Source organism: Cololabis saira, chromosome 15 (genome assembly GCF_033807715.1).
Source record: "Cololabis saira isolate AMF1-May2022 chromosome 15, fColSai1.1, whole genome shotgun sequence".
NCBI lineage: Eukaryota > Metazoa > Chordata > Actinopteri > Beloniformes > Belonidae > Cololabis > Cololabis saira.
In genome coordinates, this window is record NC_084601.1 from 13,629,077 (window position 1) to 13,701,165 (window position 72,089).

A 72,089-nucleotide genomic window follows, 5' to 3' on the forward strand; every position below is an offset into this window, starting at 1 on the left:
CATCCCAACTGTTTGCTTGGAAGAGCAGGGAACCTGGGCGCGCCATGCAAATAGCTTGGAGTTAGAGTTTGAGCGTGCTGGTGTCACTCATTATAGAAGTAGTACTACAAATACATGAGTACTATAGGAATACTTGGTACTATAAATGTCTATCAAAGGTAAAAATATGCCTGCATTCAAGAGTATACTTAAATTTAGTTAAAGATGAGCTTTTACTTCATATATAATGCTGGGCAATTGAACTAATAATAATAAGGCACAATATTAAGACTGATTGTATGAAGAACTGAGTTTTTATAAAAATGATGGAACGCATATTTACAGCATATCTCAGTTTTTATATCTGAGTTAAGGCATCAGATAATAAATTGAAATAACATTGATTTAAGCAACATCGACTTGTAGTCTAACCAGACCAGTCAAGTCTTGGTTTGAAGCCTGCACTCAGTCTGTGTGTGTGTGTGTGTTTATGGAGATTTTGTTGCTTTAGTGGTCTTTATTAATAGTAATTAGCTAGGAAATGGGGGCAGAGAGAAAGCTAGAGAGCGGGGAAAAGGCATACAGATAGGGTCACAAGCTGGGGCTCGAACCTAGCTGAGGGGGTTCCCCAGATGTATGTTTTTCTGCAAAAAAATATAGGTCACCACCTGCAAGACACGTTTGCATAGCAACCATGCCACAGAAATCGTTGGTGTCCATGAAGAGAAATCCTGGGTACTTCAATATGCTACAAATTCACAAAGGACTGTATTAACTTCATCTGGTTAAGCATCGAAAGATCATTGTTATGTCCAAGTAGGAATGGGCGATATTTTACCGTTCACGATTTACCGTCAAAAAATTTCCCCACGGTAAGAATTTGTCATCTCGCGGTAAAAACGATAAATTCCCGTTGGTGACGTTTTTGTGTAAAGCCGGATTTATGGTTCTGCGTTAAATCGACGCACAACGTACGTGAAGGAAGGAAGGAAATGAGAGAGAGAGAGAGAGAGAGAGAGAGAGAGAGAGAGAGAGAGAGAGAGAGAGAGAGAGAGAGAGAGAGAGAGAGAGAGAGAGAGAAAGAAAGAAAGAAAGAAAGAAAGAAAGAAAGAAAGAAAGAAAGAAAGAAAGAAAGAAAGAAAGAAAGAAAGAAAGAAAGAAAGAAAGAAAGAAAGAAAGAAAGAAAGAAAGAAAGAAAGAAAGAAAGATTCCCGTTGATTTGCGGATCTGAGAGCGAGGAGTCATTACAGTTTTGCAGTACAGGTGGACTAATTTAATTGGTTTTTATTAATTCAATTTAATTGGTGTAGTTTAGTAGCATTTAGTATTCTTTTAGAGCAGTGTTTTGGGGGCTCCAAAGACTGAATGTGGTGATAGATTTATAGTTACAAAGGTGGAGTTGAATTGGTATTTTTTTTAATGTCATTTTTATCGTTATCGGGATAAATGCCAGAAATTATCGTGATCCATTTTTTAGTCCATACCGCCCATCCCTATGTCCAAGAAATATACTGTGGTACTGATTAACAAAATATTGATACCAGAATTCTAGAAAATGTGTCAAAATTGAGTAACCTATTAAGAAATGGTAAAAAATAAAAAGTAAAATAAAAAATAATAAAAAATAAACTTTATGTAGTATACTGACAGTTACACTTAAGATTTATCTTAACAGACTAATATCAGAAATCACTGATAATAAACTTTTATGTAAATGATGCTTCTAACCAAGGAGATGGCAAGACTTCAAAGGCCCTGCCTGATGACAGTAATTTGGATTTAGGATTCACAACACTCCCAACCACATCAGAGACATGTTTTTCTTTGTATGTGTGTTTTTGGAGCCTCACATTTCATGTTGCACACCTGCCTGCTGGTTCAGGTGAAACGAGAACGGGCTGCTGGCTCTACAGCATTCTCACACTGAAAGGACAAAATTCAGCCTGAAACCTGAAAAGTGGGACAGCACTAGCAGCACGACCGCCACCGCACACCCACGCCGACACGCTCCGTGGCTTCCCTTTGTTCACCTGCGGAACTGGAGCCAGGTAATGTGGTGACGTAGCTCTGGAAAGGCTGATTTATGGTCCCGCGTTACACCAACGCAGAGCCTACGGCGTAGAGGACGCGTCGCCGCTTACTCTACGCCGTCGATTTAACGCGGAACCATAAATCAGGCTTTAAGTGCCGCGTCTGCTCCTCTTCCCCCAGACCCAACTCCTTTCTTCTCAACGCCGACATCATCCATGAAAAAGATTCACTCACGACTAGGGTTCCCTGAAAAATAAACAAGGCACACCTCATCGGCAGGGCCAACCCGATTGTACGGAAGAGTATTAGGGCCACTTAAAAAAAATAAAAAGAATTCTGAGAAAAAAGTCAGAATTCTGACTTTAATCTCAGAATTCTGAGAAAAAAGTCAGAATTCTAGGCCACTAAAAAAAAATTAATAATAATTCTGAGAAAAAAGTCAGAATTCTGAGAAAAAAGTCAGAATTCTGACTTTAATCTCAGAATTCTGAGAAAAAAGTCAGAATTCTGAGAAAAAAGTCAGAATTCTGACTTTAATCTCAGAATTCTGAGAAAAAAGTCAGAATTCTGAGAAAAAAGTCAGAATTCTGACTTTAATCTCAGAATTCTGAGAAAAAAGTCAGAATTCTGACTTTAATCTCAGAATTCTGAGAAAAAAGTCAGAATTCTAGGCCACTAAAAAAAAATAATAATAATTCTGAGAAAAAAATCAGAATTCTGACTTTAATCTCAGAATTCTGACAAAAAAGTCAGAATTCTGACTTTTTTTCTCAGAATTCTGTGATGGATGGATTTTTTTCTCAAAATCCATGGATGGATTTTTTTCTCAAAATCCATCCATTTTCTATACCCGCTTTATCCCTTGCGGGGTCACGGGGGTCTGCTGGAGCTTATCCCAGCTCATTTCAGGTGAGAGGCAGGGTTACACCCTGGACAGGTCACCAGTCCATCACAGGGCCACATATAAACACACAAACCATGCTCACAACCACACTCACGCTCACACCTACGGGCAATTTAGAATCACCAATTAACCTAATATGCATGTTTTTGGACTGTGGGAGGAAGCCGGAGTACCCGGAGAGAACCCACGCAAGCACGGGGAGAACATGCAAACTCCACACAGAAAGACCCCTGCCGGGCCTGGGAGTCGAACCGGGGACTTTCTTGCTGTGAGGCAACAGTGCTAACCACTAAGCCACCGTGCTGCCCCCCCCCCCAAAAAAAAAAAAAAAAAAAAAAAAAAAAAAGTCAGAATTCTGAGATTAAAGTCAGAATTCTGACTTTTTTCTCAGAATTCTGACTTTTTTCTCAGAATTCTGAGATTAAAGTCAGAATTCTGACTTTTTTCTCAGAATTCTGAGATTAAAGTCAGAATTCTGACTTTTTTCTCAGAATTCTGACTTTTTTCTCAGAATTCTGACTTTTTTTTTTTTTTTTTTCTTCTGAGAAAAAAGTCAGAATTCTGACTTTAATCTCAGAATTCTGAGAAAAAAGTCAGAATTCTGACTTTTTTCTCAGAATTCTGACTTTTTTTTTTTTTTTTTTTTTTCTTCTGAGAAAAAAGTCAGAATTCTGAGAAAAAAGTCAGAATTCTGACTTTTTTCTCAGAATTCTGAGATTAAAGTCAGAATTCTGAGATTAAAGTCAGAATTCTGACTTTTTTCTCAGAATTATTTTTATTTTTTTTAAGTGGCCCAGAATTCTGACTTTTTTCTCAGAATTCTGAGATTAAAGTCAGAATTCTGACTTTTTTCTCAGAATTCTTTTTTTTTTTTTTAAGTGGCCCTAATACTCTTCCGTACGATTGCCTTCCCATTTCCTGGCGTTGTGACTTTTTTTTGCCCCTTTTTTTGTGAGTGAAACCATTTTTTAACTCGCACCTGAATTGAATTAGATGCATATTTTTGAATGCCATGAACACATGAAAAACAAATTATTATCCAGCAATTCACTTTAGTACAAAATTACAAAATGAACTGAATAAAATAAGTATTTCTTAAACAGAAACCTGTGCTGCTTAACTTAAAATTGTATAAATTCATATAAAAATGCAGAAAGAAAGCAGAATATGCATTCTGTAATAGTGCACATTTTTAGTGCAATAACAAAAGTGCAATCAGAAAGTCTGTAGAAAACAGAAAAAAATAACTTGTGAACTCAACAGCTCAATGCACTTTTCCATTGGCATTTTAAGACTATTTTTTTACTCTCACAGTAATACGGGACAAAGTGCGTCCCTTTTCAGCTCCGGGACGATTCCGTTTTCCATGGGGAGGGTTTGCAGCCCTACCTGTAAAGGCGGATTTATGGTTCTGCGTTACACCAACGCAGACCAGGCTTAACCCCACCCCACCCCCGCCAACACACGACAACTTTGTAGTAAAGCCACAGAGGAGGAGTGTGCGGACGCGGCGTGGGGTGGAGCAGGAGCAGCAGCAGGAGCAGCAGCAGCTGCGGAACATCCATCCATCCAGTAGGCGCTTCACCGGGGCGTGCGGGTCCGCAGATGCGGGGGTGAGAGGAAATGGCTGACGGGAACTCGTGAGGACGCGGCGGGCAGACACCTGGAGCTCAGGCAGCAGCAGGAACAGGAACAGGGGAGGGGGAGCATGGAGGACTCGGAGCCCGCAGAGGACGGCTTGCTCGCGGGCTTGCGGTGGAACCGCAGCGCTCGGGACCAGGCGCAGCTCAAACACAAAATCCGCGACCTGCCGGGGCTGCTGAAGCACGGACTGCACCTGCGGAAGAAGAGCGTGAGTGTTTCAAACCAAACCACCGCTGGACCGCTCCAGTCCTTCCGTGTTTTTGTGTTTAGAAATAAAACAACAGAAAAAAAACGTTATCAAACGGTTTCATGTCGTTTAACAGTCAGGTTTTCCTGACAACACTCTGTTCCCCCAGAGGCCGTTTCATAACCTCGTCACGACTCAGGTGTTTTCATTTTGCAACCAACATCTCTGTCGCAGAGGCAGCCGATACATGTGTGTGTGTGTGTGTGTGTGTGTGTGTGTGTGTGTGTGTGTGTGTGTGTGTGTGTGTGTGTGTGTGTGTGTGTGTGTGTGTGTGTGTGTGTGTGTGTGTGTGTGTGTGTGTGCTCTTTACCCATAATAACCAGAATAACTGCTGGACACCTTCACACTCCTGTAGTCAAGGCAACACCGCCAGAGACACTACACACACTTGCACTGCAAAGAAGGACGTTTACCTGTGTGTCTGTATTTGTACACAATCAGCCTGCTGTTTCCCAACCAGACAGAAAGCTTAAAAATATTATTATTGTCATTAATAATATCATGTATATTCATGTGTCACTTTCATTTTTAAGTTAATTTAGGGTTCAGTCAAGAAAATGCAAACTGATTAGGCAAACTAACTTGTCTGAATTAAAACAAAGAGACTGCCTAAAAAAAAAAAAATCAATATAAGTTCTTAAGGGACGCCTTGCAATTAATAAGTATAGTTGGATCTGTTCTGCAGTAACATTTCTTTAACATTGCCATGACCTTTTTTGTTTTCCCGAAGACTGCCCAACATGACAGTAAATGTGGCCAGATGTGGAAAACACACCTGAGCAGCCAAATGGCTGCTCCAAGTGTCAGCTCTGCTCATCCTCCTGATCAGCGGCAGCCACTTGGAAAACATGTGCCGTCTCCCCTCAATGGGAATCCACGGCTGTGTGCCAGGACATCCGGTCCCACTGGAGCCAGATGTGCTAAAAATATGCAGCATTTGTAGTGTAAAGCCACACAGGAGCACAGAGAACAGTTTGTCATGTTGCATCTGGCTTTCTTCTTTTTTGCTTTTAAAGTGACACTTAAATGAAGTTCAGATTGAAGCAACAATGTTTTTCTATGAATTGTAATACGATCAAAATGTCCTGCCAGAATCAATTATTGATATTACGTCTTAGAACAAATATCCGAGGACAGTAAATCACGTTTGATTCCACAGAAAATCATTAAAGAAAATATTGAAATTGGTTAAATTAATTAACAATGTCGCTGACATTACCAATTGTACTGTTTTTAATCAATGTGTTTGAGACTTTAAAGAGAAGTAGAAAACAAGAGAACATTTGGCAGATGAGTTATTTTCCCATCACTTCTCATCTCTTTGTGGATGCACCTTTTAATGTGTGGCTGAGTGTAGTTAGGCATGTGTAAGTAGTGTTAAGGTATGGCTGGTCTGTGCAGGCTGGTCGTCTCTTGACATAGGCAGTTAACTATGGTTCACCTGGCACACACAAACAGACACGCAATGTCATGTTCCCCACAAAAAAGGAGGAAACTATCAAGTTTTGTCACCCATAAAAGAGAGGTTTATAGGCGATGAAATAATAATGAAGAAGAACATTTAAAACTGTGTTTTACTCAGAGATTACAGCATGTTGTCACCACTCCACAAGTGGACACCTCTGCCCACATCTGGTCTTTTCTTTAAAGTACATAATTTCTGATTTCGGTAGTGTCTCACATTACCTCGCATGCTTTGTAGATGTTTGCATACTACCTATGAAGTGAACTGAAGCTGTTGTGTTGCACAAAGCTATCTGTTGTCTTTGTTTCCAGCCTCCAGCAGTCTCTCTGCAGAGCCCTGTCTTACTTTTACTCTGTTGCGACTTTCTCTGGTGTCTAAATATTTTGTCTTATTATTGGCTGCTGCGTAACAAAGGTGTAAAGAGTTACTAAAGAAAACCTGGTTTATCGTATTTCCTTTCTGCCAGAGTTGGTTTTAAACCTAACTTTTGCTCTGACAAAACTGTACATCAATGTATCTGTGGAGAACATTAGATCTTATTCTTTAACATTAATATTTTTACTGACCGGTAGTAAAATTATGTCAAAGTTTTGAGAGGCTCGAGGTTATTAACTGGTAGCTGGCCTGTGGTGCTGCTCGTAAGATAGATTGTATTTTCCTGTAATTTTCACACACATATATTGTCTAAACCAATTTGAATTCTCTGCAAGATATTAAGCTAATCTGACCAGCTAATTCTGTTTATTCTTCATACAAAGAATTTGTCTTTTTACTTTTAAATTCAAATTTGACTTTCACACGGCAGTACCCTCGGACTCTGGATGCCATTATATAGACATACAACCAATCAGAGAGATTAAACTGGTGATGTAGGCAGAGCCACACAACCAGACCAGTATCTACAAAACACATCCAAAATGATGTAGGTTGGGGATAAATGACTGTTGTGGGTTTTTCAGTAAAAACTTGTTGGACCAAGGTGTTATCAGTTCTGCAGTCAACTCGGCTGTTTTAAATAGTTGCTGTGGGATGTTCCTGTATGAGTCATCACATAAAGCCACACTTTGATTGGCTCAGTGCTTTCTATAGTAGTAGAAATGGTTGTGAAGATTTCCACAAAGTGAACTGGTATGGCTAGTCAGGTTAAGGTTGTACAGTCGACTAATACATTTGGTTGTGTTTTTGGTTCCTTAACCAAAATAGAGGATGAACAAGTATAGTTTGGGACATGAAGATCACTTCAAATACCGTACTATGATCATGAAGTAGTTGTCCTAATTTGTTAGATGTAGAGACTTTAACCTACTTTGAACTACAGTATTTGCCTGATCTTGTGTAGATTCCTCTTGCCAAAACCTCGGGGCATGGACACAGAAACTTGAGTTACACCCCTGAATGTCGCCATTCATATAGCAGCGTATAACAGTTGCTCTGTCAAATTGTTTTTTTTTTGTATTGTCATACATTTTCTTTGCCAAGCCTTTTTTTCCATTAAAAATATGTACGTATAATATATACATGAGCTTTTTATTACCTTGATCGTCACATGGAGTACGAGATCCCTGTTGAGGTGGGATGGATGATGTGATCGGAGATGGCAGGAGTGTTGTGTTTCTCAAGCCATGGCTGTAGAAGCATGTTTCTGTGTACCAGTATCTATCTCCATGAATTTGGGACAATACAAGTCGACAAAAGACTTCATTCAGACCAAGAGAAATTGGATGTTACAAGTTTTTATCCATGCTTTCTGTTGGGAAGGTTCACCTGTGATACCATGCTTCCTGCAACATCATCACTACAGTTGTCACCAGGTTGGAATCACAGTGCTCCAATGCATCTATGAGGATCTCTGGAGATTTCAGCCAAAACTATTATCCACCAAATTTTCCCCTAGTGCTTATTCTGATTGATCCTATTTTTTTTCTTGTATATATTCCTTAGAAAATGTACACTGCAACAATTTAAAGTATTATTCCATTATTCAACTCAACTTAGGATGTGTTCAACATCAGTTATGATACGATTCATTTTTAACAATTTAATGTGATTTGATGTAGTCTGTTATTAAGACATGTATAAATGGGCTGTTTTACATCATTTTAATCAGCTGTTGTGTACTTAAATGCTACCTTTTTAGCTGTAAGAGCCCCCCGATATAATTACGTCAGATTGCACCCTGAGTATCATGGTGCGTACTCTTGATGATGCCACATTGTTCACATTTGAATGATACTAATGTTTATTAATTTTGAACATACAAAAGCTACTATTATTTGTTAAGTAGACTTCTATTTTGGATTTAGACTTGAGCAAAAATCTAGACAAGCTATCAGTGACCTACACAGACTTTATATAAATGTGAAGTTGGCTGCTTTAATGTGTGAGAAAAGATCAAGAAACCATCTGCAATTACAACGAAAGCTATCTGGCGCTACAATCAATTTGCCAGTGAACTGTTGATGATATCTTTCAGAAGATCTCGTTTCTGCAATATGGATGCAGTGAAAACAGGGGCTTGGGAAATGTTTTTAATATCCGGCAACATCTCTCCTCCATAACTGCATTATGCATTGAAATACAAAGATGAAAGAAAAAGTGAGGACCAACATATTGAATAGTATAAAAAACTTTTTTTTAATTTTTTATCTACATAAAGTAAACCTTTGGAAATTGGAAGTGAAGTTTTGCAGTGCGTAAGAAATGCCAACATTAAATTATAATAAGATTCAAGAGTGGGGTTTGAATCTGCCATTTATTCAGAGGTTAGCAAAGTCATAATTTAATCCCAAAATGGTCAATTATTTGACTACAAACAGATGAAAGTAGTGAATCTGTTAATTCTATTTTCTGGTTGTAGATTACTCCTTTAATAAGTCCATGAATTAACTAATGACTGTACGGTTTGGTAAGTCGGAGGCCATGTGGCGGTGAGTTTAACAGATCTGCTGTTTGTTTGCTTAGCAGCAGATGCTTTGATGTCTCGTAGGGAAGTCGACAAGAGTTTAGGTTGAATGTCTGTGCAAGAGGGGGCTTGCCAAGCATACTGCTACAGTTCTTCACTGTGCTCAGCAATCTAATCTGAGAGTAATCCATTTTCTTGCAGATAATGACCTCGCCTCTCCTGCTCACTCTGTGTATGTGTGCTTTGAAGTCACTGCACAGATTTCTCTTCTCTTCTCTTCTCTTCTCTTCTCTTCTCTTCTCTTCTCTTCCTTCTCTTCTCTTTGTTGGTGTGTTTTTACAGTATGAATGAAACACCTCTGGTTGCTGATGTGTGTCTCGGGTGTACTTGTGAGAAGACACGATGGTGAAGAAACAAAGACCCCTCAAGAGATCTGTGTCAAGCAGACGAAGAGATGAAGAGACGAGATAGAGCGACCAGGATGAGAGAGAAAAAGGAGGAGAGCAAGATGAAGATAGTGAGAGTCAGAAACTGTTTTAGTCTATGTGCTCGGTTGGCTGAGTGCCCCACTTAACCCCTTGGTGCAAACGCTGCATTGGCAGCTCTTCCACACTAAGCTGGCATCTTCTTCTTTTTTTTATTTTGTGAGAAACAGTTTTTTTTCTTTCAACAGCATCTTAAATCCAAGCCTCTTACTTTATTATTAAAGTGCGAAGAAGAAACTTTGTCGCTGATTATTGCCACTTTCTTTGTGAATCTTCCCATTATTCTTTCATCCTGTGGTTGTTTTGCACCATATTGCTTATTCCGTGTGAAGAAAAGCTATTGTGTTTTAACACAATAGCTTTTCAGAAAGCACAGTTACATCTGCAGCTGTCTCTATAATTACTTGCTCGGTAACACGGTTTCTTTCTCTTTTTTTTTTTGGCAGAGGTGTTCAAGTTTAATCTGACAATTTTCTTCATATTTGCTCTTGAATAAAGTGATCCTCTGTGATATTTGAAATAGTTTTTTCTTTTTGATGGAAAGGATGCTGCGAACATCTGAGTGAACATGTTTCTGCTATGATGATGAGCTCACCAGGGTTTGATATGTTTATATTTGTTATTCTCATCAACTGATTTGTCCACATCTCTGCCTCCAGCCTAGATGGCCTCTTTTTATTTGCATTGCAAAGCGTGGTGTGGCTCCAAAGCAAAAGCTTCTAAATGAAAATGCTTTGAAGTAACACTTGGAGTTAACACCATGACCTTTTACCTGGATAGAAAAAGAGTATTTCTGGATATTTACAGCTCATAAACTCCTCCATCAGTATTGATATTAAGCTTAAAGTCTCTATTGAAAAAAAAAACACAGTTCAGAAGTTTACTGTTCAATAATTGATTAATTTCACCACCACAATAGTAAAGACATTGCTAACTAATTTTCTGAAACCTAAGTGGTGTTGACAGGGAGCTGTAGATGTGCTGGTGCATGGAAATTACTACTTTTGTACTTTTGTTTCCCCTTTTTAAACATTGAACACCTTGTGCTCTAACTGAATGAGTTTTTAGCGTTGCTGTTTGGAGTGCTAGATAAATTCTCAACTAACTTAGTAAGAAAGCAACAAACGGCTAGTATTTCTCAGAATATTGACGTAACGGAGAGTGGATGAGCCGAGTGTAACTTGTCTTAAAAGGTGGGTGGGCAGCTGTGTTATGTATTTCCACTGGCGTGTGTGTGTGTGAGAGAGAGAGCGAGCATGTCACATTTCAGATGGTATAATAGCCATAATAAGGATCATCCACATAGATCTGCATCGCTCTAATCATCTTTCTGTTTCATTTGTTGCAACTGGAAGCGGCTGCCTATTATTTATCTCCCTCTCCGTCTTTGTCTTCCTCACTCTACTCCTTTTTCATGACTGTAATTGAAATGATCTCTCTGCCTCTCGCTGCCTCAGCTCCTCTCCTCTCCATCTGTCACACTCACATCCACTGTCATATATTCATAGACTGCTGGATTGTTCAGCCTTTGTCTGTTCCCGTTCTTGTTACCCGCTCTTTTGTATTTCTTCATGTACACTCATCACTTACAGTAGCGAAGGTGCTCTTCCTTTGCTCATTTGATCACTAAATCTCTCTCTGTCATCATCTGGTTGTGTTGTTACGAGCAGATAATGGGAGCTGAAGGGCAGAAGTAATTTCTTGCACGGGCTCAGTTTTCTCCGAGGGCTCTCAGGAGGGAATTAAACCTGCGACTCTCGGTGATCCAGCTTTACTGCCTGAGCTCACAAGCCACTTGCACTGCAGGAGTTTCATCTGTCTCTTTAATGAATGCTGGCGCGGATGGGTGCTAACACTGAGTTCTTATGACAGATACTAGTATTTGATATTTTCTCACCATATATGGACTGATATCGATGCTGTCTTATTCTAAAGTGTTTGAGTCTGCCTATTATTGGTGTAATAATGAAGCTGCCCATACTGTTCATGTTACGCATTAACAGGCTAGTTTCTTATTCTGGATCATAATTAAGCTCTTTAAAATAATTTTGAAGTTACAAAGAACATATCATTGCTATTTGGTCTATATATGCTGTCCTGCTAAAGATTTTGCTATTTCCAAATGAACAAAAAAAACAGTTTTTGTTGGTCAGCATTGTTCCGTATTTTCTACGTTCAGATGAAACATTTACTAAGATGGTCTAGAAGCTCAGTTTTATGGTGCCGCCGAAAGAATGAGTTGGGGGTTAAAGCCAGACCACCCAGGAACAGGGGTGATTGTAATTTAAGTAAGACACAAGGAAGGTTATGGTTCATTGGATTGATTGGTCCAACCTGGAGGTCAACAGTCCTATGGACAGTTCTTTAATACGTCTGTGTTCTTGAGAAGGACACTGAACCCATTGGCCCCAATATTTTCTTTGTTGTGTGCTTGCAGAAAAAAGCATGCTTCGTTTATACACAGTAAGAAGCATGTATGGGACCATGTGTGCAGTGGTGCAGATTCTCAGTCATATGTGGTCACGGTAATCCTAAATCCTTGAATTTGAGGGCCAATTGCCGGTTTCTTTTGGTTCTTGGGCACTAATCTTCAAGGGTAATATCCACCCAGTAACACAGCTGCATTGAAGTTTACCACACTATCAGTTTGCTTGTTCTCTTTAATGTAACATTTAAGTTGCAGGACAGTCGCATTTGTTTTGAGTTCAGAGTTTATTTACATTGTAAACTTAGTTTACATTATGCTAGATGAGTTGAGTAATTTTCTTTGTTTCTTGAGTTTCCTGAAGTTGCAGCTGCTCCTGTCCTCCTGCTGGTCAAAGAGGGGGAAAAAAAGCGGAGGAGGCATGAGTGCTGAGCCAGGAAATGGGCCAAGCCCCAGCTTGGGACATGAAGGGGGAATGGGGCTTAATTATGTTGGTTTCTGTTAAAGATTTCAATTTAGTTTTTTTGTGGACTTATCACCCAGTATTTAAGTTCCTCTTTGTTTTATTTTGGTAGGTCAGTTGTTTGAGTTAGTTTGACTTTTATTACTAGCTATTCTGTGTAGAACTCTGTTATTTATACCTGTTATAGGCCCCTTCAGTTTGTGATTTGGAGGTTGGATTATTTTATTTTTTTGTCATCTTTGGTGAAAATAAACACCATTTTTATTTAGCTCATCTTGTGCCTGCCTGCCCGCCCTTGGACTGCTCTGTCCATCACAAATTTTTACAAGAAATATCCCAACAACAGTTATACCCGAAGAAGCCTTTCTAATGAGAGATTTAGCATTAAAAGTGGCTGCAGTACTGTAAGTGAGCTGTAAGTGGACCATTCAGATTTTATTTCCAGACCAGAAATGTAAATTTCTGCTGCAGATCTTGCCACTTTTAGTCCGAAACACTCAGCCTGCAATGATTGGTCAAAGGTGTGCAAAAAAAGCTGCAAATCATTAAAAGTAAGAGGAAACAAAAAAGAAGCTCAATTACATCTCTTTAACCCTATGAAAGCTAAGACATGCTTCACCCGACCCCTGTGCAAGATAAGAAAGAGATCCAATTTCCTTTGTCAAATGTAAGTGATTTAGATAAGAAACTGACAAGCTAACGACTGTATTTGAACTAAAATCACTCGGTGATGACCAGTGAGGATTTAGGTTAGAGTTGGGAAACAGTTTCAGTGACTAAAGGTTATCGCCACCAGTCTGTTAAACCTGCAGCAACAGGACAATGTGTGGCTCAAAGAGTGGAGGAGGAGGAGTGTGTCTGAAAATCACCCCTAATCACCATATAATGCACTGCACATATTCAATAAATGTCCATGTATAGTTGAACTGTATGTGTTTTTCACTTACTGTAGAAGACATGTACTTTTCTATTAGGGAAACATCCCAGTTTAAGTAGTTAAGCACATATACCTTCTCGGAAAAACCTTCTCTGTGACCTATGAAGGACAAAAACAATCAAAATCAAGGCAGAAATTTTGACTTAATTGTGTATTAATTTGCGATCACGTCAAGTTAGGTGTACCAGTAGAATGAAGATTGTTGCGCAAGTTTTCACTCTGTAGTGTACAGTGGTACTTCTATGCAATATCATCACCCTTTTTATTTTGCTTTCTGTTAGGGACCACTTTGATGTGGGGATAAATGGTTGTAAACTAGTAAATTACTAACAGCATTGAGCAATTTTAAAAGAAGGGTAAAGGATTCTCTTTTGTGAGTCAAAGTAAAGAAATAACAGTATAAAGTGACACGTTTTTTCAACCCTTTTTGCTAAACTGGGTTATACTGGCTGTATCTTAGCCATGGAAATAATACCTGGTTAGTGGAAATGTCTTTTTTGATAGACATTATCACATATTATGATACTTTTTCCACTTTTATTCCAGTGCAATTGCTGCTTAATATAGTTTAGTATAGTAGTCGGATGAACAAAGTACTATATGCTGTCAAAGAAAATAAACAAAAATCACTTTAAAGACCCATTATACAAAATCCATAATCTTCAAAGATGTTTACAAATGATTAGGGACTCATGCATGGTAACATCTGGGATCAGTGCCAGGAGACCCCTGTGACCATCAATAGGATTAAAGTTGGTTTGGAAAATGGCTGAATGAATGATCTTAATGGTAAGAGATTGAATGTTCCTGCCCCTCACCTACAGTCACAAATTGTAAATAGTGACCAAAAGAACGAGATCATCAATATAAAGCGGTGTGAATTTCCTTTAGCCATTTGAGAGAAACTTGGAGTAGAGTTGCTGCTCCTTCACATTGAGAAAGGCCACCTGAGGTGGTTTGGGGTCTCTGGCTTGGAAGACTCCTGGATGTTTCCCTGGGGGGATGTTTTGGGGGTGACCCAGACTCAGGACGCTCTGGCAGTCCTTGGACATCGTCTTAGAAGAGTGAGAGGAGGTGGCGGCTGGTGAGAGGGAGAATCTGGGCCTCTCTGCTTAGGATGTTGACCCCATGACCCGAACCTGGATACGTGGACGTTAATGGATGGAAATTACAAGTGTGTAGTATTAAGTTGTTAACTCATCAGCAGAGCAGACAAGATATCATTAAATTACACACTTGTGTCTGCAAGCGGTTGGTAAATATAAAAAAAAACAAAACAAAAAAACCCCAACAAAACAGGACATGGACAATTAATATTTAATCAATTTTATAAACAGTGTGTTAGCACTTTAACAACATTATCATTTTGATGTCCTAATTTTTATTTTTATTAATGAAGAATGAATTGGTTTTTTTCTGTCTATTAGTGTTTGATTTAAAAATGATTAAACCAGATGAATGAATTTTCAAAATAATAGTGTTCTTTTGTCTGGTGAAAGTTTGTTAGTGTCGGAGGTTTATTTAACCATCAAGGCATGTAGCAACTAAACCCTGGCTAATCTTTAAGGATATGATTAAACCGGGGTATTTCTCTGAGTCATGTTTGTTCAGTGTGTTTACTCTGTGTGTGCCATTCTGTGTGACATGACTGATGGATTGTGTTTTGTTTCAACAGCAATCACCTGACACCATCCCCGGACCGAGCACTGGACCTGCTGTACACAAGGTATGGAGGCACACGCACCAAAACACATGCAGTGATGTCATCCCTTTAGTTTCACTGTGAAGCAAAAACATTGTTTTTGTTTATATCCAGTACAGATGACATCAGTGGGGAAATTACCTCGGGGCTTTTCCAAGATAAATTCACCACAAACACACACATTCACGCTCTTAGGCTTATTTTGCCATGCATCACTATAATACAGTTTTGAGAAATATTGTAATATTGGATTCCTCCAGAGGCCCGAGCGCTTGCATATCTCATATGCATTATTTTCTTTATGGCACAGAAAGTGTGAATTAAAGAAATTAAAGTTAAAATAAATGATGCAACCTGAGGTAAGAGGCTGTTTATAGAAGCACATCTGTTTCTCTCATGACAAATAGTTTAGATTATTTTGGGTGTAGTAACTTGGATATTTGTGTTGCCTCCATCATTTTGATAAAAACACGTTAATAAAACAAGTGGAGAAACCCTGTGGTTTCTGAAGAATAGTTTTTAAACCAGTTGTTTTTGGCCTTTGGGGCATGGCCCTTAGTTCCTGCCATGTTGGCAGAAACTAAGGCCAATCGACCCCAGTTAATCCAAAAAATGAACAAACAGGTGAAATTAACAAATCTGGCAGTCACATGGATCATGTCCAACTCGAGACAGTTGCCGCAGCCTGCCTATTTCTGCTGATGGTTCACTCTGATTGACTGTCTGCCACAACCGAAATGAGGAGCTGGAGCTCCAGCAGAGTTTGGCCAGAGCTACTGCAACTATCCGTTGGTAGTCTGGTCTGAGCCGAGCTAGATGGATCATGCAGGACAGCCGTCAGCCGCAGCGGCAGGACTACGTCCGTGATCCCGACGCTACCGGGTTGGCCTTGAATGATACGGGGTTGAAGGTGGCTCACATGGAGCAGACGGCCGAAGAGGTGACCAGTTTGACCCAGGCCTGCTGGCTCAGCTGTCGGCGCTCCTCCCAACCACAGGCCAGCCAGTTGCTGCCTCTGCTCTTGGCAGCATTCTTCTCTGCACTCTGTGAAGCTAAATCTCGAAGTATAATTAACAGCACAACAAGTCATGTTATGTTTTAAGAGTAATTCATGCCCTTTTAGCCATTTACTCACACCTCAGATGTTGCATTCACCAAAACGTAAGAAGCTAAAGTGTCGACAGCTAGCAGGTAACGTCTTAGACCGCAAGGCAGCTCCTTTGTTTGGATGTATGTAACTGTCACTTGTTGGAAATATCAGATAACTCCTTTTTGTTTTTCTCCACATCATGGGGTAAACAAAAAAAGGGAACAACTGGCGTATATAAGGTATATTTCTTTAAAGAAACACATTTGTTTTTACTTTTTTTTTCTTTTTCAAAAAGCCACAATCCAAGGGGGAGAAGTAAAAATAAAATAAACAAAATGGACAAAAACTGAACCACGTCACCATCTTCCTTCAAAACAGCTCAGTCCAAGAAATACATGGTAAATCATGCTGTATAACTTGTCAAGATATGGACATTATTGGGTCCTGAGTTGCAAGAACGCTTATTTCTTTGAAACAAAGTCTAATGAAAAACCATTTCCGAGGTCAAACACCTCCAACCTTTCAAGCTGACAAACACGTTTTTTGCTACCATCCTTGCAGGAACTGAAGGTTTTCTGTTGAGTCACGGAGTATAACAAGGTCAACAATGATGCACAATGGGTTTTCTTTCCATTAAATAATACTTCCATACCCTGAAATACTTCTAAAATGCCGTTTATCATTGTGTGAGCATCAATACTGCTGTTAATCATGTGTGTTGCAGAATAACAAGGTACTATCCCTCTTAGTTATAATAGTCTGGTGCATCATATAGAAAGACCAAAAATATAAATAGACCAGAGCGAGCAGCCATGCAAACAACTTAACTGAAACACAGTTGTATTCTTGATGGTATCAACAGCTGGACTACTGCGGAGAGCGCGGGCACAGTCGATGTTCCATTCCTCAGGGGGAAGGACATTGAGTTGTCCTTGTGAGCCAGTCAATGACAAATTCATGTAACCACATTAACTATCTTAAATTTATGTGTAGGGCAGTGCTGAGATAAGCATTTTCTTTCCATTGTCATTTTTTTTTTCACTTTTGAATAACTGGATTGCCTAATTTCTATGTTGTTTCTTTTGTGTGTCTCAGTCTTGCTCCCAGAGTTTCCCTTGTGCTGGTCGTGCTGTGAGGAATGCTTTCCTCTCTCATGGACCGTACCCAGCTAAAGACAAGATACACCTGGCCAGAATCATACGGTACGCTTGTCTCTGTCTGTTCATGCGTCTGTCTGCAGGGCTGAATCAATAAATCCACTGAAGCATCACTTTTGAGCTCTGTCCTAATCATTTATGCAGTAAGATGAAGAACTAGCAATGTACATGCTCAAAAGTAGATCACAAAAAGGCCTGGGAATACATGCATTTATTTGCAGTGAACATAAAGAGCATGCAGATTCTTGAAATTAAAGATTAAATACAAATATAAATACTCTATGTACCGTCATTGTACAAGCGCCCACACAAATGCACATAACACAAAAACACACACAAGGAATTTATCATCCAGGGAGAGCAGACGGAAAGGATTCAGTAGTTCAGAGGCAAAGGCTTACAGAGAACTAATGTATAATCAATGGATATTGATTTAAAAAAAGTCAAGCTTTGTGCCAAAGAAGTGTGTAAGCACATCATGACATTCTGTGCTGAAAACATGAGTGTGTGTGTGTGTGTGTGTGTTTTAACAGGCGTAGCTATGTGGGAGTGGAGCTGGTGCAGTGGCTCTCTGAACAGTGCGTGTATGTGCGCTGTCGGACTGCTGCTGTGCGTGTCTGGCAGGTGCTGCTGGAGCTGGGAGTCCTGCTCTCTGGTAACACACACAAACGCGTGCACACACACTAACGTGCAGGTGTTAGGACTGTGCTTCAAAATTTATAGCTGCCCTTCAGCGACATCAGCAGCTATCCAGATCTCTAAAGAGATGAGCAGGGGACTTCTAGAGGAACAGAGAGGTTTTTATACAGGAACAGAGATTTATTTACTGACTCATTCACCCGCTCGACACCGCAACCTGATTTTAATTTAGATCTTTCACACTAAGACTGTGAATTAGTGCTTGTGCAGCAAAGCCCCACCGAAGTAATCATTAATTTCCTCTGACATTATGTATTTTTAACCATATTAACTGCAATTTCCCACCCACAGAACGACCTAAACCTGTTAATTTGATATTGGTCCATGGGTTGTAGATATGACTATGGCAGTAAGTTGTAATAATAAGAAAGTAGAAACTAGCCTATTTTTGTTGTAGGCATTTTTATTTTTTATTTTTTTAAATAAACACCTGTGGGTCTGGTAAGTTAAAATCCAGGTTTTACTGTGGACACCACGTCTCCGCACTTTTCTAGTTCCAACAACTCTTCAATTACGTTTGTGTTTATTAAGATTCATAAAAGTTAATTTACACATCATAACTCGTCCCGACTGAAATCTTCAGAGGCTTTGATCGGCTGTCGCACACAGTTGGTAAAATTAAACATTCATGTCTGAAAATACACAATTATTAATGTTAACAACAAATGTCATCATTGTGCTTTTTAGGTAATGTGTATATTGTTTAATTAAAAAACAAATTCTCAAAACGTACCAAAACTATGAATAATCAAGAGCAAAGCATTCAGTAGTAAGTTTAGGATGGCGGTATTGCTCATGCGTAAGAAACTTGATATGCTCTGTTGTTTATTTGTCTGTTTTTCTTCTCTCCAGTGGACCAGCGGGTGATGTTTTCTGACTCCAACTCTTACTACCAGTTCAGTTTTGAGGAGTGTGACTCCGCCTCCTGCGAGTTTCGCTCGAATGAGGCGGATTGGCCAGATGCTGCTAAGCTCCTCCTACAACTTGCCCCATATGTTCAGTTTCGCTCCGGTGGCGGGACCAATAGCCCGTAAGTATTAAATGACCAACGTATCTATCAAAGTTTGCTGATCTTAGGTTCTTGTCAGTCTGTTTTTAGTCCATCAGGTCTGAAATTAAAGCTCTTAGTTCCTGTCAAGTATGAAAGTAGAAAGCTTCAGATTTAGATGTGTTATCAAGGTAATTTATGTTTGGTTCAGATCAAATTTGAAATCATTTTGAAAGATGTTTTTACATTAGGGCAATGAAAGTGGAAACGAATGAGCCCTCTTTAATATTGATCAGTTGAGATAGTAAAAACAGTTATGACATCAGTGATAATTATTCCTGAAGTAGCGATGAACAAGCGCCTCATACAGGATAACAGCTGTGACTGTCAGGACGTTCTGCTGCGGTAAGAGCTGCCAACCCAGCGCCGCGGGAATGGGTCAAAGCTGCTGACTCTCACAGGTGGTTCCACCGGTTATCATCAGACGGAAATGAATCTGTCTCAGCCTCTCTTGATTCAGGGGTGTGATAGCAGAGAGTCGAGACAGTTGGACATAGTTGGATATGTACTGTACAGTTAATGCGACAATGATGCTTACAATCCTGCATCTCTGTGAGGACGATATATGTGAACAAGAGATAAAAAATTGGGAACGATGAGACGGGTGACAGGAGGAGCCAGTCAGCTTAAGAACGAAGACTAGATGTTCTCATACGTTACATTTATCACAAGTCAGCCTGATCATTGGCTGTCGCGTCTCCTCCCTCTTGCTCTGTGGCAAAAACATTAAATAACCGGGTTTTATGCGAGAAAGCAGCATCAGAGACATTTCAGAGGCTCACGTGCCTCCACATCTATGAAAGAAAGGCACTCGCATACATAAGATGGTCACCCGCTGGGTGGTGTCAGCAAGAGTTTCCTGCTTCTCCTGTGTGTGAGGCTCCTGCTGACGCTGCTGCTGAACTCAATCTGTCACTCAAATGTAGAGTGAAAGGTGTGTGTGTGTGTGTGTTTGTGTCGGGACAATAAAAAATTGAGTATATATGTGGAGCACAGGTTGATATATTCTTATGTGTCAATGTCAAGTGTTGTATTTAAAGATGGTAAAGAGTGGAGTCAGTGAGGGGAGGCTTAAATAAGGTGAAAATGGATGATTGATGCAGCAGATCTTTATGTATTTTACTGGACACTGTAAAAAAAAAAAAAAGTTTACATTCATGATACTGAGCACAACAGCTGAATATTCATGGCAGTTTTAGCTATAAAACAAAAGTAAAAAGAAATGTAAACATGTCTGTTTCTGTAAGTATTCATACAGTATGTGCACATCCATTTTTGCTTGAAAATACACCAGACATTTTTTTTCCTCAGAGTAGTCATGGATATAAGTTTGCTTTCAGCATTCTCACCCACCTGCTCTCTGCGTCTCTCACTGTCGTGCCATTTATTTGCAGACACCTGTCTGGCACCCTCCCTCCTTCCTGCTTTTCTTCTCTCTGTAATGCTGAAAAGCTGGAACCGTGTGGGGAAAACATCCAAAGTCGGCCCATTAACAGATTGAAAGAGTTCATGCAATTATTAAAATCAGAATCCATCTGTTCCTGGCTGTTACTTTCACTCTTCATGAATTATGGGTTGCTTCCTCTGTCAGTTCTTATCTAATGAGGCAAGCATTAAATTGATACTGATAACTTCATACTTGATTACCTGTTTTTGGAGCAATTGTTTGTGAACCACTTCACTGTTGTCAAAGAAGAATTTGCTACTATTGAAACAAATTACTTCTGCCACTTGGGTAGTTTAATACTTTTATATTTTCTTCACTTAACATCAACACTGCTAGAGTCCCTCATCTGAGTGTTGCCTGAACGTTTTCCTATCAGGCTTGTTGTGATCATTAAAGTTTATTAGTTCATGGGTATTTTTTTTATCTTTATCTCCATTTACATTAATCTCATCTTCAATGTAATGCATTTTGCTGGCAAGAGATGCACTCTTGCCAGGATGCTCTGTCTTCCAGGAAGGTGCTGATGGAGAGTAGCCATTAAAGTTGAATTATTTCAGGATGTCCTGCCAGCTGCAGTGGAGGTCTCTGCAATTGTTCATTTAGAGTTTAGATCTTATCAATCTGGTCTTTGTGTGAGTGTAATCTCACTGAAATAATAATTTGCACATCTAATTATATGCAATAATCTGAGTTTTCACAGAAATTCTAATGAATAATAATTTGAATATCAATGTAAATGCATCACCGGGACTAAAATGACGAAAAGTGAACTGATTTGCAAGTACACACGAACTACGGTCGTGTATGGTTAAATCGTAATATATTATGCATTTTATTAGTTATGGGAGGTCAAAAGTTGCATGTGTGTATCAGATATATCGGTTATTTGGTGTAGAAAGAGAAAGATCAGTCAGTCAGGAAGTTTAGGTTTTTTCTTTCGTGAAATGTGTTGCTGTTTGGACTCAGTTCAGCACTAAAATTAATCTCCAAAGGGGAAATTATATGATTGTGCAGGAGGAGCAGAACTGTCATAATCTAAAGTATGACGCCTTTGCTTGTGGGATGAAAGTCTACATTCTTGCTAAACTTGGTACTGTGGTCCTAAACAATTCATTCCTTTCAAAAAGTCCGACTCTGCAGAATGCTGCTGGAACATTAGAGCAGGAGTAGATAGCTACACATCACTCACTAGATTTCTTCTTTTTTTATATAAAGAAAATGCATTCTCCTACATAAATGACACATTCTTCATTGTAGCAAAGGTTTAAGAATCCAGCTCTTTCTCAGACAGCTGGTATTCAAAGTAAAGCTGTAACATGTGAGAGGTTTTTTATTTTTTGGATCAGTTCTTGCAAACCACGGAGCTCTTTGCAGCATGAACCTCTTGATGTGTTTTGAACGAGGAAGTGTTGCAGGCACCGATCTTGCTAATCCTTAATAGTGTATGCTGCTTAATGATCGGTGACATACCTCCGGCTGTGCCTTCCCTCCGGCTCCGGTACATTCAGGCTCATGGAGAGTCTCAAAATTACCAACTGAACTCTGGCTGACAATAAAACTTAATGATCCTGGCAAGAATACATTTGGAATGATGCCTTGGATCAGACTTTTCTCGCGATCTGCCCATGCACTTCTGCATTTGTATTGTTTTCCAATATTTTTCAGATGTCGGAAAGTTAAAACGGTGTTTATTGCTGAGCTATATGTCCAACAGTTAACAGATCGTAATTTTACACTCTTTCCAGACATGTGATGGCCCACCTGGCTGCGCCTCTGCGCCAGCGTTAATAACTGTAGTGTCAGGCTGAGGGGCTATCACGTTATTATGACCATCTCCTTCAATGCTGGCACAAATGTGCACAGAGTTTCATCTTCTTTCTTGGCATCTTCGCTCTTAAAACGGGCAAGTGAGACACTGGGACCTCAGATAAAATCCAAAATGTATGGAAATGAGTCTGAAGCACGTGTGGATACACGCTTAAGAGCCATAGAGAGAGTGTGTGTGTGTGTGTGTGTGTGTGATGTGCGTGTGTGATGTGCGGGGGTGAGGCAGTGCCTTGAGACCAATCCAAGCGGTTGGTTTTGTAAGAGATCGTGTTGAGTGAGGGGCCCTCAGGTGCCGCCTGCTGCCATTGAAGATGCTTTTTACTACATTGGATTACTGCTGTGGGTACAATGTAGTTTATCACAAAACAAAAAACCTGTTATCATCGCACACAAATGAAATTAACAGCAGTGAATCGCTTATAGGCTTGAAAAAACCAATCCTGGGGAAGAGTAACACAGGCATGTAGCATCCTGAACACTTGTACACACAGCCGCAGAGCTGTTGCGTACACGCAGAGCTCCCCTCGCATCAATAGAAGGGCGCGCCTCGGAGCCGTTTTACATGAAACCACATGAAAGGGAGGACAGGGCGGCTGAGAGATGCTGCACACAACTGGCTACAGGGAAGGATCATAAGCTTGTGTAACTTTTCTCCCCCAAAAACAGAAACAATAGAAATTATATATCCATGTGAAATATTCAGTGAAAATATAAACACCTTAAAGAGCTTTGTTTGGGTTTGCAGTGACTCAAATTATGACATTACTTCCTTATTTAATTAAATAAATTGAAAGTAGAGATGTACAAAGGTAGAATTATTGTAAATAATTAAATACACATTTTGAAATGGTCAATAAAAAAGCTACTCATTGTTGGCTACTCAAGTGTTTTTTTCTTTTTTTTTCCTTTTCTCAAAGACTGTAGTTTCAATGACATGATGCCAGGGGGCAGTGTAGAGGAGACTACAGCTCTGCGGGGAATTTATATCCTTGTGGGCCGTTTTATTAGACTATTGAACACTGCGGTTGTGAATAAAGTTATGTCTGTCCCCTCAAGGTCAGAGGAGGACTCTGAAGGGAACAGGGATGTCTGCAGTGAGTTTCTTCAGATGAAAGCACTTGAGAGGCTCACTTCTACGGTCAGTACATGTGAATCTGAGAATGATCACAAGGTCATCTGATGTTTAACAGCAGATAACACATAATCAATAGTTAATTTTCTTAAATAGTATAGTATATTTGTTGATTTTGACTCCCTCCTCCATCAGGTACAAAGTGAGTTGGCAGCTGCTCTTGCCCGAAAGACTCGCAAGGCTTGTAAGTATACTTTTAATTGGAGTGTATGCTTTCATGAAGTATTTCTCATGCACTTTTCTTTCCTTTGTTTGAAACTTTATAATGTGAGGATGCCGTGACATAAAACTGCAATGTTGCACTGTTTGGTTGCAGTATCAGAGCAGGACTCTGAGACAACAGAGAGAAGCCAGGAGGAGTCTTGCACACCCAGCGAGGAGAGCAGCCCGGTAATACACACGTGCAAAATGTCCATTACAATTTCTTTACCCCCCCGTACTGATCCTCAAGTTTGTTTTATCTGCTTCCGTAGAACTGGATCATTTCTTAGATATTTATGACAAAACGGGCAAAAAAAATGAAAGCAAAGGTCATGAACTTTCCTCTTTTTGCATCTATTCATTAGGTTGCTCAACATTCAGTAATTGAAAGTCACTTGGAAAAAATGTCTGTGCACTTTCATATTTAAAATTACCCATCCACGTGACCACTTATGTGGAAAGACATTTTCAAGGCTTGAAATAGCTACTACTACAAATGCCCCAAGTGCTAACATTAAATGGCACTGTTTGGCAAAGATACGTCACGTACATAACATGTTCACTTAAAACTGCTTCAGTTCACATTGTTCTGGTTCCCAACAACCTTACCTACTCTCTGGTTGTTTTGATTCTAAAATATTCTTTCATTATGCAGCATAATACACATATACTGCAGTTGCTGTTTATCTGCTCATGTCCTTCTCTTGTTTGCTTTCTTCTTGCAGTTGTATTATAAGGAGGTTGCATTACCTTAATGTGACCCAGTACACACATTTACCTTTCTGTTACACCAACAGGGGACAGGAAGTGGATCAGTCGTAATATTGCTGGCCAATTAAAATATAACCGGATCACCTCAGAAGACCGATTGCATGCCAGTTGCACAATCCAGAATAACAGATGATTTACTGCCTGTGTCTACTTTGGTCTTTGTTAAAGGTCACTGAGTGCCAGCTTCATGTATGTGGGTGGTACACACATGGCTGAACATAGGAGATAGGGTAGGAAGAGTGCACAGAGCAGCCTGTTCGGGCTCTCAACCCATATCCGTACTGTCAAAACATCTTTCTCTCCATCAATTATTCATTTTCAGAAATTAAATGAGGAGGAACATGGCACAAAGAGAACCTTTTATTTATAAATACATATTCAGTGCTATTTATATCACCACTTTGCATGTTGTGTAATTGAAACACAGGAAAAGGTGATAAAGTTAAACTGAAAGATAAAATAAATCCTTAAAAACCTACTTAAACGCAGATTTCCCTTAAACTGACTTGCGCTATCCCTAGGTCACCCCTTAACCAGCCAGCTTCAGTGGTCGGGCTGGGGGATGAAGACAAAGTCAGGCATTGTCAAAACCCCAAACTTCTTAACGGCAGTGTTAGTGGTTGTACTTTTGATGGTAGAAAGAGAAAACTAAGTAAAGTAGGTTAAGACATAGCACAGTGTTGAGTTTGGCTGGTTTAGGGTCTTGGGTCACGTTCACAGTACCAGCTTTTGTTGTCAGTGTGCAAAGGCAAGTCAGAGTCAGGTGAGACGCATAATTGAAATCACTTTCAAGCTACTGCTGATGAACAAAGGCATTTCTTTATAATAGGGGATCACCGATGCTCCAGCTTTGCTACATCAGCTTCGTGCCACAGCCGAGTTGCATGAGAGCTGGTCATCAGATTGATCCACCAATCCTTCTGGGAGGCTTGATAACCGTTGCTGAGTGCAGTGGTTGCATGAGTATTAGGTCTATCTGATTTATTGATTGATTTTATTATTATTTTTAAATAAATAAGACTGACAAAAAACATGCCTCTATAGTAAGTGTCAAGGACAATGCATTAAAGTCCAAAGCTTATGTGCATGAAGAAAGAAGACAAATCATATACTTTGCTAATTCAAAAGCATTTGAAATGAACTGGAGTCTGTGCTAGTTTATCTGACAGCCTACTGCAGATTTAGGCATGTGAGGATCAAAGAAACATGGAGGATATAAGATGAAGAGAAAAGGGGACACATGGAGAAACATGATGTAAACGCACACAGACCAGCCAGGTTTATCTTGGTGGGTTCTGTGTCCAGGACAGGAAGCAGACAGCAGGTTTACAGGAAACTGCAAGGGACACGGGACGGTGGCTGTGATATGTCTGTGTGTGTGTGTGTGTGTGTGTGTGGCTATTCTGCAAGATAAGAGTTGTCATTTGGGGGGGTGTTTTCTTAGTAAACAAGATGAATAATGTTCTGTGTGTGTGTGTGTGTGTGTGTGTGTGTGTGTGTGTGTGTGTGTGTGTGTGTGTGTGTGTGTGTGTGTGTGTGTGTGTGTGTGTGTGTGTGTGTGTGTGTGTGTGTGTGTGTGTGTGTGTGTGTGTGTGTGTGTGTGTGTGTGTGTGTGTGTGTGTGTGTGTGTGTGTGTGTGTGTGTGTGTGTGTGTATTACCTTCAGTTGGAGCAGGGTACCGTGGGATAGTTGAGCCCACAGGAAGGGTTGCCCACATCTCAGCCAAGTGAAACAACCCTCTCTGTCTCTTTTCCAAGGAAAATAAACACAGCAGGTTCCCCGCCACTGGCGATAACCATCGATGTAGCTGCACCCAAGGGAGAACATGCACACTTTTTCAGAATAAAACCATTTGGTTCTTAACTATCCCTAACTCTTTTAATCAAATATTTTTTCTGCTTCTTTGTGTTTGTGTTTCCTTGTTAGGACGTAACTACCTCTACCTCAATGGGATTAAGTCCCAACTAAGGAGGAGACAAACGCAACACACACACACACACCCTAACGCACTTGCTTCTCACAGACACCCACTCCCGCCCACTTATACTACTAATCACACACACACACTCACTCGTTCTCCACCAGATCCTCTGACACAGAGCAGCCAGACTGGTGCAAAGAGAGAGGTGCAACAGATAAAAGGAATTACACTCTCTAATAGATGGAAACAAGTAGAGACAAGGGAGAATAACGGGTAGAACGAGATAACAGTAAAACACCCAGGATTACCATTTCTTCTCGTTGTCCTCACATGGACTTGAAGAGGAAACTTGTTATTGCATCATTTTCTTGATTATGTTCCAACTGGTTCCATCTCTCCTTTGGACAAACGCGTTGAACTGCCGTGACCTCCGATCCTCAAACCTACTCTGAGTGTTTCGAGCATGTCTTGGGACTGCGGCTTGAGATATGTCTTCATCCCTCCTGTGTTGCAGCTGGGTGGGATGTGCGCGTTGCGAGACGGCGGTGACGGCGGCAGCGTTGGGATGGGAACCGTATGCGGCCGCGAGGAGCTCACCAGCCGCCTGGGTCTGGAAGCGGTCCAGCGGCTGGCCAAGGATGGCTGTCGGCTGCTGCAGAATCACAACTACCGTCTACCTGACAGGAACCAAGCGGTTAGTACAGTCTGTTTTTTGTGGCTTTGGTCTCACAAAATGCCTTTATCACCCTACGGTGTGTCTTCTGGCCGGATGATGATCTTCTGTCAAACATGTAATCAGCAAGAGTGAGTTGCAGCTGAATGGTTAGCGTGAGTGGACAGTGAAGTGCGTCATGTGGTAAATGTTGTCATCCCTGCCACCACTTTTAAGCTCACACACACACTTCAGGTCAGCCTTACTCATGGACTCAGGTCGGGGATCGTCATTGTTGGCGCTTCCGTTAATCTTTGAGACGAAAACGTTTTCAGCCTAACTGTTCTTATGAACATAAAGACACATCTTTGCATGAAGTTACACACAAGCTAAAACTCTTAATTGCAGATGCACAGTTAGACTTCATTCAGATAACTTTACATTAAACAACCAGCACTTTTCTACGCTGGGTCCTCTAATGTGGGGTGTTAATAATGGCTCAGTTCAGTGTGATCTCAGAGTTCAGTTTGCTGGTTACAGCTTATAATCATTTGCAAGACTTTTTTTTCATGTGAAAGCTCATGCACTGCAGACACCGTGGCAGGCTGACTCAGTGTGTGCTCATAATGAGCACGGTGTTAGTGAAGCACTGTACTGTATAATCCCGCTCTACAGTCCACCTGAGGGCAGGAAGCAAAGCAAATGCAGTCTGATTTCCTCCTACATCACGATGTGCATGTTTGTAAGATCTGCTGTATGACTTATGAGCTTGGCCAGTTTATCCGAAGCCCAGCTGGGGGGGGTTGTGGTTGCAAAAAGCGTACATAGATTCACTCACATTCATGCATTCAAAGATTCAAAACAGTATCAATACAATGCCTTATAATAATCATTCACTACGTGTCAGAGATTAGCTATTGATTGTGAATAAACATCTAAATCCTCCAGTTTTCCAGTAGTTTCTGTCCTGAAAGTATTTTTGTACAACCAGCAAAACAGAGGCAATGAGAATACTGAAATACTGCACTGGTTCAAATCAAGTTTCCAAACCCACACGTTCTAGCCTGAATTGCAAATGTGCTCAAATTGATATGCAAGAAAATCTCGTGTTTCTGTTCTGAGTGCTTAGAAATTATGAAGCTTTAAAGAAAATTTCTCCTGTGCAAATGCAAAAAAATCAAGCGACTGGTGTGACTGAGAGCATCACATTGCTTCATCACATATCTGCTGAAGGAGAGATATGCTACAACTGTTCTTTTTATTTCAATTATTTGAAATTTTATAAGACTTTAATGTTTGGCTTGAAACATGAGGTGATGCTGAGTGAAAGCTTAACAGTGCAACAATACAATTAATCAGGTGGTAATAATATATGACAAAGATGCAGTTGTAAGTTTTGATGGAGATGTGCAAAAGACTTTCTTTCCTTAAGAAGCTAAAGCAGAATCACTGAGTAAGTGTTATCCCAGGCTACCGATAATAGCAGAAACCAAAACCAATCAAGCAGCTCTATTCAGGACAGTGACCACTCTTTTTTTTTTTACCGGGTTTCCATAGTGATTTTTTTTTTCTCCCTTTAGTTTTATTTTGACGAATGAGGTATGACAAACTGATGTGAGCTGTTTCCATAGTGATGTAACTTGTGTATCAGAGAGTAGCGAGTGCTTCCCTGCCTTCCAGTCACTTCTGATTTGCACGTGTTCTTGCTTGTCTGATTCAGCCATTGTAGTTTTGAAGAGTTTGTCCTGCACAAGGGATTATACAATGTAAAAGCACACATGCATATGTGCAGGAATGCTTTTTGCTTAGCCTGTGTTACTTTTTCGGTATGAGTATTGCCATGCATCAAACCCTTGTGCACACACTCGTTAGCTGCCGACCTAAAAGGATTGTGTTTTCATTTTCTTATCCATTATTTCCTGGAATTAGGGCCAACAGCACAGATATGGGCTGGTCACTGATGGCTGAGCTGCAAACACACACACACACACACACTGGTAGGAAGAGGAAAAGGGCAGAAAGAGCTTCCTTTAGGCGTTCCATGAAATCCACCTTTTCTCTGAAAAATGTTATATAACTTTGTGTGTGTGTGTGTGTGTGTGTGTGCGTGTGTGTGTGCGCGCGATAGGGAAAGAAACACGACAGAACAAGCTACGTTGTCAGATATCAAGCCAAGCATTACTGCCTCTCATGCTGATTTTTGTGCAATACTGAACAGATGCTGCATCAAACAAACATACAGCAAAGCTCTTTAAATTGTTTGTCATTTGACTGTTACTGCAGCAAAGAAATCTCCTTTGGTCACCCTTTTCTGTTTTAAAATGTCAAACTTCTCGAGCATAAAGTCTGGCCACTGAGGGACAGATGTGGGGAAAAAAAGAAAATTTGTGAAGGGAGGAAGGTTGAGAGAAATTTGAGGAAGCGGACGGACTTCCAGGCTGCAAGCAAGTATTTGTCCACAAATGAAAAAAATATGAACGTCGTTTTTTTGCACTTTTTTTTTTCAATGCCTCAGCAAAAAAATCCCCCCTTTGCTCCTCATTTTAGTCAAATTTACAGAGTTTAAACTCATAACAGGTGACTGTAAGGTAAATGTTTTTTTGTATCAGTCACCCACTGCTCTTTTTTTCTCCCACTTTCTTCTATGTAATCTAATTTTCAACCTCAGTCATTTGCTTTCTTTACTCATTCTTCTTTACGTAACTGTGGTCATTCCGCTGAAATCAAGAATCGTGTATTTTTATTTTCCTTGGTTTTAGGACTTTCTGAGGCTAAAGTAATGTTTTTTTAAAGGCTTGCTTTTCTATAAGGATTATTTGTGTAAATGCATCAGATGCACATGCACAATAGTGATGCCTGTGTCACTTTTAGTCATTTCCTTGAAGCTTCTTCATCTCGAGCGTTGTGTGTATGTTCAGGTTTTACCGCAGCCTTTCTCTAAACTTAGCTCGGAGTTGTTTTTCTTGGCATTGATGTAAAGAGTTTGAGCGTTGGTGGGAAGATAAACAGTTTTTTCTTCGTCAGAAGAACAACATTTTTCTCTTCCTTTGTTTCACAGCAGTTGTTCCATAGTTACATAATGTCCTCTTTATTTCTGTATCTTTCTTTGTTAGATATCTGATCGTGTGAAAATACAGCAAAAGTTATTGCTCTTAGAGGAGTGAGACCTATGATAAATGTTGGTGTTTGTAGTAGATGAAGTGGTCTGATTTAATGTCCTTGTTTTGACCACTGAGGAAGTGCATTATCGGGCAATCACATCGGGGGTGGGTGTGACCTTGGTGCTAGTCCAGAATGTAATTAATTCAATGTAGTTTCACATCTATTTAAATTGTATCTCACTACTTACAAGTTCCAGCTTTGTGTTTTGATTCTGACTTTTTACATAAAGAACTGGCAATCATTGGAAAGTACTGTTGAAGGCACCAACCAACTTGACAGAGCCCAGAATATTAGTTGCTGGTCTCAGAGCATCCAGAGCATGACCCTGTGCATACAACGATGCTTAGAAAGGCCATCAGCTGCAGCATTAGAGGAGTTTGTCTACCTGGTGCAAGGCGCTGCATTAAGATTATTAGGTCAACGGGTTTAATATGCTATTACTTGGAGGCTGCATCCCTGCCAAACCCAGGGACTAAATTTTCCAATGATAAGACTCATCACTGCATTTGGTGGTGGTATATGTTCTTTCAAATGAGCATGTTCATACATCTCAAGGCTGGTTGAACGGCCCGACAAACCATCTCCGACCGCGCTGTTTTCTTTACCGAGATCACAAGAAAAGCAGAGCAGTGATCTCCTCTCCATCCGTGTTGCTGTCTTGTTTATTTATCTTTACTCCACCAACTCGAAATATTGAATCACTTTTCTAAGCGAACGACGCAAACGCAGTTCAAACAGCAGGTGTATCCGGCCCTTTAATCGGATAGGTTTACGAGTAAATCGTCCCCCACGTGGGGTGCGCTCTTATGATTGGCTGAAACAAAGGAAGACATCTGATTGGTTGCAGATCCTTCCGTGTAAAAAAAAAAAAAAAAACGTATTTGTGGATGGAATCACGTCAGGGGAGTCTCAAAAGTCACACGCAAATCCAGCGCAGCTCACTGATTAAAAAAAAAACATTTGTAAATCAGGTTATATTTGTGTGTGCATCAAAAATACATTTGTGTATCTTGTCCTACGCAAGTGTGAATTGTTCTGTGCATTTGTGAATTTTGTCCTGTGCATTTGTGGATCGGCGTGTGTATTTGTGAATTATGAGACTGTTCTAGCCCCATACAGTCCTGCCTGATCATTTGCACCCGTGTCTCATCAACCCCTATGATTGTGTCAGTATACTGTATATCTTGTTTTTCCCCTAGTCATACTGTTTTGTCTGTCTTTTTTGCCATCCCATCCGTTTTGCCATCCAGCCTCTTTGCCTTTCTCTTTTGTAATATAAAGTTATTTTCTGTTTTGAAACTCCAGCCATTTCACTCTCCCTGTTTTGGGTCCTACTCCACTCAACACATTATAATTTGACTATTACTGCTGTTTATGGGAACCTTGAGCGTCTTTTGAGTCACAAAACGTCCAATCCAAGTCAAGTCATTGGAGAAAAATCCAATGTCCACCAGAGATCCAAACTAGTCCAGTCCAGAAGACACATGTCAGCTTTTTAAACACATGCAGTCTTTTTTTTTTTTAAAACATCTTTAAGCATACATGCTCCTGTTACAATTCAGAAACACTCAGTGAATTATTTTCTAGCCCTTACAGCACTTTTTTTCTGATTACTTGATGGCTTAATCAGCAACCTCCGTCAGCTAACGTAACAGAGTCGGCCCCATTTTAAGATTAACAGGCCACAGCTACAGCTGCTGCAGCGCACAGTACGCTCGTACGTGAGTAAAAGTAAAAAAAAAAAGTAAAGCTCATCAGTTTCCTTTATTACTAATATGTACTGACCCTGAAAACAACCCATCGCTTAGATCTGATGTTTGTTTCATTGATGAAACTGAACCTAAATAGCTCTTAGAATTGCAAAAGCATCATATATCATGTATTCAGCATCACCCCCGAGGGGGAGGAAGTGGTTGCTGCTTAGCATCTGTATTTTACTCCAGCAGAGTGAGTCATTAGGGCACATTTATAAACACAGAGTACTGGCAGCGTATGTTTAGTCTGACCCACTTGGTATCCCACCTTCTATCTCTCAGCATCGCGTGTAGACGACGTCTCTGTTTTTCTTTGAGTGTTTGCTTGTCAGTGTCTGCCTCTTTGTTGTTGTTGCTGTTGTTTTTTGATTGTCATGAAAGTGTCTGGGTGCTCCTTAAAATCCTTTTTTTTTTCTTTTTAAAAAAAAAAGTGCATTGTTATTTCATTCACAACTTTGCAATTAAAACAATTCACTTTTCTTCAATTTTTAGTACTTTCTTCATATGTAGCTGTGATGTTGATGCTTAGACCGAGGAAAACTCAACTGACACACACCTCTATAATAAGAGCTGTGTGTCAGTTGTGATTGCTGCTCAGATGTTGTGGTTGTGACACGGACTGTGAAGTCTGGAGGAGGAACATGCTTCTTTATGGCCGCTCCTGCTACCGTATCCTCATCTTCCTCCCTCCGCTGCTCTTTTTTATCTTTCCTCGGGCAGTTTCTTTCTCATTGTCCTTCCCTGCTCATGTGTGTGTCAGGGTCACATATCAATTTTCTACTCATTTTTGGAAGAAGATATTTCAGAGTCAGCCCATATTGCTCACATTGTGATTTATTACCTGACATCATGGCTTTTCAAGACGAGTAATCTAATATTTACATTTGATAGAACCAAATAAGGGCTGTGTCATTATTCTTCTTCTTATCGTTGCAATAACTACTATACAGTAACTGAATAAGGGACAAATCTGTTACACTTATCAAAAGAAATTTTGCAATTCACATACTGACATATTTACTGCAATTTATTGTGCTTGTGCGCCTCTTAACAGTTTTCCTTTTAATGAGAGACATCTCGTCTCATTTTATTATTTCACATATATGAAAACTACGTGAATACATTTTCCATTGAAGCAGTTTTGAGTGCTCATCCGGTATGATTCTTTGTGTGGTTGGTCTCTATAGACTGGCGAGCTACCCAGTGTGTGCCCCGGTATTGACTGTAGCCCCTCTGGTACTTTGAATAATATTGAAATGGATCTGAAAATCTGAGTGCTCTCTGGTGGACACAAGAATCCGGTGGTGACACAATCTGTAACTTTTCTATGCTCTCAGATTGAACTCTGCTCTGTGGAAGTGAATGTTCACAATCTGGACACAAAGACCTGAGGGCAGAAGAAGGAAGTGCATTGTTTGAAAGCGGATGCAGGGTTTGCATCATACCTGTTTTGTAGTGTGTTCTGACTGACTGACTAAACAAGCCTCCTCTTCATTCCTCGGATTTCCTCCCGGCACTTTCGTCCTTGCTCCGCTTTGTGACTTTTTCTCTCTCTCTTATTATTTTTTTCTTTCTTTCAGGAGGCGGTGGGGAGGGTTTGCCTTAAGGAGAGAGGGCGAGACGTATTGGTGTTGCAGAGGGTAACATCATCACTGACGTCACCCTCAGACCGGCCCTCACCTACGTCGTCAGGGGGCGGGTCCAGAGAGGACGAAGGCAACAAGAGGTCAGTTCCTCCTCCTTGATAATGAAAGCCCTCTCAAATCTAACTGTAGCAAAAGAAAAGAAATAATGATAGCTCTCCTTCCTCCCGGTTTATGTCTCTAATTTGGGATCTTAAGTTGCAGCAATGCACTCTGCTGTACACAAGCAAAATACCAGCAGTGCTACTGGCATTGTATTTGTGTGTCTAAGATAATATATGCTTTAGCCTCTGGCAGAGCAGCAGGAAGGAAAGAATGGCTTTTTGTATTCAGCTAAAGGGGAAAAAAGATGACACCAAGACTTTAGTGTTGAATGCTGTTTGTGTTCAGAGTTTTTCTATGTGTACTTAAGTCAGTGCCTGCCAAGACCTGAGGCATGAAGCAGGGAGTGTCACTGAGAGGCAGGTTAAGTGGTTTGTACGTTTTCATACAGGTTGTAGCATCTCTCGTAGCATTCAGCTCGCCCTTATGTGTTACTGTATGAGCTGTCAGACACCGTCTTTGTCTTTAGAGCTCGTAGCGGACAGGGGCAGACAGCGAGGTGGCGTACCCCACAGACCAACCATATTTCTGGGTATGAAAAGTGCTGCAGAAGGGCTGATCATATACATGGCCTCGGAGCAAGCTACACTGGTGGAGGCAGAGGAGGATCTAGATGATGACGACGATGAGAGTAGCAGTGAGGATGAAGATGGTAGAAATTCAGCCGTCTGCACATTTGATGTTCCCCATTTACGCTACATTGATGATGACGATGGGGACGAGGAGGAGAGGGATAGTGGATGGAGCGAAGGAAGCGGCTGCACTTGGTATACTGGTACTAGTGAGGAAGACTGGAACTCTTCATCTTACAGGTACGTGGTGGTATCTGGAACACCGCTTAAGATCTTGGAGCATCTGCTTAGTGACCTGCGGCTGGATGACCAGAGGGGAGCGTCCGAGAACAGGGAGAGCGGTAAGATTGAAGACACACATGAACACATGGCGTTGCGCGCAGACTCACCTGTTTTGAGGACGTCTAAATACACACATAAATGTATGAGCGTGTCCGTTAAAAAGACACATACAGTAGAAACATAGACACAAGGCGTTGGAATAAAACAAAACTCTGTTATTTTTTTTCTAAGTTTGCAAGTGACGGTGCTTAAATAAAACAACTGAAGGCTAACAAACAAACAAACCACACTGATCACATACTCTGCACCGGCTTTGTTTTGTCAAATGAACAAAGAACCGCACCTCCCCCTGAAGGAATTTTAGTCTGGTGCTGCACAAGTTGCAACAAAGCCAGGAGGCATGCAAGTGTTTTCAGAAATGTTCAGCGAGTGTGTGTATAAATGTAGCTGTGTGTCAATCCTCACACCAATTTCAGGTGCATTCACTCAGCCATGTTATTGCCTGTAAATGGGAGGAGCATTCAAGACTTCAAATGCTCTAATGAGGTTGTGAAATCGCTGCCTCCGGGTGCTCCTGGGATTTCTCGTCTTCTAATTTATTTTATGGTAGTCCAGTAAGTTTAGTTATGTTTTGCTTATTACTAAAGATTTTTTTTACTATTGACACCATTTTTTTTATTTTTATTTTTGTATCACTTTCATACAAATCAAAAGAAAAATGGATGTTATTGAAAATACAAGATGGTTGTTTTTTTCTTGTATTTACATTCACGAGCATCAGTAACATCCTGCAGCCTAAGTTCACCTAAGAAGTATTTGTATCACTCTAGGACATTGGAGGCACAACTTTTTACTTGATAAAAGTCCTGCCTCTTTGCACCGTTTAAAGACAAGGAGCCTTTATACGCTAACTCCAGCCTCAGCTCCACCAGCTCCCAGCGGTCCGCAGCGAGCCATCTCACTGAATTGCAGGAAGCAAAGGCAGAAAGAGTGAGAGATAAATGTGGGAGAGAACTGAGATGGTCTTTGTGGAGAAAGTCCGCCTGATATTTATTCAGTGAGGAGAGTAAAGGAGTGGAGGGAGAGACGGGAGAATGGCTGCTCAGGCTGTGAGCATGTTTAGCTGCCCCGTGCATTTGCATTTGTTTGTGTGTTTGTCGTTTAATCTGGGCAGCCTGAGGAAGTGTGCACATATACAGTGTTTCGTGAATACAAGTGTGTGCATTGACCCCTCTGGGGTGGTGCTGTGCACCAGTGGGCTCGCTCGTGGAGCGTGTTGAACAAGCTCAAATACCCCTCTATGGAGAGGGACCAATTACCCGAAACACTCTTTCCACATACACATGAAATACAAACACACACCAGATCAGACAGCAGCAGGTTGCGGTGATTAGTTCAGCACACACACATTTTCTCCTTTATTTTCCTCCTCCTTTCTGTCTCGAAACAGATAAAGTCCCCAAGGTCAGAACTGAATGAGTTATTCATAAGCGTACTGTGCGCGCGCACGTGTGTGTGTGTGTGTGTACCGCAGTGCATGTGTTTGAATTTGTGTGTGCCAGTGGGCAAACACAGAGGGGCATATGTTGAAGATGAAAATGGATATTTATCATCACGCTGAGCTGAGAGCGAGCGTGGGAGGAGAGAAGTAGTGGGGGGGGAAATGCAATCGGCAAGAAGGAGAAAATGAATAACCAGGGTATGGGGGTGGGGCGGGGGTGGAGGGCAGACGTGAACAGTTGGGAAGGAGGGAGTAAGAAGGGGAAATGGAGAGCAGGAAGTCTGCGCAGGACGGAGCTCTATATGTGAACAGAAAAGACCTCCGAAAAAAAGTCTATGAAGTAAATCAACAGGGTTTAAAAAAAAGGGACGAGCTCAGTCAGACCTGCTGCGAAAAAAAAGATCTCCTGAAGGTTGTGGTTTTATTTATAAAGGGAAGATAGTTGATCAAATATTAATACCCTGGCCTATGCTCAGCCTTCTATTATTGATTTCTTCGCTCTCTGCGTTACAAAAGCCATATGTGGGTCAGTAATTTTTCCAAAGAAAACAGAAACAGTTTGACACCGCAGACACACACACACACACACACGTGCAAATGGTGCTATCTCACACCAACAATGGCTCATTGCCCATCTGCCACAAGGGCTGTTTATACTTGATTTTTACCTAATAACAACCTGCCGAGTGTCGTGTATACACGCTCGTACACACATTCTTGCTGTGTGACTTGTACAATAACCTGCTCCGCTGCACCCTTGATGTGGTTTTAGTGTATCATTTGATTTTAGTTCATCTTTTTATTGCAGGTTATTTTATTTGTATAACAGCAACTTGCTGCAAAAGTAGTCTCTGAAATGATGCAGAGAAAGTAAACAAGTTAGACTCGAGGCCAATTCTGTTATGATCCAATATGTGTTGGTATGTATGTATGTTTATGTATATATGTATAATATAAATAAATACACATTTCAATTGAAAAAAAGTTATGTGTTTAACCCTTGCAAGGTGCTAATGGTAAGGAAAGCCCTCTGAGGGAACTGAAGGCCTTCGCTCAGGCTTGGGTCATTTTGACCTGAGCCTGAGCGCCTTGCAAAGGTTAAGGAAACCAAGGGGTCACAATGACACTTTACATTGCTTAAGTTTCTTGTCCTGAGCATCTATGGCCCAGTGGGTAATAATGAAGGAGCAGCAGATTTTTTTTTTGAGCAACCATATAATAACTTTTGAGTTTAATAAAGTCACTTTATTTTGAGTCCTAACAATCCCCAAGTCTCCAAACATGCATGTGTTGCATGATAACACATCAGTGGTGGACATTTGATCCTTCTGGGAGTTGACATTTAGTCTTGGGCGGGATGTAGTTACAGCTCCCCTTTCAGATGTGGTGAAGGTTTTCCATGTATTTTTACAACCAGCAAAAGAAATGAGAAGGCTTTGCCTCATTGCAGCATCCAGGCCTTTTATCAAAATCAACACTTTTCAGCATGTCGGTTGCAGACTGGTTATTCTTGTTTCCTGTAGTGGAGGAGATTTTAAACATGTAAACATGCAGTGAGTGGAAGAATAGAAGACCAGCACTGAACAGTGGTCAAACCCAGCAAAATTAGAATGGCATAATCGTGATAATGTGTGTTTTCTTGTCTCTAAATGAATTCCAATCTGTTTTTCACTTCTTTCAGTTTTTTTTTTTCTCATCAGGAAATATTGAGTCCATTAGCTATAAAACCTTTCACTATATTCATCAACTAGTCTCAAAGTAGTTTTTTTTTTGTAGCTTTTTTTCACTTTAAAATAGCTCCGAAAGCACAACAGAAAAAGTCCATGCCATAAAATAAAAAGCACAGAATGTGCAGAGTTGGGAAATTGTCTCTGTCTGCCTTTACAAGTGATTTAAAGCTGCTTTAATAAATAGGACTGTAAGCTTGAGCTTGGTGGTTTACTCTTAAACTCATTGTTTCTATATCAGTATCTATAATCAAGTATTTTGTTTTCAAAGTTAATGTGTGTTTTGAAGGATTATTGAAGTAAATCAGTCTGAAACAAATCTTTTTTTTTTCTTTTCTACAGAAATGCTGCTAGATGACTTCCTGTTGACCTACTTGGTCTTCATGTCCACTCATGACCTCTGTCAAGCACTGCTTGGACAATATCCTTACGACATGCAAACACAAATTTAAACACGCATTTCGTAGCTTTCAGACTTTCAGACTGTTGTCTCCTTGACCGCAGCCACCTATAGCAGCGCCCGCTGCAGAGGCCAGGAAGAGGGCAAAGACGCCCTCTTCAGGAAGCGTAAGGTACTGCAGCTGGTGTCCCACTGGAGCAGGCTTTACAAGGACTTCCTGAAGGAAGAGGAGCACATCAGGAGCTTCATGAAGGTATGCCAGTATCCATTTTTCTCACCTCTGAAATATGTTTATATTTATATATTCTTCAGCTGCGTGAGTTTCATCCTCTGATGTCCATCCACGTTTATCGTTGAGGAGGATCAGGACTCATTTATCTTCATCCATCTTGTTCTTGAAAGTGGTTGTCCTCAAGTTCTGCATGAATGGACATAAATCATTTTATATAGAGGGACAGGGATCGTGTGTGTGTGTGTGTGTGTGTGTGTGTGTGTGTGTGTGTGTGTGTGTGTGTGTCTGTCTGTCTGTCTTTGAGCTTACCATTTGCTGAATCAGTGCTCATGCTCAGCTGAGCAGCTATTTCCCACGGGGGAAGCTTGTTGATGTACTTATCTCATCCCTTTGATAAACAGATGGGGAAAAAAAACTTGGACTTTTCTGAAAAATCCTCACATAAAGGAAAGGGTATGCTCAATATATGTGGTCACATGTTATTTCATGAGAGAAATAAGAAAATAAATGTGATGGTTAAAGTAAAATGTTCTAAAATGGGGTGTACTGAGAGGATTGAGGTGCGCACGCCTTCTATAGTTGCTCAATGTCACATTTTTCACCACATATCCTGCTTGTAAAAACTGTTTTCCTCCTTGTTTTCACCTTGTAGACTGAATTATACTGGGATGATTAAGTCGTCTCAAAATTGAGGGAACCAACACGGACTCACACACACACACACGCACGCACGCACGCACACGCACACACAAGATGATCACACATCCACACACTCATGTGGATGTGTCACCAGTCATAAGTCCCACTGTAAGATGACAGCTCTGTTACTCAGTGGTTGGTTGTCATGGAAACCAAACTGGTAGGGTTGGCAAGGGCATAATCTCATATTGAGAGTGTAACCCAGGTGATAGTTGCCTAGTAACAGAAGGATGAAAAGGGAATTGGGATTGGAAGCTACGTTAGGTCATTGAACACAACAAAAGAGGTCCGTAGGAATGTGTGTAACACACACACACACACACACACACACACACACACACACACACAGGTACACACGTAGACAAAAAGTGCCTAGTCATCCATTTAAGAAAAAACATTTAAAAAGTGACTGTGTGTCTATTCTTTCTACTATCAACCAATGTCAGCAGATGGAGGTTAAGGATGGAAAGTGAGTGCCTGCTCTTGCTGTTCTGATGACATTCTCTTTAAAGGCATTCAGCCTGATTTAATCAGCAGGGTGCTGCATTTAATGCTACAGCTGCCTTTTTAAAAGATATTCTAGGCAAAGTGGCTTGGTCTGCAACAATGTGGAGGAGTTGTGAGCTCACCTTTTTTCATTTGCACCTTTTTTGCAGACGCAAAATGCTGCAAGTGAGGATAAAAACAGACACTAGTACAGCTTTACAAAAGACGCAAGGTGTCAGATTTTATAGTTTCTACAGTATTGTTGGCTTTTGTTTGAAGGAATATCAATGTAAAAGACTAATACGATCTGAAAGCAATTGATCTAATGAAAGGTTTAAACTGCAAAGAAGGCTCTTATTTGGATCAATAAACTTAAAAATGTCTGCTTTAGTGTGAGAATTCAAATTTGATTTGCATTTGTCAATGTTTGTTTGTTCTGCAACTGTAATTATGATGTACCTGGAGTGACAGCTATTAATCATGCAGTAAAAAATGTCACACATTTGAGAACAAACCAAAGAAACATTGGTTAAAATCATAAAAAAGGGAACCAAAAGGAAACATTCATTAAATCAGAGCACAGTGCAGTGTAATAGGAGATTACCAAACCATTTCTCCTCCATTCCATTTTATACCAAAACATTATGCTTGGTTGTTACAAAATTACTGTTTTCTGTGTCACAGATATGAATAAACATGCTTCCTCTACCCACAGATAATTGGCCCTTTTAGAGACAAAATGAGCAGAAAGCGTATCAGTTGTCGTTTCTCTGCAGTAGAAAGCTGCCTTGTGCCAGAATAAAAGCTGTATCAGGCCCGGAAAACAACTGTCATCAACCTGACCTGTACTGATATTAGGAATCTCTTAATTCCTCTTGTATGATCCGTACATCATTTATATACTTGGCAATGATTTACATGTATTTATGATACATAAATGTGTTAATCAGGATGTATTGACCAAAGATCAAAATGTATTGTTCTAAAATCTGCATAATGATCAGTTTAATGGGTAAAATCAATATTTTACCATGATTAAAGAGCAGACAGAAATTGGCAGCATGTCATAAATGTAATTAATCTTTCCTGTGTGTGCCTGTTAGACCTTGTACAGGTGTGTTTTAGAAGATCTGTACGAGTTTCCCACGCTGGAAAAAGACCTGAAGGAGTTTCAAAAACTCCTGCGCCGCAGACAGTAAGTGCTTTTTATTTCTGTCCAAAAACAATAAAAGTGACTCCTAAGAGATTTTCTATGAAGATATTAAATGCTTTGTTCATGCGTTATCTTTGAAATATTTAGCGTGGTTATATCCCTTCTCATCTCTGTGTGTTGCTTTCTTGCAGCACGGTGGACGACTGTCCCCCAAACCAGAAGGTATGACCTCGTGACATATACTGAAACTTAGTGAGCACATCAGGTTCTGATACAGATACTCCAGATGCCGTGAGTGCCCAACAACATCCAATGCAAGTTTTTTATCCTCTTGTATCGTCTGTTTTGTCTCTGTCAGAGCAAACAAATGTATCAGCAGTTGAGTTTGAAAGAAAACTGTTTCCAGCCTCGCAGTCCACAGGCAGAGACTCGAGAGGGTAAGTAACAGACACAAACGCAACACTACACACTCTACACAACACACTACACACTCCCCAATGCTGCCCACAGTCATCTACTCATGCATTTAACTCAAGATTAGACCTTTTTTTCCGTCTATGTGCCCTTTAGTACAATTTAAAGCATTGCAATATTATTTTTCTCATTTTGTGGTGAATATTTTATTTCTTTAGTGATATGCTGTGTGTATGTGAGTGCCGACTCCTACTTAAGTGTCCACACACACCCTGCACTGGAGGCCCATCAGCTGCTGAGGATTGTGGGTCTTAAGATGGACAGAGCCGAGGAAGACATGGTGCTCGCTGTGGTGTCGCACACCGGAGGTACGCAATCGCAAGAAGGATTGAATCGCACTGATTTGTCTGCAGATAGTCAGAAGCAAGTGGATGTCCTTCAATAAAGTTAAATACTTTGACGTTGATAGCTGTCCACATCTGTTGGAATATCTGTCTGAGTTAACATAGACTTGTTTTTCTAGTTCATAGCCCCTGGAAACATAAAAAATACATCCTAGACTGTAAGACTAAGCACAGTTTGGTAATCGTTGCTCCTTGTCTTCACGTATTTGTCTCTGCAGAGCGGCGGGTGTTGCAGCCCAGCGACTGTGTGTATTCAGAGTCTCTAACTCCACAGGGGAAGCTTGTGGCCTGTCGCAGGGACCTCAATGAGATCTTGGTATGTCTTCTATTTGTGCTTCCATCACTCTGTACCCTTAGATTTGATGTTTTTTCCACAAGTGCTGGTAGATTCTAAAGACTCAATTACCTGTATAGCAAACTATTATTTTAAGTGTTTGTCCTGTCTCATCCTGTTGATGAAACCCCCTGTGCTGTATCAAGCTTATGTTACATCGGTCGTGAAAATGCTTAGAGTGACACTTCAGGCAGGTGATTATAGACTCTGATACTGTAAAAGAGAAAACTTGTGAGCCAGAATGATGCTGCTGTTGCCTGGCGTGGAGGATAGGGTGGATGTTATCTCTGGGAAATATGTTGTTCTGTGCTGTCAGTGGAGCTTCAGCTGCTATTCCTTAAATAACTTGCTATTAGAAGATGTTGGTTGCAAACTAGTTCATCCTTCCTGTTGGACTACTTTGAAAAATCTGATATCCAACTTGTAAGCAGGAAGAGATGTAATGTTCTGGCGGGGTTTTGTCATTTTATTTGTATGTTATAAGGCTGTACTTAGTCAAAGTCCATGGTTGCATCCAGATATGCTTTGCTTCGCCCTGAAACTGTGTTTCTACATTTGGATTTATTGTTACATATACAAATCTACGTTTCTTCTGTTGGAGGCCTTCTGTTTAATAATCTCAGCAAGACGAATCTAACCCGTATCTAAAGAGGTTAGTCAGGAATTCCAGACTCTTAATATCTGGTTATGTCTCCTAATTTGTGATATCAGTGTATTTGTCTGGAAAAAAGGCACAACACTCCACCTAAAGATAGTAATTCAGCAGTTATATAAAGACATAAACATATTTCCACTCCACACTAACTCTATAAGATATAAACATGTAGGATATGTTCTAGTATTCTTGCTGCAGTTTCAATTTAAATATATTTGAGAAACAATATTTTTTTATTCATTCATCAGGCAAACGCACTGAACTGAGTTCACCAATAATTGTGTATCGGAGACGCTGTGAAGGAAAATAAATTTAGCTACAAAGAAGCAGTGACATCAGGATCACAGCTGGAGCTCTATTGGCTGGGATTTTCGAAAATCCAAGATCGTTGTGATCATTTGTTCCCAAATAATACATTTCTCGTAGGTAGAGTACATGCTCTATTTTTTTGCATGCATTATCTTTTTGTACGCCATCTTAATTTGGGTTTTGCATGTGTGTGCAGCCTCCTTTAACAGACAGCGCCGAGTTAAGCAAGAGGCCAGTTCGGCTCTTGGGCATCAACACCTGGGACGTGGCAGCAGCACTCACACACCTGGATTGGAGCCTCTTCAAATCCATCCATGAGGTAGGACATCTCTGTGCAGACATGGGTTAGGGTTAGGTGTGTGTCCATACCTTTTTAAATAAATGGATTCTCATTATATCGCACATCTTGGAGGGGCTGAGCTATTTAAATAAAAGAGTTGAAAATGTCCTGAAAATGGTTAAAACTAACTTGTTTTTCTTTTTAAAGTTGAGATAACGTTTTTGTTTCAGGTGAATTGGGATTCCTGAAATCTTTTTTAACAGAATAATTGTAGACTTTTTTTTTTTTTTTAATCATTTTCTTTATGACACAGCTGTCGTACCGCTCAGGAAGGAGACGACTTTGTGCGCCAGAGATGAAGGCGTTTTGTTATGTAACGTGAAAATGAACTTCAGAAGACCTTGTACAATACAGGCTGAAACCACAAAGAGAGTATTATCAATCCCCAGTAAAACGCTGCTAAAAGGCAGCGCAGTAAGAGAACGCCACTGCTGCAAAACCACCATTGAAAAGTGGCTTTTGTGTGTGTTGCTGCGGTTTTCTGTTTACCTTTTTTGGAGGTGTGTCCTTTTTGAAATGAAAATAAAAAAAATCATACAAAACCAAGTATGACTGACATTCATGTCCATAATTAAAAGATGTAGACCTATGAGCGATTACGATGCTTAACTGATTTGAGACACTCCCTCCTTCAACATACAGCAGGAGCTGGTGTATCACACCCTCAGCCGCACTCCTGCCTCCAGCCACACAGCCGCGCTCTCAGTCCTCCTCCAGCGCTGCAACGAGGTCCAGCAGTGGGTCATGTCCGAGGTGCTCATGTGTGTGTCCCTTAACAAGAGGGTGCAGCTGCTCAAGAAGTTCATTAAGATTGCAGCTCAGTAAGAACACGCACAAACACACAACATGTGAAAGAAGAAATGAAAGTGCGGTCAGGACTTCTCTCCACATTAATCTGATTTCTTCCCCTTTTAAAGCTGTAAAGCCCAAAGAAATCTGAACTCTGCGTTTGCCATCATCATGGGTCTTAACACGGCTTCTGTCAGTCGACTCAATCAAACATGGGAGGTGAGGCTCTGAGTTGCTGTTCATTCATGCATATTCATGTTTTGCATTTTAGATGCGGTTCTAAAAATATCCTCCATTTCAGAAATGTCCAGGGAAGTTCAAGAAGCTTTTTTCAGAGTTGGAGCTCATCACGGTGAGAACAGGGAGCGGAGTACATGCTGACATGAAAATGTGTTCCTTTATGATTTTATGATCAAATCCCTAAAAACATATCCAGGTTTTTACTGCATTTTTCCTCATTTCTTTCTCTCTCTAGGATCCATCTCTCAACCACAAAGCCTACAGAGAGGCCTTCAAAAGAATGAAACCTCCCAAGATCCCTTTCATGCCGCTCCTGCTTAAAGGTATATTTTAAACCCTCCGCACACACACAGATACACACACACACACACACACAGATATCTAAGATATATCTGGATAAATCCTTAATATGCATATCTGTTGGTTTTAGATATCACTTTTATTCATGAGGGAAATAAAACCTTCCATGACAACCTGGTCAACTTTGAGAAGCTGGTGAGTCGAGTCACTTCTGTAAAACCTTTCAGTGTGTTCGAGTTTGCAGCTTGTACAATTTAAATGCAACATCAAATGAGTTGAGCCATGAAAAATGTTTACTCTATATGTGAAAACTGCTGTTTCAATATCAGTTCTTCATCACTAACGGTGAACCTGCAGTTATTAGCTAAAATAGCTGTTACCTCAGTCTAAATGATAAAATCGATAAAATATGAGATCTTGACTATTATCTAGTATCTCACTGATGAAGCGTGTCTTTTCTCAAACCAACAGCATATGATCGCAGACACGGTGAGAATGATTCGCCACTGTCAAAGCGACTTCCCAGGTAAGTCATTAGTTGTGATTCTGCGGTGCAGTTACAGGCTGTGGTGCAGTTACAGGCTGTGGTGCAGTTACAGGCTGTAGGACAGTTACAGGCTGTGGTGCAGTTACAGGCTGTGGTGCAGTTACAGGCTGCGGTGCAGTTACAGGCTGTGGTGCAGTTACAGGCTGTGGTGCAGTTACAGGCTGCGGGGCAGAGGAGTTAGAAGAAAGTGGAAACCAAAGATACAACCATGTTAGTCATTAAACAAGGGCCACAATTGTGCAATAAGCCTCCAGTCTCAGTCTAACAATATCTGAAGGCTGTGCAAAGTGATGCCTGTCCTCTGGTGGAACTGACATTTTCAGTGAATTCAATGATTTTGGGAGATGCTTTTGAATTGTTCCAGTCAATGTCTTCCTTGATTTGTGAAAATAGTGGAACATTTGAGAAAGACACAAAAGCAGCAGAGCCAGACGGAAAAATGTAGTTTAAGTGTTTAAACCAGGGTATTATGTGGACTATGTCGCCATCTGCAGTTGATTTATTGTACTTACAACAGAGTTCGTTTCTCTTACAGTTTCTAAGCAACCATTTCCAGACAGTTTTTTTTTTATTCATATAACTGCACAGTTGTGCAGTTTGCTTGTATTGATATGTGTTGTTGCTTCCCCCATAAAATACATCTTCTTGACTGAAGCATGTGTTTTTCTGTCCTTCTCCTAGGCAACGAGGTGATTGGGGTCGACAGTGCGGAGGTGAGGGCGAGCGTTCACTGCCTGCACATCATCGACAATCAGCAGACGCTCTTCGAACTGTCACACAAGCTGGAGCCGCGTGCATAAGCACGCTCACAAATGTGCTCTCACGGACGCACTAGACACATCGCAGAAATGCCAACGTGTGTGTTGTGACACGGACGCTTTGTACAGCAAAATCTCACACACTCACAAACAACTGCATCCAGATCACACAAGCAGCAGCGGCGTCAGCTGGACAATAATGAAACTCAGCTGCTCTCTGTCTGTCCTGGAAAGGCTTTCTTACACTCAGCACGTGTTTGTGATTCTATAAACACGCGACCTTTCCACACGAACAGGATCTGAGCGGTAAGATGGAGATTTGCCAAACTTCGATGGAGAGTCAAGGAGGCTGTGATTATTTTGTACAGTATCTGTCGGACTGAGTATGCCTTTTATTTTGTTTTTTGTGAACATTATTTGGTTATTTATGAGGTTCTCCATCAGGTGAAATGTTCCTTAAATGTTTATCAATCTTGTCATCCTGTGATTGTCAGTAAGGACCCGATAACCTGATCATCATTTCAAACACAAAAACACTTTGACATTCAAACATTTTACAGTCATTTGAGGGAAATCTGCAGCAGGGTGTGTATGGTGTAGTATGACAACGCCTGCATAGCACATACAAGGATTTGTACTTTGATACATGTATGTGCAGGTTACATGCTGAAGGTATCTTAGTGTGAGTAGAAGCCAAGCAATTCTTGCCTTTATTTTTTTCAAGCCACTTTTAGCCAAACACTCCTCATGCACTACACTCTATGATGTCTTAAATGTGAATAGACTGATCATCATGCGTTCTACTAACTGTGGACCTCAACACTTCTTAGTGCCAAACATCACGTTGAGCGCTGCAGCACAGCCGTACCGTAGAGCTCCTGCTTTGTTTAGGAGTCGCAGCATTTGAGTTGGTGGACTGAGCCCCGCGATGACGTCTCGTCCTCAGTCATGTAAAGCCAATCTCACTTCTCACAGTGATGCTTTCTGACATAATGACTGACTGAGTTCAGGGTATGAAAACACAGTCCCAGTACAGAGCAGGTTTTCTTTCTTTATATTCCTTGAAGAAACTTTGATATAATGCAGTTTATTCAAATTACTACACAGCAGGAGGATTTTATTCCACCACATCATACTCGATTCTTGCAAACTGAAGAGATGTTTCACTCAGAAGTGGTCTTACGTACACTTTGAGGACTAGCACATGGACCAACAGAAGAAAGGAAGCACAAGGACAACAACCTCTTCTCTCATCATGCCATCAACCTGCTGGAGTTGTACCCGTTGTTATCAATCACATTATCTATTACTCTTTAAAAAAACTCGACTTAACGGCCAGGAACCACTAAGACTTACTGTAATATCCAAGTCGGCCCACGCCAGAAAGGAAACGCTGCAAGGAAGGAGGTGAATCATTTAAGAATTCTGATGGTGAGGATGGTGCAAACAAATTAAGATACATAACCATTATTCTTATTTTTTTTTAATTGAATAATTATGTTGTTGGCTTTTGTCTGTTGGTTTCATACTTGTAACTTCCCTGAAACATTTCTGCTGTGATATTCCTGAGCGTTATGGTTATAGGTGTTCAAGGAAGACTGGGGATAAAGTGCAATACAGTGTTGCCTCAAGTGTTTATCATCATTTCAGCACAAAGTCTTTTGGAGCAAAAAGCTGCCAGCTCTAACAGGTTATATAAACGGACACTTTTCCTGAATTGTTTTAGTTCTAAAAGCATTGGTTCTTTCAGAAAAGATTTAAAATAAAATACAAGAAAAAGAGGTCAAGTTGAAGGATCTGTGTTTTGAATTGAGGGCAGTTTCTCATTGCAGCAAAAATTCTTTGAAATACAGATTTCATGCTGGTGGTGTCACTAAAACTAGCAGTTTCTGCATGTTTGAACCCTAATGTAATAGTTCAAGCTGGAATCTCATACGGAGCCTTTAAATGTAAATCAGTGGATTGTAAAAAACAAAACAAAGACAAACATAAAACAAAACAACAAGCATACAACATAAGTTTATGTATAAGGCTATAACAACATGACTGACAACTGGTATGGCTTCTAGTCTGTGAGGAGATGATGATAATCTGCATTTCAGCTATTAAGCATTTAGCCACCATTCAATACAGCACGGCAAGTGATTGTATTGAACGTGTTAGTGAAGATGACATTTAATTTCAATGGGAAACCTTATGTTGAAACCAAATCCCTGATTCTTTGATTGCTAGAGCTGGAAACCCAAGCCAGTATCAGTTCATGTTCAGTGTGATATGAGGGCCTTGAGTTCATCTTCACTATAAGCTGTACACAATGTGCATAAACACACCTCTGCACATCATGTTCTGAATAACTGTTATGTTGGTAATTTATGGAAATATATGGGGTTTTTTCAATAGTGACAAAATGTCTTGATTTTTTTGGTGCCATGTTCAGAGGCCCGACAGTGTAGAAGTGCACATGCAAGAAGAGCAGGCGTTGAAATAGTTTTTTTGTGTGTGTTTTCTACCACTAGAGGGCAGTAGAAGAGTAGGTAAGTGTTAGCGGCTCCGTCTTCCGCTGAAGGGATGGAAAGCTGCGTTTAGTGTTTATTAGAATGTCAAGGTTTTTTTTTTTCTTTTTTAAAAATGCTGTTGTTCAAAACCAGTTTGCATGATAAAAAGAAAAAAAGTTCACAATGGGCACATTTAAAACTTTGTACCCTTGTAATATTGTTGATGTGTACATATTTGCTTAAGTTTGCTATATTATTATTTATCCATTGTAAATGAAAATGTCAGCCTCAAAGCAATATGTCTCCCCTCGTCTCCTCACAACCTTCAGACGGCTGAAGTCTCGCGTCTTTTCTAAAGCTGCATTTTACTATGTGAAAATTTTACTGAAAATTAATAAATTATAGGTTTTATGTGACATCTACAAGGGGGATAGTTGTATTTTCTTGATCGTGTTCTGATTCTGTGGATGGTTGCTGCTTTGTGGACACAAAAGAGCATCACGGTTCAACTAGAAACAGGAAAAAAAAAAGCAGTTTCTGGATATTTTATTACATGTTTTCAGGTATTGATTTAAAATCTTTCCCCATTATTGTGGTTTTATTACTAACTGAAATGACTTGCTGCTTTAATTCCAAGATGTTGGCCGGTTTCTTCTTTTTTTTTGTTGCTATTATAATCATGCCTTTGATGCTCTTTAAATGATGCCAGGTTGGAGGGAACAGGTGTAGCTGGAGGTACCAAATAAGGAGTTGATACTATAATTCACACTACGTGTTAACCGAGGTTAAGAAAACCTCTAATTTAGGGTTAATATCAGTGTATTAAACCTACATAGATAGTAAATCAGCCTATACTTTGAGTAACATGCCAAGTTATGATTGTTTTTGTAGTTTGTTGGCACTGTTGCTTCACAGCAAGAAAGTTCCTGGTTAAATGTCCACCAGGAGTCTTTCGGTATTTGCACGTTCTCCCCATCTTGGTCTGAGTGTTGTCCAGTTACTCCAGCTTCCTTCTACAGTCCAAAAACATATTAGATTGATTAATAATTCTGAAATTGTTCATAGGAATGACTGTGAGTTATTTGTGATATTTGTGATTTGTGATTGTGCAATGGACTGGTCACCTGTCCAGGATGTACACACGCCTTTCTGCAATAAGCGGGTGTAGATGATGACGAACGGAAGAACAGAAAGGAGCAGTGATCTAGAGAAACTGAAACAGGATAGAAGAAAAACAGGATAAAATTTGAAATCGCAACCATCTCATGTAAGTGGTGTTCCCCGGGCCTCTGTCCTAGGACGTCTTGTCTTCATTAGGGCCCGAGCACCTTCAGTGCGAAGGCCCTATTGTATCTGTAGGAATTTTTTTTTTCTTTCTTTCTTTCTTTCTTTCTTTTTTCTTCTGACGAAAGGAGGGCCTTTTTGCCCCCCTAAACGTGCCCAAAAAGTCACCAAATTTTGCATGTAAGTCAGGCCTGGCGAAAAATTTGATATTTAATGCTTTGCATTAATGGGCGTGGCAAAATGGCTCAACAGCGCCCCCCGGAAAACTTTGTGCCTCAAGCCCCACGATACGGTTTGACGTACATGCACGAAAATCGGTACACACCTGTATCATGGGACAACTTAAACAAAAGTCTCTTGGCGCCATGGCCCAAACCGAACAGGAAGTCGGGCATTTTGAATTAATCGTGTCACTTTGGCGCAATTTATGCCATTCCTTCGGCAGTTAATTCAGCCCGAACCGTAATGTACACCCAGGTGTGTTATACATCAAAATGTGCGTCTCCCTCCTGCGACCAAACGCATTACTTTTCTCTTTCAAAAGCGTTACCGTGGCAACGCTAGACGCCAAAAAGCGCACCCACCCTTCACCTGGTTGGTTCAGACAGAAAAAACTTTGCGCCTCAAGCCCCAAAATACGGTTTGACGTACATGAACGAAAATTGGTACACTCCTGTATCATGTCGCAACTTAAAGAAAAGTCTCTTGGCGCCATGGCCGAAACCGAACCGGAAGTCGGCCATTTTGAACATTCTGAACTAATCGCATAATTTTGGAGCAATATATGCCATTCCTTCGAGAGTTAATTCAGCCCGAACCGTATCGTGAACCCAGGTGTGTTATACATCAAAATGTGCGTCTCCATCCTGCGACACCACGCATTACTTTTCTCTTTCAAAAGTGTTACCGTGGCGACGCTAGACGCCAACAAGCGCACCCCCCCTTCATGTGATTGGTCCATATTTGATAGTTCTCCAAAAGTCACCAAATTTTGCATGCAAGCCAGACTTGGCGATAAATTTGATATTTCATGGTTTGCATTAACGGGCGTGGCCTAACGGCTCAACAGCGCCCCCTAGAATACTTTTATCTGCCATAACTTTTGAATGGTTTGACATAGGAAGTCGTGGGTGGTGTCATGGGACTCTGTAATGAGTCCTTAAGCTTCGTTGGCCTTAATTAGCCCCGCCCCTTCTTCTGATTGGTTGTCCCGATTTCCTGCTATAACATTGGAATGGTTTGACATAGAGAGTCCTGGGTGGTGTCATCAGATTCTTTATGGAGTCCTTGACCTTCATTGGCCTGAATTAGCCCCGCCTCTTCTTCTGATTGGTTGTCCCTTTTTTCTGCTATAACTTTTGAATGGTTTGACATAGGAAGTTGTGGGTGGTGTCTTTTCTGATATGCTTATGGGGGGCGGTGGCCGTGAGTGCGAGGGCCCGTTTATCGCTGCTTGCAGCTTTAATTATTACTTATTACCTTTCAGCCATAGACTCCCGTATAATTTTAAATAATATATTTAATATTATATGTAATATGTGAGTATTTGTATGTATGTATATGTATATACAGTGGGGCAAAAAAGTATTTAGTCAATTGCGCAAGTTCTCCCACTTAAAAAGGTGAGAGGCCTGTAATTTTCATCATAGGTTCACTTCAACTATGAGAGACAGAATGGGGGGAAAGAATCCAGGAAATCAAATTGTAGGATTTTTACTGAATGAATTGGAAAATTCCTCTGTAAAATAAGTATTTGGTCACCTACAAACAAGCAGGATTTCTGGCTTTCTCAGACCTGTAACTTCTTCTTTAAGAGGCTCCTCTGTCCTTCACTTGTTACCTGTATTAATGGCACCTGTTTTAACTGGTTATCAGTAAAAAAGGCACCTGTCCACAACCTCAAACAGTCACACTCCAAACTCCACTATGGCCAAGACCAAAGAGCTGTCAAAGGACGTGAGAAACAACTTTGTAGACCTGCACCAGGCTGGGAAGACTGAATCTGCAATAGTTAAGCAGCTTTGTGAAGAAATCAACTGTGGGAGCAATTATTAGAAAATGGAAGACGTACAAGACCACTGATAATCTCCCTGGATCTGGGGCTCCACACAAGATCTCACCCCGTGGGGTAAAAATGATCACAAGAACGGTGAGTAAAAATCCCAGAACGACACGGGGAACCTAGTAAATGACCTGCAGAGAGCTGGGACCAAAGTAACAAAGGTACCATCAGTAACACACTACGCCACAGGGACTCAGATCCTGCAGTGTCCCCTTAATTAAGCCAGTACATGTCCAGGCCCATCTAATGTTTGCTAGAGAGCATTTGGATGATGCACAAGAGGATTGACCATCTCCAGGATGGTCAGGAGCAGCACTGGTGCTCCACAAAGGACTGTCTTGGCGCCATTCCTGTTCACACTCTACACAGCGGACTTCCAATACAACACTGAGTCCTGTCACATGCAAAAATATTCTGACGATACAGGCTATGTACACACGTAGCCGGCTATTTTTAAAACCGAATATTTCCCCCCTCCGTTTATAAAATAATTTGTATCCACATTACACCTTTTTTTAAAAAAAAAACCTTCCACACAGAACCGAAGATCTGCGTTTTCGACCACATTCATAAGCATTCCAAACCTGTAGATGGCATTATTTCCGATTATTTATATTATCATTTATATTATTTTATATTTCCGATTATTATTTTCCGTAATCTGCCCTTGTCAGCTAAATAGTAAAGCGTGCACGCAACTTCTTTGATCACACTGACGGGTGATCGCATGACCGTGGACCGCCCCTCGATATGAGGACGTAACATCTCCGACAGCGACAGGAGTGAGGACCGGGACATACGAAAATTCTCACGCCATTCCTCTGGGAGTACAACTTCAGTCTCGAAGTTTTCCCACCAGCTGGCAGTGCGTCCCGGTCTGACCCAAAAGCGGCATCGACGATTACGGCGAGGTTCATGCCTAGGTGGAGTGTCTAAGAGGGGGTAAAGTACCGACCGCAATCTTGTCCGTCGCCTGTGCTCTTGAAGCAGTAGTTGGGCGTGTAAAATAAAAGAAGTAAACAACGCCCGCACAATAATTAGAACCACCGCAGTTTTCAAGGCATTCATGCTTCTGTAGTTCTGTAGTTCATCACGTCTCGGCTGGATTACTGTAACTCCCTTTTTCTAGGAGTCAGCCAGTCCTCTCTTGCGCGTCTCCAGTTAGTTCAGAACGCTGCCGCTCGTCTGCTAACTGGAACGCGTAAGAGAGAACACATTACGCCCTTACTGGCCTCCCTCCACTGGCTGCCTGTGCGTTTTAGAGTCCATTTTAAGATTCTTTTATTTGTTTTTAAATCTTTAAATGGTCTTGCTCCTCCCTACCTCTCGGAGCTACTTCACCCCCACGCCCCCGCCCGGTGCCTCAGGTCAGCTGACCAGCTGCTCCTCGGGGTACCGAGGTCCAAACGAACACTCAGAGGGGACCGAGCCTTCTCTGTTGCTGCCCCCAAGTTGTGGAACATTTTACCTCTCCACATCAGACAGGCCTCCTCACTGTCTGCTTTTAAAACTGACCTCAAGACCCATTTTTACGCATTGGCTTTTAACCCAGTATGAGACCTCGCTCTGTTTTTAGTGGTTTTATGTAATTTTATTTGTTTATTTAATTGTTTTTATTGTCTTTTATCGTTGCTTGTGTGTCCTCTCATGTACAGCACTTTGTTATAGCTGTGGTTATTTTAAAGCGCTTTATAAATAAAGTTGAGTTGAGTTGAGTTAAACAAAGGTTGCACGTTAGACGTCAGAGCAGATTTGTTGTTGTTTTGGCACATAATGTGACGTTCGAAAACGCAAAACTCCGGTTGTCTCTGTCTACTACACGCATATACATAAACAGAGTTTTCAAAAATCTTCACTTTGCCCGGAGTTTTTTTTAAACATTTGTTTATTTGCGTTTTCATGTGGATGACAGGTCCAAACGTAGGAAAATATCTTCGGTTTAGCAGATACCCGGCTACGTGTGTACGGGGCCACAGCCATTGTGGCTTGTATCAGGGGTGGTCAGGAGCAGGAGTACAGGGATCTGGTGGATTCCTTCAGGGACTGGAGTGATACGTGCTGTCTCCACCTGAACACAGCCAAAACCAAGGAGATGGTGGTGGATTTCAGTATGACCAGTCTTCATACAGGGGGGGGGGGGACACTGAGGTCCTTTGATGTGTGTACGGAGATGATGGCTATGTTCTACCACACGGTGGTGGCCAGTGCACTCTTTTTTGCTGCGGTGTGTGTTGGGGAGGCAGCCTTGCAATCAAAAACACCAAGCGACTGGACAAACTGGTCAAAAAAGCGGGCTCAGTGTTGGGCAGGAGTCTGGACCCGCTAAGATCTGTGGTGGAGAGGGGCACACTGAACAAACTGAGAGCTGTAATGGACAATAGCAGACACCCTCTCAGCCTCCTGGAGCAACAGAGGAGCAGGAGCAGCTGCAGTGGTCGCTCCGCTCACTGCGCTGCAGAACGGAGCGATTCAGGAGATCCTTCGTCCCCACAGCAACAAGACTGTTTAACGCCTCCTGAACTCAGTCTCACACACTCACCTCTGCCACAACTGGACTATATTTTAGTTTGCACTTTATGCACTTGCACTTGCACTTTGCACTTAATACATTCTTTAAAAATCAGACAAAGTCATTTTCTGGATTTTTTTATTTAATTTTATTTTTTCATTACGTCTCTGAGATATACCTGTGATGAAAATGACAGGCCTCTCTTATCTTTTTAAGTGGGAGAACTTGCACAATTGGTGGCTGACTAAATACTTTTTTTGCTCCAATGTAGATAGATCAAAGCAGTTGGTCAGAATTAGGAAGGTATTTAACTGTTGAAACACAGCTTTTTCAATAACCTCACTGATTAAAGATTTGAGATGGGTCTGCAATTTTGCATTAGCAACTTATTCAAGCTGTTCTTTTTCAGCAGGGGTTTGATGACTGCTGTCTTCAAGGTTTGGGGGGAAAACACCGGACGAAAGGGATGAGTTTACTATTTGAATCAGATAACATGATGGGTTAAACCTTTTTGAAGAAAGCTGTGGGTAAAATATTGAGAACACAGGATTGGTTTGGCTGATCCATAATATCCTCCAGGTTTTGAGATTGATTTGGGGAAAATTGTGTTGCTTTGTACAAATTGGTTTTGAATTTTCTGGATTTTCTCAGTAAAGAAGTTGTCAAATTCATTGCAGGCCCTTGTAAAGTGGAGCTCAGATGCTGCTGACACGGAAGGGGTTTTACATAAACACTCTACATACAGCCTTAGACAAAGCAGAACAGACAGTATCATCACACGGAAAACACGCTCTTACAACAGTTTCTTCCCTGCTACAGTGAGACTGATGGCAAAAGTACCATCAGTCCTCTTGACGAATCTACCTCTGTTCATTGACAATCAACCGGTAAACATGGAATATCCTTAGGTGAAGTGTAAAGCATCTGATATTGTTATTTTATTATTTTTATTGTTTGTTTTTAATGTTCACTACTTCTCATGTTTTTACTCTGAACGTACTGCACAAGAATTCATACGTACTTTAACAAATATAGAAATGGCAAACAAACTATCTGTCTTACCCGAGACAACCTTTACCTTTAGTGGGAGCAATAATATCTAAGAGATCAATAACAAGCTGCCAATTTTATGGAAAATAATGATCATCTGGGGATACATGTTGTTTTCCCACCCACTCTGTCACAAGGACAAGGTCCACATTTACCCAAACAGTTCACTGCTCTTCCTCATATTTGCTGAGGTTTATGGGAATCCTCTGATTCATTGGGTTTATCAGTTTGGTGTAAATATATTTACAGAAAAAGAAAAACTGTGTTACAGCTGGACTATTAATTCAAGTTGATCTAAAATTTTAAAAGATATTTTGAATATTGTGATATTTTGGTTTTATTAATGTTAATGTAAATTTATTTCAGAATTTCCATAATATTAATGGTTTCTGAAGATGGGCTTAAGTGTGATTCATCCAGAACCAGAACAGAGCTCTCAGCGATCATATTGAAGAAGATCTCAGTTCCTGACCCCCACGGTGACTGACAAAACTACTTACAGATGACCGCTGGACTTTCACTGCTGAACTCCTAGTATCTAATAAAGTAAACAAGCCACAAAAAAAAGATAAAGGTGTCAAAGAAGGACTCTGAAGATCAGAAAAAAATGAAAAGGAGAGGTATTTTCCCAGATAACTCTAATGAAAGGTCAGGTGTTGGAAGTTGAAGCAGTTTTTTTTTTTTTAAGGCCAAGGCACAGTCTCTTATTCCTTGTTTCTTGTTTGACGTAAAGTAGTTCAAGTTTGAAGCTTGGACATTTTAAAATGCATCTATTTCTCTATGTTGCTTTGTGTAGTTCAATTCTTCAAAATGCTCATCTCACTTATTTCCTGTCACTGGTTTTTCCAATGCTCCACTTTCACTTAAATCAAATAAAAAACAGTTTTTTCATGTGACATCCCCACACAAGATGGTTATCTTTGTTTGCATATGTTGATATTCTGGTACGATTGTGTAATCTTAAAAGTTTTTGCCGACTGAAGCTGACCAATGATATCAAATAAGCAGCGGAAACGCCTGTTGTAAGGGGTATAAAAGAACACATCCAGTCATCTGTCTCTTCAGACATCCACTGCTGCATCCACCTCCTTACAGTTGTTGGACCTCTGAATCTTCACAATGTGGTTCCTCCTCTTGCTGAGTCTGGCTCTGAGTGGTGTGCCTGCATCACATCAGGAAGAAACACTATTTCGAGGCGGCTGCCCCATGTTTATGTTCAGCTTCAACAACCGCTGCTTCAAATACGTCGCCACACCGATGACCTGGGCCAATGCAGAGGATCACTGTTTGTCACAAGGAGCCAACCTGGTGTCCATCCACAGTCAGGACGAAGAGAACTTTGTCAAATTGCTGATCAGAAACTTTGATCCTTCTGAGAAGCCCACCTGGATCGGACTCACTGACGCTCAGCAGGATGGAGCATGGTTCTGGTCTGATGGATCCAAACTCAGCTTCAGCAACTGGAACTCAGGAGAGCCAAACAACTCAGGAGGAAACGAGGAGTGTGTTCACACCAACTGGGGAACACCCAAAAACTGGAACGATATAAACTGTTCAGGAGAATTTGCTTTTGTTTGTGCAACACGTCAACATTGTTCTATTGTTTCAGAAGTTGTGTCTGAAATCAATCCGTAGATTAAGATGTGTTGATCAATTACATTTGATTCATTTTGGATAATGATCATTTAAATTGGTGCAATCATCACAAATATTGAAAAGTCTATGAAAAGACAATCATCCGATTACATTCTTCAGGATAAAGGAAATAGAGCTTGAATTTTCTCAGAATTTTACTCTTCATTCCAATAAATAAAAAGTCTTTTGTAAAATGTGTAAAGAAAAAAAAAGATCTGGATGATTTTCCATCTTTTTTTCTCAATAAATGATTGAAATGCTTAAGTTGAATGATCTTTACGGCCTGACTAATCTCAGGTTTACAGTCTGATATGGCATTTTCCCCCTGTGCCAGGGACTTCAGGGTAAAACGAGACAAAGAAAAATAAAAAGCCAATCAGAAGCACCCAAGCTTTTGTGCTGATGCCACAAGCTGGTTATCTATGGAGAGCTGATATATTTCAGATCGCTCCACTCTGGTCATTTCCTTCTACGAGTGCAGAGGAATGCGCTTCACGTGCAATTTATGCAAATTTTCAGGAAAGTTAAAAAAAAAAAAAACAGGACCCCCTAGTTTTACTTGTATACATCCATCACCACAAATGTAAGAATAAAAATACTATTTATTCAATTTTCTTCATTTTTTAATATTTACTTCCACTGGATTGTTATCTTATAATAAATGGAAATTAATAATACACTGTGTTGTGGAATGAATATATATCAATATCAATCAATATATCAATATATACCTCTGCGGGAACCTTTGAACCATCAGGTACCTCAGGCCTGGGTAGCTGGGGGTGGGACTCCACCTTCTGTGTGGGGTCTGTCCTGGTCTGTCCGGGTTGGGGGGGTCTCTGTGGCGATGCTCCTTGTGGTCATGGCCGGTGGAGCCTCTCGGTGTGGACGGCCACCCATAGGTAGTGTTTTCCTCACCTGGATCGTTAGTGCTAAGCCATGTCACAAGTCCACTTATTGTGTGTGTGTGTGTGTGGGCGTGTGAGTGTGTGAGTGTATGCACATGTGTATGAGTGTGAGTGAGGGTGTGTGTATGCGTGGGGGGTGGGGGGTGGGGTCGTATGGGATGTTTTAAATTGTACTTTTGATTGTTATTTTATTTTTGTATGTAAAGCACCATGAGTTGCATTTACACTGCATGAGTTGGTGCTATACAAATAAATAAAGTTTAAAAGTTTAATGTCTGAAGACTGAAATGATGACACTTAAGAAATAAAGACGGGGCAATGGCTAGACTTTTCAATTCAATTCAATTTTATTTATATAGCGTCTAATACAACAGATGCTGTCTCTAGACGCTTTCCAGAGATCCAGAACATGAACATAAACATAAACCCCCGAGCAATTATTATATAAACAATGGCAGGTAAAAACTCCCCTAGTGGGAGAAAAGCCTTAAGCCAAACAGTGGCAAGGAAAAACTCCCCTTTAGGAGGGAAGAAACCTTGAGCAGGACCAGGCTCATAAGGGGGGGCCCTCCTGCCGAAGGCCAGACTGGGGGGGTCGGGGACGTCAGCAGCACACAGCAGGCAGGTGGAAGCAGCAGCGGGATGACCAGAGGTGGGGGGGGGGGGGGTGCAGGCAGGCAGAAGCAGCAACAGCAGACATCCACGTAGGCAGGTGGAAGCAGCAACGGGATGACCGGGGATGGGGGGAGGGGGGCCAGGAACACAGGCCAGAACGCAGCTCCCAAGGCTCCAGCCTGCAAACATGCAGAAAAGAGAAAAACAAAGAAAAGGGGGGCCGGCTCAAGAAACTACAGGTACGATGGACAAAAATGATAGCTATGAGATATTTATAATAGATAAAAATGGTAATGGAGAAGAGAGGCAGGGAAAAGGAGAGGAGAAGAAGGGTGAGAGGCACCGCTCAGCGGATCATGTCGGTGCCCCCCTGCAGCATAAGCCTATAGCAGCATATCTACCGCGAAGCTATATTTGAGACTAAATTATTATAGTCTTGTTCTATAGCTGTAACTATGACTACTGACTCTAAAACACTAGAGTTTACACTACCTAGAGATTTACCAACACCAGCTAGAGGTTTACTAAACACTAACTAGAGGTTTACTAAACAGAAAGGTTTTAAGTTTAGTTTTAAAGGTGGAGGTGGTGTCAGCCTCCTTAACCCAGATTGGAAGTTGGTTCCAAAGTAATGGTTTGGTTATTTAGGACCCAAGTGCAGGAGACAGAGGGAGGCTGGAGGCCTCAAAACAAAAGGATTTATTCCACAAAAAGGGGAAAAAAACAAGGCGCTGCAGAGCAGGATGAAAAAACACAAAACTAACAGGGATCAAAAAACTACGAGGAGACATGGAGGAGGAAACAGTACGGACCGACCGGGCACAAAGGAATGACAAGACAAGATATACTGAGGGGATAACGAGACATGACGAGACACAGGTGCAGACACAATCAGGGCAGATGGGACACAGGCGGGGCAAGACAGAAACTGAAGGCAAACTGGAGGCTGGGGGACTTGACATGGCTCTTGACATGGCTCAGGAACTTGATATGGTTGCGGGGGTACCCGGGTCCGAGGCGCCGGCTGCGGGGGTACCCGGGTCCGGGGCGCCGGCTGCGGGGGTACGCGGGTCCGGGGCGCCGGCTGTGGGGGTGCCTGGGTCTGTGGCGCTGGCCCCCCCTCGAGGGGCGCCGGCCCCCCCTCAAGGGACAGATCCCAGATGTCCCCAGAGGCCACATCCAGGGCGGGCTGGGGGGGGACACGAGTCCTCGGAGCCGGCTGGGGGGGGGACACGAGTCCTCGGAGCCGGCTGGGGGGGGACACGAGTCCTCGGAGCCAGCTGGGGGGGGGACACGAGTCCTCGGAGCCGGCTGGGGGGGGGACACGAGTCCTCGGAGCCGGCTGGGGGGGGGACACGAGTCCTCGGAGCCGGCTGGGGGGGGACACGAGTCCTCGGAGCCGGCTGGGGGGGGACACGGGTCCTCGGAGCCGGCTGAGGGGGGTCCGGAACCATCACCGGAGGAGGGGCTGATGCGTCTGGGACCACCACAGGAACTGGGACAGGTGCAGGAGCTGGAGCCAGAACAGGCTGGGGCTGACGCCGTCGCCGTTGCCTCTGCAGGCTCCTGGGCCCACCCAGAGCCAGGCGTGTTCCCCAAAAGAGGTCACAATACTCCTCCTCGGCCCAGCGCACGTCTTTACCCGCTTCACGGCAGAGGAAGTTCAACATGGTGAGGTAGTCTCCCGCTGGGTCCACCTGGTCGGTCCGTTCTGTCATGGTTTGGTTATTTAGGACCCAAGTGCAGGAGACAGAGGGAGGCTGGAGGCAGGAGTTCTCAAAACAAAAGGATTTATTCCACAAAAAGGGGAAAAAACAAGGCGCTGCAGAGCAGGATGAAAAAACACAAAACTAACAGGGATCAAAAAACTACGAGGAGACATGGAGGAGGAAACAGTACAGACCGACCGGGCACAAAGGAATGACAAGACAAGATATACTGAGGGGATAACGAGACATGACGAGACACAGGTGCAGACACAATCAGGGCAGATGGGACACAGGCGGGGCAAGACAGAAACTGAAGGCAAACTGGCTGGGGGAATGTCAACCTTGACAATGGTGCCTGATAGCAGAACGCCCGCCCTCCAAATCTACATTTGGATACTCTAGGAACTACGAGTAAACCTGCACCCTGGGAGCGGAGAGCTCGGCCAGGAATATAAGGCACTATCAAATCTTGTAAATACTGCGGAGCTAAGCCGTTTTGGGCTTTATACTTTGGGCTATAGACTTTTAATAATGGCTAGAATAATGGCTAGAATTTTAATAACATACATCTCAAGAGATTGATGAAGGAAAGAGACCAAATAATCAATAGTACGTTTACCAGAGCAGAGCAAAATGCTTTAGACAAAATATATGGTTCTTGTAACAAATCCTTGAAGCTGCATAGTTTTTTTGTTCTAAAAATAACTGAATGTAGTCACACTGAACTCGTAAGTGAAGCAGAATAACAGGGTAAATAATTATGAAATAACAGATTTCCATCATACACTCAATAATAATCAGTCCACCTTTTTACTGATTCTGTTGAACTACGATTCAAAAACAATGTCTGATTTTCATGTTTGTTTTGAACAAGTTATTTCTTATTACTTCTTATTTGTCAGTTTTAAGTTATTTCAGTGACCGTTATGGATGTATTTTCTCTCTTTGAAAAAAGGCTGCCGACAAATATGTACATATTTTTTCATGAGATTCATCCAGAACCTGTGCAGAACAGTTATTGATCATATAGAAGACAGAGATCTCTGTTCCTGACCCACAGAGTGAGTAGGAGGACCAGCCACGGAAGACCTTTGCACTCTCACTGCGGACATCCCAGCATTTCTTAAGGTAAGAAAAAAAAAACACATTTCTTGAGAGAGTAATTCATAAGGTTCCTCTACCTAAGTTAATTATCTCTGAATAGATTTGTAATTATGATTATATGGGTTGTGGTACCCAGAGGGAAAACCAGGAACCTTCTTGTTGTGAGGCAACAGTGCTAACCACTAATCCACCGATACACCAAACATTCTGTCTGAAAGTTAACTTCTTTAATTATCCTTATAGAGGAGGGACGTCATCACGAACGAGAATCTCAGGGATTGTTGCAAAAACAAGGAAATGATTTTTGTGTGTGTTTCTATTTCTCTAGAAATATTACGGGACGGTCTAACTGATTATCAAAGGGCTGTACATGAAGAAAAATCTCAGTACCTCTCTAATATTATTTCTTGCAGCAATCATTGTCCCAAGGTGTTATTTAATACAATTAACGTGGTTGTTAACCTGTCACCAGTGAGAATGTTGTTATGTTGTTGTATAAGGACTTGTTTGTTACCCCAGATCATTCTGCTGTGTTTGACCAGTTTGAACTGGTTTCCCTCTCTTCTCTTTGTGTGGTAGTGAAATCTCTTAAACCCACAAATTGCCCATTGGATTTGTCCCTGCCAAACTGCTGAAAATGGTTTTTAAAACTGTGGGGTCCAGTCTGCTGGTTTTTATTAACTCCTGCCTTAGATTACGTACTGTCCCAGCTGCCTTTCAACATGCTGTGGTCAAGCTGCTTCTTAAAAACCCTAATCTTGACCCTGCAGTGTTATCAAATTTTAGACCTGTTTCCAATCTGCCCTTTCTTTCTAAGGGTTTAGAAAAAGTTGTTTTTATACAATTACAGTCCTTTCTTGAGAATAACTCTGTTTTTGAGAAGTTCCAATCTGGGTTTAGGTCTCGGGACACAGAGTCTGCAGTGTTAAAGGTGCACAACGACATCGCTCTGTCTGTGGATGTCAAGCGTCCTGTTGTTTTAGTCCTGCTTGATATGACAGCAGCCTTTGACACAGTGGACCACGCAGTCCTCCTGTCTCGTCTAAGCGATTATGTTGGTATCCACAACCCTGCATTGAAATGGTTTACGTCTAACCCTGCATTCAAACTGAAAGCGTCAAAAATCTCCTGATGCCAGCATCGCGCTGCTTGGTGCCTTCACACTGAAAGCAGCATCCACTGTCGACGCCTGCAGTGGGCGGGGCTAAAGCTGCGCTGCAGAAGTGGGAACAGTCTACACATACAGTATCTATATTTTAGTTTCCTATTTTACCATAGATCACACTTTGGGGAGCTGTGGTGTGTTAGGGATCACACACACGAAAGTAATATCCGTTTTGTTGAGCTTTAATAAACACATTCCACTCGGTACACATACAGGTTCATTGTAGTTGTCTCTCTAACACTGTAGTCCGTTATAAATCTTGCGTGTGTCACTAGTCTAATCTCGCGATAGGCTACTTTTATTATGAGAACACTACAGAAGCCTTCTTTATATTTTAGCGTTATTTCCGCATAGATAAGAGTGACTTTGATGCTCTCTTTAACAAGTTTGGTCCACGGATCAGCACCAACCGTCAGCGAGTCGTTGATCCCGGTGAAGCTGCAGTCTGTCTGCGGTGAACACTGACACACCGGGTCGGAGCGGATTTGGTCATAATGTTTAAACTGTGTTTTGTGATTAATAGGCATGGTTTTTCATTATTTTGCGTTGGATCGATGTAGCAATTAAAATCGTTCAGACCATCCAGCTCCTCAACCATCAGTTACGTGTTTCACATGATCAGTTCAGGTAAAAACGGCAGTCAAATCAGCAAAAATGTCAGTTTGCTGGATGAAATATATTAATTCCTGATCAAATAAGTTTGTTAGCTATGCTCATGTACGCATGTGAATGAGTGTACGTTTGTGTTTACATGAAAGTAAAATCTGCATTGAGGCTTCTCGCTTCGGGAATCCTGGTCTGTGATTGGACGCTGCCTCGGCAGCGCCGCTGCTCATTTGCATAAAGTTAAGATCTTTCAACTTCAAATTGACGCTCTGCTCCGCCTGCTCCCAATGCCTCCGCTGCCTCTGCTTCTCTTGCTGCTCCCGCTGCCTCTTGACGCGCGTTTTCATAGAAAATGAATGGCAGCCGGCTGCCTATGACGCCCGTGACGCTTTCAGTGTGAACGCAGGGTTACTTATCCAGTAGAACCTTCTCCGTCATAGTTGGTGACCTGTCCTCTTCCAGTGCTCCTCTCTCATGCGGAGTCCCACAAGGATCTACCCTTGGCCCTATCCTATTCTCATTGTACATGTTAGCACTTGGGTCAATTATAGCCAGGCATAATCTTCCCTTTCACTGTTATGCTGATGATCTACAAATCTGTCTGCCAGTGAAGCCAAATGGTGCTCAATGTTCTTTGTCCAGATGTATTGCTGAAGTTAAAGGAGCCGTCTGTAAGAAACGGCCAAAACTGGTACTGCAGTCACTTTCAAAATACTGTTGAGCGGCGTGTACCCTCCCCCTCCTCCCCCCGACCAGAGGTTGCCAGGTAGGCTGCAGAATGCAGCAGGAACATAGGCTGCCATGGCTGCCATAATTAGAGCCGAGCTGGCAACCCGGATGCCGAAACAATACTGACTTGGTGATTGGGAGATAGGTGGAGGGTGGAGCTTCAGAAACAATACTGACTTGGTGATTGGGAGATAGGTGGAGGGTGGAGCTTCAGAAACAATACTGACTTGGTGATTGGGAGATAGGTGGAGGGTGGAGCTTCAGAAACAATACTGACTTGGTGATTGGGAGATAGGTGGAGGGTGGAGCTTCAGAAACAATACTGACTTGGTGATTGGGAGATAGGTGGAGGGTGGAGCTTCAGGCCAAAACAAAAAATGACAACATAAACATCAGTTGAGGGCTGCAACTCCTTTTTAAACGGGAATATCCTGGCTTGAGTGCTGTTGTCAGTGACATAAGTATTTGAAATGAACATGATTTTTAAATGTCTGTTGACATATCGGGGTTATTTTATGTTTCGTTTCATTATTGCTCTTACATACAGATCCTTTAATCAGTGGTTGACCCAGAATTTTCTTCATTTAAATGACAACAAAACTGAGTGTATTGTGTTTGAGGATAATGTGACGGCTGGCCTCGGCACTTTGACTTCAAAGATCAGTTCAACCGTCAGAAATCTGGGAGTGACCTTTGAGAGTCGTTTGAACTTTGACAAACAAATCAACAATGTGGTGAGGACCAGTTTTTTTCAGTTGGGTCTCCTGGCCAAAATTAAAATGTTTTTAAGTTGACATGACCAGGAGAAGGCCGTCCATGCCATAATTAATCTGCCTCACTCTGCTGCACCTCTCACTTTTTGTATTTCTTTTGTATCATTTTTTGTATAACTTGTTTTGTATAATTGTAAATAGGTTATTTTATTCAGAGCTGTCCTTTTTTCTCTACCTCAAACTGCTGCACCTTAGATGTTTATTCTGTATATATGTCAAGAAATACCACATTTGTTTATTTGTTTATTTACTGCCTAAAGAGCGAAATTACCGGAGTCAAATTCCTTGTTGGACAATGTTCGAACCTGGCCAATAAAGATGATTCTGATTTTGAATTAGCTCACACTTGGACTATTCCAACGCACTTTATGTAGGAGTCTCCCAGTCTTCTCTTTATCGCCTTCAACTTGTGCAAAATGCTGCTGCACGTCTTTTAACCAACACTAACAGACACGTGCACATCACTCCTGTTCTTAACTCCCTTCATTGGCTTCCCGTCCTTTATACAATTGATTTTAAACTTTAGATCTTCCTTTTTAACGCTCTCACGCACCTTTGTATTTATCCAAACTTTTAACTGTCTGTAATCCTGGTTAAGCGCTGAGGTCAACTGATCAACGTTTGCTGGAAGTCCTGAGGTCAGCCAGGTGGGAAGAAATTTTATTTCTTTGTTTTTATTGTATTTTTGAAGCTCAAGTTCAAGTTAACACTCCAGCTGAACGGATCTCCTCTGTCAACAGGCTAATAAATTAAATTCTGTATCCAAGTTCATTATAAAATATAGCTGACTTAGCATGAGGTAGACCAGAGGGAGGAGTAGCAGCAAACCCTTATGCTTATATGAACGGTGACCTTGACTGTCATGAAAAGCATCTATGAATAAAATGTCATTAGCAAACTAGAATCCTTTAAATATAAACCAAAAACACTGCACAAAGCATGACAGACGAAAACAAACAAAACTACCAGAAGTCTAAAGGAAAAATGATGCCCTGACAAAAATGTAACTGAAGAACAGACTGTTAAAAGTGTAGCATGAGAGAAACTGAGACTAAACTAGACAAGCACAGAAGATGAATCAAACAAAACATGAAAAGAGGCCATACAGGAAGAATAATTATAATAGGCAATAATAATGATAATAATAATGATAATAATGATAACAATAACAATAATAATAATAATAATAATAATAATAATACGTATTAAATAAGTATTATTATTATTATTATTATTATTATTATTATTATTATTATTATTATTATTATTATTATTATTATTATTATTATCGGACAGAACACAATTTGAGCTCATTGTACTGCAGTGGGGTGTTTTTGTTTTCCCTGACATTTCAGCAAAACCTTGATGAAGCACTTTAACCCTTCTCTGGAATGAGGATCAGACTAATGAATGAATGTAAATGTTACAAGAAAAAAACAGTTAAATTATCCTTAAAATATTAATAAAAGGTATACTTTTTGACTACATATCTATTAACTAAACTCTACTTATTTGACACAGCGATTCAATCTACAAGTTTGAAAGTGTTCACTGAAAGCAGTGTGTTTTTGACAGTGTAAATTTAAGTGCAGGCTCATTATCATCCTCATCCTGAATCTTCCTGTCTCATTGCACACGACCACTCAGACTCTTATGCAGTCCCTAAGGTGTAAATGAAGAGATTATGAATGTTATCTACAGAATTTAAACGTCTCCTCTGGGAACTTGGCAAATAAATGGATGTTAAACGAATGAATAAGACATCTGGCTTCACAAACATCCCTCGACTACATTTTAAGTAACTATTCAGTCACTTTTCCTGCTTTGATCAGCTACAATAGAACAATCAATATTTCCCAAACCCTCTTATTAGTTCACTGCAGTGCAGTGTGGTCTGAATACGCCTTTTCCGTTGTTGCCCCCAGGCTCTGGAAAAGTTCCCCGTTAAGATTCAGCTTATTTCTGACATTTTTAAATCTAGGCTAAAAACCACCTATTAAAGATGGCTTTTAACACCCTATAATGAAACTTTTATCTTCTTAGATTTTGTTGTATGTTATTCTTTTTATTGATTTATTGTATTTGATTGTTTTTATTTGTCTTCCTTTTTATCAATTACTTGCTGTAAAGCACTTTGGCACACTGAAAGGCTGTTGTAAAGTGTTATATAAATAAAGTGCATTACAGTACATTGCATTTCTGCAGAGTTTCATCAATGACTTCATGAATAACTTTGACCCTTTACTCTGGAATTAACTAATAGATATCCTCACTTTTATGATACGATAAGAATAGCAAGCGATAATGTTCTCCTGAAAGTCCTCATTTAAACTGCCAGGCAGGAAGAATTTGTATTTTCTTGTTTTTATTTTTGAAGCTCAAGTTGAAGTTAACTCTCCAGCTGAATGGATCTCCTCTGTCGACAGACAAATAAATTAAATTCTGTATAAAAGTTTATTATAAAAGATAGCTGACTTAGCATGAGGTAGACCAGAGGCAGGAGTAGCAGCAAACCCTTATGCTTATCTGAACGGTGACCTTAAGCGTCATGAACAGCATCTATGAATAAAATGTCATTAGCAAACTAGAATCCTTTAAATATAAACCAAAAACACTGCACAAAGCAGGACAGACAAAACTACCAGAAGTCTAAAGGAAAAATTATGCCCTGACAAGCACAGAAGATGAATCAAACAAAACATGAAAAGAGGCCATAAAGGAAAACAAAGCATTACACACATCCTTCTGCTAAATTGTAAGTAGTGGGACCATTCTGTAACTTTTAATAAACTTTGCAATAATGATAACATTTATAATAAAAGTTATTATAATTATTATTATTATTATTATTATTATTATTATTATTATTATTATTATTATTATTATTATCGGACAGAACACAATTTGAGCTCATTGTACTGCAGTGGGGTCTTTTTTGTTTTCCCTGATATCCCTCCAGAACCTCTGAGGGCTTTATGATCAAAAAGATTCTGGAACAAATTTGCCTGTGTAAATAAAAGGGTTTTTATTTGTGGTTTCTCCGAGTTTCAGCAAAACCTTGATGAAGCACTTTAACCCTTCTCTGGAATGAGGATCAGACTAATGAATGAATGTAAATGTTACAAGAAAAAAACAGTTAAATTATCCTTAAAATATTAATAAAAGGTAGACTTTTTGACTACATGTCTATTAACTTTAACTCTACTTATTTGACACACCGACTCAATCTACAAGTTTGAAAGTGTTCACTGAAAGCAGTGTGTTTTTGACAGTGTAAATTTAAGTGCAGGCTCATTATCATCCTCATCCTGAATCTCCCTGTCTCATTGCACACGACCACTCAGACTCTTATGCAGTCCCTAAGGTGTAAATGAAGAGATTATGAATGTTATCTACAGAATTTAAACGTCTCCTCTGGGAACTTGGCAAATAAATGAGTGTTAAACATAAACATCCCTCGACTACATTTTAAGGAACTATTCTGTCACTTTTTCTGCTTTGATCAGCTACAATAGAACAATCAATATTTCCCAAAACCTCTTGTTCACTGCAGTGCAGTGTGGTCTGAATACACCTGAACGTCCACCTCTGAGGGGCGTCACAGCAAAAGAGAATCTCAAACAGCTTTACAAATTATTTTTTTAGGTGCTTACAGAATTCTTTTAAAACCTTGATGAAGATTTTCAATCCTTGTCTTGAATAAACTCCCAGTTAAGACTCAGTGATTTCCTCACATTTATGGCACAATAAAAGTATAACGACACAGAAAAAAAAGCTATTCACCTTTGCTGAAAGTCAATATCAGCTGCCAGTAATGAAGAGTGTTTATTTTGGAAGATCTAGTTAAAGATTGAGATTCTTGAAGCAAACTTGGAATAAGGAGCATCCACACAGATAATCACATGAACACACACACTGTTTCTTCTTGATGTAATTTTGTAATAAAAAGACAAAAATCTCTTTAAAAGGATAGTCAATAAAATACTGTAATTTAAATAAAGAGAACTATGAAGGGTTTGGGAGAATATTAAAAGGACCATTTTTATGTTCTATTTGCAATTTATTTAGATTTATTTTTATATTTTATTTATATCTATCATTTATACTGAAGTTACCAAACATGGTTATATGCCTGGCAAATGCAATTCACCTTTGAATTAATTATAAGAAGATATTCTTTCTATCGATTGTTATTGATTTTCTAATCCTGGTTGACTTTTTTGAACAGTTTTAAACTATGTACAAGTAAAAACTTCAGTGAAACACATGGCTCAAGTTTAAATTTGTTATGTGAATAGTACGTCTTATGTTTCCTCATTCTTCAAAATAATGAAGTCACAGTTTTTTTTTTAACTGTTTTTTTCTTTATCATTTGGCAGCAGATCCAAGTGGATTTGAGCAATGACATCTCATGTTGAGAGGTCACACCCTTACAAAGGATATAAAAGTAAGCCTTGGAGGACTCCTGGAAACATTCTCCAGAGGAGATAACCTTCAGCCCTCGACACTTCTGAATGCTTAACACCTGTTATAAACAAGGTATGAAAATGTTGCTGTTCTTCTTGTTGTGCCTGGTTCTGGGTGCTGTGTCTCCATCAAAGGAGCAGGAGGTGAAGCTGCAGGAGGTGAAGCTGCAGGAGGTGAAGCTGCAGGAGGTGAAGCTGCAGGAGGTGAAGGAGCAGGAGGTGAAGCTGCAGGAGGTGAAGCTGCAGGAGGTGAAGGAGCGGGAGGTGCAGCTGCAGGAGGTGAAGCTGCAGGAGGTGAAGCTGCAGGAGGTGAAGGAGCAGGAGGTGAAGCTGCAGGAGGTGAAGCTGCAGGAGGTGAAGGAGCAGGAGGTGAAGGAGCAGGAGGTGAAGCTGCAGGAGGTGAAGCTGCAGGAGGTGAAGGAGCAGGAGGTGAAGGAGCAGGAGGTGAAGCTGCAGGAGGTGAAGCTGCAGGAGGTGAAGGAGCAGGAGGTGAAGCTGCAGGAGGTGAAGGAGCAGGAGGTGAAGCTGCAGGAGGTGAAGCTGCAGGAGGTGAAGGAGCAGGAGGTGAAGGAGCAGGAGGTGGAGGAGCAGGAGGTGAAGGAGCAGGAGGTGAAGCTGCAGGAGGTGAAGCTGCTGCGAGGCGGCTGTCCCATGTTCTGGTACAACTTCAACGGCCGCTGCTACAAGTACGTCGCCACACCGATGAACTGGGCTGATGCAGAGTTTCACTGTTTGGGACAGGGAGCCAACCTTGTGTCCATCCACAGTCTGGAGGAAAATAATTTTGTCAAAATGCTGATCAGAAACTTTGATCATACTGAGGGATGGACCTGGAATGGACTCAGTGACATTCACCAGGAAGGACTGTGGTTTTGGTCTGATGGGTCAAAGGTCAGCTTTACAGATTGGGATAATGGTCAGCCAAGCAATGGAATAGGTTTTGAACACTGTGGACACACCAACCATGGACCAAATAAGAGGTGGAATGACTACATATGTTCATACAGGCTCTCATCTGTTTGTAAAACTCGTCCAGTTTGTCAATGAAACAAAACGTTATTGTGATCCTTTTCACCAGAATCAGGTGTGTTGATCAATAACTTGTGATTGAAAATATGTGCTGATCCACATGTGACAGTCATTTATAATGTTTATGTACTTAAGTCTATTGATAATCGGTCTTCAGACTTAAAGAATATTGTAAAAGAATAAGGTGGAATTAGGGAATGGTGACGTTATAAAACAATTCCGTTTGTGTCACACCACAGCCGAGCACGCATAATAATATCTATATACATCATGTGTAACAAAGGTTGATTTGACACATTAATACTTCCCCAAAATTATTGTTGTTTAACTTTATGTACATCAAACTGTTCTGCTCAGGCTGAACTTTAGTTTTTGAGTTTGTCTACTTGCACATTGTCTGTTTTGGGGAGGAAACACCCCCATAAAAGGCTCTGTCCCGCCTTAACTTTCCCTCTTTTTTTCTGTGATGTCTTTGGGGAAAGAAATAAAATTGCATAATTGAACAGCTTGAGTCCAGTCATATATCCTACACAATGCAGAAGCTCACCACTACCGGTTACACATGCACATATCTTTATACCTCACACATACCCTCACATACACAAACACCAAGACATGATATTTAGTACTGTAGCAAGTCTGCAAAAAAGGCCTTAGTTTTCAAGATACCCCTACCCGAGTTAGAACAAAACACAACCATGTTTTTTCATATCTTTATGGTCTCCTATTAATGAAACGGATGGTTGTGAACTTTCATTTTTGGGAGAAATTATTATTTTTGGCTATTATTTAGACCTACCCCAATCTCTGAAAAAGGTAAATCCGCATAGGGCAAAGGTGACAAAAAAGCTTATAACTTGAGAATGCTCACCCCTTTCTTCATCACATTTATTGACATATGAACCAGGTGTCTACCCTACATCACCAAAGAGTCAGAATGTAATTAACCTAAAGAAATACTGAAATGTGGCCCTGTAAATACACATTTACATTAGGCGGAGATTGTACTTTTGTAGTAAGGACTCCTCTACTTTCTTTCAATTAGAAAAGAAACATATATTTATGTCAAATAAGCTGTTTCTACATAGCTTAAGATGCTATTAAACAATAACCAGTGGTTGTATGGAGATATTTTCTACTGTTGTATTGCGAATGAGACATCTTCAGACATGCCCCTTTGAAACTGTCAAATTTAACTGTAACAAGAAACTGTCTCTGAATAGAACATCTGGCACTGTAAGCCTGCAAGTTATGATGGTCTTTATATTTTGGTAAAGTCCAGGTGGATGTACACTGCGAGTAACCTAATAAAGTGTCCTAAAGTGTATCTACAGTACATTAACAAGGATACAAGGCATGCTGTAGAATTGGAAGTTTTATTGCACGTGAAAATCAGTGTCTCTAACCAGTTTGCTGTTGTCTTGACATGACAAATAATAATGAAAATATGATTAATAATAAAAATAACATCAATAATAATAATATCAACATTTATCACACAAATCTCAACGTGCCTTATCATTTTAGAAAACAAAAACAGGTGAATGAAATGGGAAAACAAACAACATTTCTCTGTGTGTGTGTGTGTGTGTGTGTGTGTGTGTGTGTGTGTGTGTGTGTGTGTGTGTGTGTGTGTGTGTGTGTGTGTGTGTGCGCGTGCGTTAGAGTGTCAAATATCAGGCTCTTCAAACACATCTGATGACACATTTTGACAGGAGTCAGGAGTCTCCTGAAGAGCACATCTGAATCCATGTTAAGTTTCTTGGTTTTAGTGCCTGTAATGACTGCTTTCATTTCTGAAAAGGTTGCCAATTTCTGTCTTTTCTCAGAGTCCCAGAAACTTTTTGTTGTTTCACTTTTCAGGCGCTCCTCAATGAAAGCTGCATTTCGGGTTTCCCCATCTTCCAGAAAGCTTGAGAGATCTTTTGCCACATTTTGTGAAGCTACCTGTCCACTTGCAATGTTTATAAGCGCTTCAGGAACTGTATCCAAATCAAATGGGTTCTGCCTGTCTTTTA

The 72,089-nt window shown here is 40.8% G+C and overlaps 3 protein-coding genes across 3 annotated transcripts; all 3 read left to right on the plus strand.

Annotated features, from left to right (window-relative positions):
• The first annotated feature begins 4,466 nt into the window (after positions 1 to 4,466).
• On the plus strand, positions 4,467 to 47,057 carry rapgef5a (Rap guanine nucleotide exchange factor (GEF) 5a). Its single transcript, XM_061742652.1, has 26 exons — positions 4,467 to 4,766; positions 15,158 to 15,208; positions 17,370 to 17,476; positions 17,965 to 18,086; positions 18,983 to 19,160; positions 23,509 to 23,590; positions 23,720 to 23,768; positions 23,901 to 23,974; positions 26,992 to 27,171; positions 33,626 to 33,771; positions 34,603 to 34,703; positions 38,215 to 38,293; positions 38,381 to 38,525; positions 40,793 to 40,884; positions 41,034 to 41,064; positions 41,201 to 41,279; positions 41,475 to 41,624; positions 41,879 to 41,976; positions 43,155 to 43,277; positions 43,941 to 44,119; positions 44,216 to 44,306; positions 44,389 to 44,439; positions 44,563 to 44,650; positions 44,758 to 44,822; positions 45,099 to 45,153; positions 45,856 to 47,057. Exons 1-26 carry the CDS (start codon positions 4,623 to 4,625, stop codon positions 45,972 to 45,974), a joined length of 2,679 nt encoding a protein of 892 aa, XP_061598636.1. The 5' UTR covers positions 4,467 to 4,622; the 3' UTR covers positions 45,975 to 47,057.
• A 9,351-nt stretch (positions 47,058 to 56,408) lies between these two features.
• Positions 56,409 to 57,925, plus strand: LOC133461108 (ladderlectin-like). The gene has a single exon (XM_061741887.1). The coding sequence runs from the start codon at positions 56,452 to 56,454 to the stop codon at positions 56,965 to 56,967; it is 516 nt and encodes a 171-aa protein (XP_061597871.1). The 5' UTR covers positions 56,409 to 56,451; the 3' UTR covers positions 56,968 to 57,925.
• A 9,131-nt stretch (positions 57,926 to 67,056) lies between these two features.
• Positions 67,057 to 70,560, plus strand: LOC133461435 (galactose-specific lectin nattectin-like). Its single transcript, XM_061742346.1, has 3 exons — positions 67,057 to 67,061; positions 69,357 to 69,471; positions 69,502 to 70,560. Exons 1-3 carry the CDS (start codon positions 67,057 to 67,059, stop codon positions 70,087 to 70,089), a joined length of 708 nt encoding a protein of 235 aa, XP_061598330.1. The 3' UTR covers positions 70,090 to 70,560.
• The last annotated feature ends 1,529 nt before the right edge of the window (positions 70,561 to 72,089 follow it).

Coding starts and splice junctions, on each gene's coding strand:
- rapgef5a (XM_061742652.1), top strand. CDS start 4,623: ATGGAGGACTCGGAGCCCGCAGAGGACGGCTTGCTCGCGGGCTTGCGG. Junction 27,172..33,625: donor TACCTGACAGGAACCAAGCG/GTTAGTACAGTC, acceptor TCTTTCTTTCAG/GAGGCGGTGGGGAGGGTTTG. Junction 38,294..38,380: donor TGTCAAGCACTGCTTGGACA/ATATCCTTACGA, acceptor GACCGCAGCCAC/CTATAGCAGCGCCCGCTGCA.
- LOC133461108 (XM_061741887.1), top strand. CDS start 56,452: ATGTGGTTCCTCCTCTTGCTGAGTCTGGCTCTGAGTGGTGTGCCTGCA.
- LOC133461435 (XM_061742346.1), top strand. Junction 69,472..69,501: donor AGGAGGTGAAGGAGCAGGAG/GTGAAGGAGCAG, acceptor AAGCTGCAGGAG/GTGAAGCTGCAGGAGGTGAA.